We start from the raw sequence: 58,418 nt of genomic DNA, 5'->3' as shown, positions 1-58,418 counted from the left end.
TGAATCACTCCTCGTTTGATTAATGGCATGCCACAAAAACTGAAAACTTTTAGATCGCCTCAAAAACTGAAAGAAAATTGAAAAGCTATTTTTCAAGGTTTTGATAAGTTCAGTAGAAATAAGAAAAATCCTCGTTCTTGCTGACGTAATAAGAATTTTGAAAACTTTTTTATTCAAAAGATCGACTTTAGATACATCTTGGATTAAAGTTAGAAGGGGAATCGGGTGAGTCATTCTTGGGAAATTCAGTTTTTAATTTTTGTGAGGTCCGATTATTATAAATCAGTTTTTGCGGTTTTTCACGAAAATGAGCGGTAAAACAATAAGGTTAGAAACCAGTGGAGTCTCTTAAACTCGAACCTCTTTAACTAAAATGTCTTTAGTTTTAAGTTTTATACCACTTCAGTTAAAAGTGCCCTATAAACGCTACTCCATAACTCGAAATTTTTTTATCTGAAACAATTTTGTGTTTTCCATGCATGTTTGAGTTATATCCATAACTCGACCTGAAGCTCCTGGATGGGGAACGAAACCACTTATTTCCTTTCCAAAACGCGTGACCTTCAGGGCTTTGAAGTCAAGGTGTAACACCCTTCATTTTAAGTCATTATTTGTTTAGTCATTTTGTGTCAACAAATATAATCTAAAAATTGTGGTAATAATGCCATGACTATACCCAAGTCGTCTATTCTACATCCAGGCTTTACCATCCGTAAATCATCTTATCAGAATTTTATTTCCTTTGTACGTCGTACATTCTCTTGTTCTTTGGTAGAATCTAAGCTGAGACACTATGATAGTGGAAAAGCTGAAATTGGAGCCCAAGACACTTTATTATACACCGTACAGCAGGCATGGTAGATAATCGTGCATCTCTGTCACGAAATCTCGGTTGAACACCCCGAAATAATGAAGAATCATCTCCAGAGAAAAGCTCCAACACATTGTATTCTTAAGGCAGTACTATTGAACATTGGAAAAACGCTAGATTTCGAAAATCCCTAACATAATTTCAAGCAATTAAAAATTTGGACCAAATAATACATGGTAAATTTTCCATTCAATTTCATTTTATCCCCATTGGCGAAAAATGTTCTCCGTCGCGGGTCGTCGAAGCAGGGATAGCATAGTACATATATAGCCTTAGAAACCAATTTGGCCTCATAATGCATTACTTAAGCCCTATTTGTTCACTATCCGCTAAATGATTCAAGCAGATGGGAACAGCTACCAGGCTCTATAGATTAACGGTACGGGTAAAGGATTTAAGGATATGTATTCACCACCAGCTTCACTTTCTTAAAACCTCTAAGCGACTAAGTTCTGAAACAAGGAATCTCTAAATTGGTTCAATTAGTGAAAATGTATATTAATCAAAGAATTAACAAAGCGAAACAGATTTGATCACAAAAATTATTCCTTACAACATCAATACCACACCTCCTTCACAAATTTTCTACAACGAGATAAAAAGAATAAATTTGAATCGAGATCTTTCCTTTCCTATGGTTTTGACAGACAACACGTAAAAATATTGACGAGATCTACCACAAAACAAAAAGCGTCTGATGACATTTCTCCTATCTATCCCTTTATGATATTACTCACAGATCAAAAAAATTATCTGTGAATATTCATATTTTTTGTAAGAAATTTGCATTTTACGAAAAGGGCGTTAGGGAAATGATTGTTAAAAAAATTTGCGCCACGTTCAATGTTCCTTAAACAGCGGTATAAATTCTACACAATAAAGGGGTGTTGTCGATGTTGATGAAGAGCAGTTTACATATTCAGAAGGTTCAAGTCCCACACCGAGACATTCGTTAAGGAAACAACATTTTCTTATGCTTTATAGATTTTCTAATGTTCTAGTAATCAAAAGCATTTTAAGTCCACTTAGAAATTTGGTTTATTGATATTAAGCAATTCTATCACACACATTAGTATAAGGTGTAACTCGATACTTTTTATGTGAAATTATAAATCAATATGGATCATCACAATCTATACTACACAGTGTATGTTTACTTATGTGAAACTACACAAGTGTATATACACCTTTTCGACCGTGGCCGCCAATTTCCGCACGGGCATTCTTTTGTCCCTTTTACCACCCTAAAACCACCCCAGTCTTTTTTCGCACCTTAACACAGTAGAAGAAAGTCTAAATAAAGGATTTGGTCGAGTTTTGGGTGGTAAATTAGATAATAAAGTGGCACACGGCTGACCACGCGACTACGCTCGAAAACGTATATTGGAAAACGGTGCAAGTTGGGTTTTACTCCTCTTTTGAAAAGAATGTGCCCTTGTTCTTCTTAATCAGTAAACCCCCACCTATCTCTTAAAAATCAACATAGAATTGGCTAGATCAATAACTCTGCTAGATAACAAGTAGAGGCAATCTTTTTGTCTAAATTTATGCTGAAATTCGAGAAAAATAATCTTATCTCTGTTAAAAAAGGGAATAAATTCTGATATCTGAGTGCTCCCGTTAGGCCACTTTATGATAAAAGCTTAAAACACTGAAGTATTGCTAACTTGATTGGCAACATCTCCATTACGTTTCAGGAAGTGAGGCTTGGAAACTGGACTGCCTCTTTTGAACAGCAAAATTCGAAATTTTTTACCACCTATGATTTCAAAATAAACTGATTTTAAGAGTAATCATGGACCGACCGTCAAGGGAGAAATCCCCAGACCGTTTTACTCTATACTTCACCACTTTCAGTCAGTGTCTTATACACACGGTAAAAAATTAACCCTGTTTTATCATCAATGAGTGAACACTGAACAATAGAATTGTGGCAACTGGTGTAATTCTCTTTGACACTCCTGTATCTCAGGCGGAGTAAGAACCTTTTAGGCAGTGGAATAAAATAAAGTAGCTAAATATCTATTTGGTAGGAGATCAATTGTTTTCTGTTTGTTTCTTGCTTACAGCTCAAGCGTTTTCGCAATGTAAATGAGGCCTTAGTGTATTTTCTTGCAGCATTTTCTGCTAATTTTATCGGTTGGTAGTGGTCCCTGAGGGCGGCTCAAGACTGAAATGTCTTAGTATAGAAAAAGGAGGTAAGTTTTACCATTACTGGAAAGCTTTATAGAATTGTAGGTAAAAAAGATGGAGCTTAGAACTTTTTTCTTCTAACGAACGATTTATCCCTACTAAATATCCCTATGTTTTCCACTGAAGATTCATGGACTGACACTGATCAGTCTTAAACTCATTCCAAGTCATATACCATCAATTTAACTAATGCAAAAACTATAAGAAAAAAGAAAGTAAATAACCACGATTCGCTTTTCAATCCATTTCTCAGTCAATGTCTTTATAAGGTGATTTTTGATTGATTTTTGCTTGGTTTGTCTGATGAGGGTTTATCATAGACCTATAAACAGCTTTGAAGGGATTAACAGAACTTTATATTGTTTGGTCATCGCAAACTCAACGTACTTAGCACGTACAAAAATGATGAGAGAGAAATAAAGAAAAGATAAGTTCTTTGCAACCCCGAACCATATTGCTTGCTCTTCACTTTTTAATCAACATTTTTCATTTATATGAATAAGATAAAAGGAATCAAGCATTGTCGTATGCTGAAAATGTGCTAATGTACCTAGCTAGTATCTTTTTATCAAAAGGGATGGAAAAACAATCGATGAAGTTTAGATACGAAATAATTGAACTTTGCTCAGATTTTCAAGCTTTATGAATTCGCGAGAGGGTTGAAGAACTTTTGACAGGGATTGGTGAGAGTTTTTCAAGCTGTTTGCTATTTTTAGAAATGAGGCTTTTTCTACCGTGAGCGCCATATTTTCATATTTCAGTTTTCACGGAAGTCTGACCGTCACTTGTACAAGTAGGAACTCCTAGTAACGACCCGGAACAACCCGTAACAATCCATAGCGATCCAGAAATCGCGGCAAATTGTAGACTGGATTTTCTGTGAAAGATCTTGCTTCTATAGTCAGAAATGTGTTGAAAAAAAGTGTTTCTTCACAAGATCATACGTTTAACCGCGTGACGAGTATGTCCCCACGAGAATGTTTTTAACATGTTTTGACTCTCAGCTTCCGGCCAGTATCGAAACTGATAATAACCGAACCCCTGTCAGGGCGACTTATCCGATATGGATCTTTCTATTGTAAGCCCAGGGGTACTAGGTTTGCGGGTATGTGACGCTCGACTTTCAGTGTTCGTTATAGGGACCAAAACGGACCCTTAAATGGAGAAAAAACCTGAATTTTAGTGAATGTGATTTTTACGACCCTTGGTGGGATTTTGAAGATCCAAAAAAAAGGGTCGACCCTTAAAGTTGGCACATACCCGTACCCTCCTTTTGCCTAGGTACCCCTCCTAGCGGGATTATAAGCGAATGAAACAATAAAAAATAAAGTTCAAACTTATAACGGTGTAAATTATTAAAAATCTAGAAAAAATTATATTTCGTTTTGACAAAATTTAGCAGTTTTACTTAGTCTGAGCCTTCAAGTGTCAACTTTTCACTGCTTTATTGCCCAAAAGAAGGCGAGGTAAGAAGAGGCGTCAATAACCAATTAGCCGAAACCTGGGTCGTTGTGGCTTGTTCTGCGCTGTCCCAGCTTGTTATGGGGGGTTACATGGTTGGCGGAGGAGCGGTATTGGCCCTTTTTTCGAACGAAGTGGCGGACTTTGGCGAAAATTTAGACGAAATTGCAGAAATTGGGTTCTCCGACGAAGACGGAAAATTAGACAATTTTAGTGTGGAAAAACGGAATTTACCCCCTGAACCCATCCCCCCTTGTTACGGGTTGTTAGCAGTAGTTCATACTTTTATAAACGAAGAAAATTCAACCTGTGAAGACAAACTGTTAGAATTTCATGTCTCAATCACATTATTATGCAAAGAATCGAAGATGGAGGGTACATGTTTTTATGTTAAGCTTAAGTAGATCAGGTTATCACATATATCTAGTTCTCTACAATTCTGCTGAGACTTTCAAATATTTGTGAAAAGTTTCCTTGAAAAGAGATCTTGTCTCTCCACGTGCATAACAGTAAGAACCCAGTCATTAATAAATTCTCAAACATCTGACATTAATTTGTTTGATTCCTAATAATAGAAAAATCTGTAGGTAAGAAAAATGATTGATCTGCTTATTTTAGTCTCGTTGGATCACTTGGATGCGCGCTGAATATAACGCTTATTTGATACTCGCGGTAACATTTTTCAAAATAATTATGATGCATTCATTTGTATAGACTGGCTAGGTTTGGATATTTTGGCTCTGTCTGATTATGACAAACATAGAGGGTAGTTTAAGGGACACTAAAATATAAGTTAAGGTTTATTTATGTTATGATTTCCTGGATTTAAATTATTTGATATCAATCAAAACATCTCTAATTCCGATTCTTATGACGCTTGTCGAAACTGATTCATCAACATCAGATTATAAAGAATTTTTGACCTTGTGTAAGCAAAGCTTTATCCCGCACTTTAAAGTTTATGGCCTACATCACGGAAAACAGGCGACGAAAATCCTTTTCCGATCTAATTTTTATAATGACGATGTATTCAAGTAAGTAAGTCTGCGACCGCAGTCGGAGGTGACCCGAAGGTTCCTCTTTCGATAGCTATCTACCCGAAGGTAGGGGAGGGCGCTACTCTGAAATGTATTCAAAGACAGGTTAGCCCACCGGAGAAAAGTCCTAGCACGGTGTTCTGTGCTTGGTTGGTTTTCCAGTCTCGTGAAAGCAATTATTTTATGTGCAATGAATTTTGGGAGTTCTCTATATCACGTCAAAAAAGAAAAGATGCTTCCGAAATGAATTCATAATGTTACGAAAAGGATTACAAGAAGGGTGTATCTGGCTCTCTCGTAAAGAAGGTAATAGAAAAATGTCTCATGCTAGCAGCCTTACTAGAATTACCGAGGGTTTGTACATTTCTAAAAAGTTTGGTAATCTCTAAGCAATATCTTGAACGATGAAAATTCACTTCAGTCTATATAATATTTTTTTCAGCCAGTGGGAGTAAAAATACCGGACCAAAACTCAATGGGGATTGATATTTCCATGTTTTTTATGGCTGAGGATTAAAATTACATTGTTTTCGAGCCAAAAAATTCAGTGGGGATGAAAAAAATAGCACAATATTTTTGCAGTCAGGATTTCGTTATCTAACAATTTCAAATGGGGCGAAAATAAAAAAATGTAGTGTTTCCGGAAACCGGTCGGGTGAATAAAATATTTTTTCTGACCCTGCCGCAGACTATGGGTTCATCATAAAGAAAATCAAGTTGACTGTTCAAGCTATCATAGATATTCCCGTTTGTAAATCAAGTTTGGTTCGTCAGTAGTTCGTTAGTATCTAGGGCTTACTTCAAACTGTTTGTACATAAAAAGTTATCTTTAAAGTTCTATTTCAATGATCTTAAGTTACTAAGGGGATAAAATATGGAGTATAAATTTCTACCGGGGACGATATTTTGGCCAATTTTCCCGGTTGGAAGGGGTCCCAGTGGGTCTGTGAGAATGGGGCTTTATATATGTGATGTTTATCAGTCAGTAAATCTATGGTAAACATAATTAAAATTTGAAAACTTATCTTTATTTTTATAGAAAACGACTTAACTGTGTAAAGGAAGGTGTGGAACAGAATCTCTCCAAATCTTTCAAAACAAGTCAACCTCCGTTACGTCCGAAAATGATGTCCCCCAGAACGTAAAAATTATGTTATTGTCTCAGATGGATCAGTTTTCAATGGTGAAATGAATGTTTATTGAAGAATATTTAGGGGTTCAACATTGATGACATTCAACATTGAGTTGATTTGGGTACTGAAAAAAACTGTTTGATTTCAAATGACTGGTCTGTTGTTAATAAGGGTTGGATGTTCAGCCTTGAGGGCTACGATTGGATTTTAAATCTAGGTTGAGAAAACCATGGAATTCTTTTTCTAAATATCTTTTGTTAGGTGCTTGGTTGTATTTCGTATATGATCGCCTTCTGGAAGAAAAATATTCTCATTAATGAATGATTTGCTTGCAAATACTTTCCCTTGTGTTTAAAAAGTAACAGCCACTGAAAATAAACCCCCTTTTCGCCTCCCCTTTTAGGGGTTGTAACTTCTGATGCAAGCAATGAGATAGATAATTGTATTTCGTTTGGGATCGACAAGCTCTTTATTTTTCAGAATGGGAATTTTTCAGGGGAAAATATCCAAATATTTTGTGCACGCTTCCCTAGCCTATTTACTACAAAGATATTGTACTTCATAAGGATCTTTCAAAACACCGAATTTGAAAGTTTAAACAAATTTTGGTCGCCCACCTGCTTTCAATAATGGGGCTAAAACTACTATTGTTTTAAGCTAAGACATCAAGTGGAGACTCTCAAAATTACAGAGTACCTTTCCTACAGTGAATGAAAATTAAGTACTTTTGGATTATACTTTGGTATTTATCTCGAGTTTTGGCAGTGTTCATGATGCAGGGTTACCCTTTATTGTATTTCTCTCCTCATTTCACTTTATAACACCCTCTTCTCACAGACGCACTGGGACCCCTTCCCACTGGAAAAATTTGCCAAAAAAAGTCATCCCCAGTGGAAAGTTATACTCTAATTTTTGCTCCCGTTGAAAATAATTCTGACTGCAAAATATTGTGCTAATTTTTCCATCTTCACTGAATTTTCTAGCTTGAAAACAATGGAATTCAAATTTCAGCCAAAAGAAAGATGGGAATATCAAACCCCATCTGGTTTTGGTCGGTTATTTTTACTCCAATTGGCTGAAAAAATCCTACCGGCTCTGCGAGTTGGGGGTGCTTTGGGAAGGGAAAAATGCTAGTTGTGGTCCAAATAACGTTAAGTCTAAATCAACAGTTCAGTTTAATTTCCAAAAACTTTAATGGATGTGTTTGGAAAGAGCAACCTAAGTTGAAAATCTTATTTGAGAATATCATCAAGGCTATTTTTACTTTCAATTACGTTTAATTCATGTATAAAATTTCAAGTTTTTTCATCTTAAGAAAATTCACATAGGGGTATTAAAAAGTATTAAAAACGTTAAGATTTCTCAATACTTTACACCTTGAATGTTGTGACTTTTTCTCTGGTTTTTGATACTGGGCTAGTGCAGCCAGCGTTTGAAAAATTTCCGCGGAAAGAAGAACGTACTTGGGAAAAGTGGATGTGGCGTATGTTCCTTAAGAGTGGATTTCATTTTTTTTAATCTCTCTTAAGATTCATCCTTTAAACAAATTCGCCCGGGTGATCGGTGATTTGGTTCGCACACAAAACTATCTACCCGGCCACTGGAATATTATCACAGAGTGTTCAGGCTCATGAATATTTCATGTCCTATAGGAAAAAGATTAATTCTAAAACAGATGATAGTTAAATATCCCTAGCATTACCATACGCAGCTCTAATGATTCTTGTTTCCAGCACTAGCATACTAAATACTCCAAGATGGCGGACAACGGAGAGCAAGGAGCAGCTGCTAGCACTCAACCAAAGAAAGAAGAAGGAGGAAGAATCAACACTAATTTCATTAAAAGCCCTCTTGGTATCGTTCTTATCATCAACTTTGTAAGTATTTAATAAAGTACACTCATTTTGTTAAAAACATCGCCCGAAAAAATTGTAACAGATTAACAAAAATGAAGAAATTATTCAAATGAATCTCAAATTTCAAATTTCAATACCTAATGATTCTGTTCACGTTTTTAGATTTTTTCTTTCTTGGCTTTCTGTATGATGTCTGGATTTCTTGGTGATACCGGATTACGAACAGGCCATTTTGGATTCTTCATGTATGCTGTGACTCACACATGGGTGGCTCTGCTAATCATTTTCATCTTGAAATTGATCAAGATTCACACCTTGGTAGATTGCATTAGTTGGGAATTGACTGTAAGTTTTAAGTTTCGATAATTCATATTATTTCTGTGATCAAGACATAATAACAAAATGTCAAAATTATTTCCAATATTAAAAAGAAACAATATTGGTACAAGCCGGGGATGTCACTGGTTAGGATCATTTTTCTAAGGTCTGGAAACATCTGTCATGACATGGAATTCAAGCGACTGGTGTCTGTCACCCACCAAAGGTCTGCCCCTCTACCCATGCGATGTCATTTATTGTCTCTTCCAAATAGAATTCCTCTGTTTATTCAAATCCCAAATTTTTAGTGAGACAGTTATGCGGGAAAGACCCGACATAAAACCTTTTGTAAATTTTCTTTTTTTCTATTTATAGTTTGCCATCAACACCCTGATCATGACCGTTATTTTGTTGATCGGATCAGCTGTTGTAGCGCAACGAGCTGCTTACTACAGTGATTATCATTGTGATTACATCAACTGTCATCTTATCGGTGCATGCGCTGTAAGTTTCCGATTGAATTTTTGCTTTGTGTACTTCAAACTGGTTAAAACCTCGAAAAGATTCGACCTCTCTTCAGCATAATGAGCCTTTTTGTCCTCCTCCTAACGGCCGATATTTTTGGGGCGCCGAAAGACACAATTTTACTAATTTCAGCGCCCCTTTGCTGTTTTACTCCTAAAAATAAGTAGTATTCAGCCAAACAAAGAAAATATACCCAAAAAATTTTCGTGCTTGCTGCGCTCACGTGATTAAACCATGCTACTGATACCAATGACGTAAAAATCATGTACTAAAACACGAATCCTATGGAATAGGGAAATTTAGCTTTGAATCAGTTTGGGAACGGATGAATAGTATTTTCAGATAACTAATGAACAGGAGAGGAACCGGATGAACAATTTTAAACACACTTTTAGACACTACCAACTAAGCTAAATCGTTGTTGACGATCCACTAGTTTTCTTTTTAAAACGAACCCAATTTTTTTACAAGTCATTGCCTCAACTTTTCAGGCAATGTAGAAAATGAAAACTTTAATCATCCTCTGTATGTATATTACCTGATTTTTTCAGTTCTTTGGCTTTGCAGCAATGCTTGGATGCGCAATTCAAACTTTCTTCCACTACAAAGAATGGAGAGCATAATTTCAAGAAGACTCATCAAGCAAGCTATTTTTATAATGACAACGGGGACAATAATGATTTCTTTTGTAATGTTTAATATTTTTTCTGTATTTTAAGAACTTTTAAGTAATGATTCTTTATAGAGCCAATTTGTGTAATGTGAATTCCAAACTGTTTTTATTTGAAAAAGAATTAATAATTCGATTAAAAATTTAAGATTTCTTTGACTCCATTAAGTAGTCAATCCATTAAGATACATTGCTGTAATTTAAGCGCGGGAAGAAGAGATATGTTTGGAACTCGGAGTATTGGTTGTGATTGATCTATATATTGGACGAGGAAAATGATCAGAGGTTTTGATTGATCGATATAACACAGAGTTCCATATTGAAAAAAAGAAAAATGACAAGACTAAAATAGGAAATTTTGTCTAGACCAATCGATATTCGAAAAATTGATTGAATTATAACAATAGATGCTATATTATGAATTTTGAACTCAGAAAAACTGGCCTAGATGAATATCACACATACAAAAGGAAAAAGGCAAAAAGAGAAAGCATAGGCACAAAAATGCGCATGCATTAAAGTTCAAATCCATAGTTGCTCCTAATGGAATGGTTGTAAATTGAAGGTAAAATGCATGATGCAACTATGCTAGCAAGGTCGAATTTGCTAGATCAGCTGGTTTAGCATTTGAGAGCACCTGACGGGACAATCTTATGTATTTATGGTGACCCTGCTTATCCTCTTCGTCACCAATCGAATGGCTGCTTTCAACGGCAATCGAGTAAATAATCAGCAAAAAACTGTGGAATCAACAAATGAGTTCAGTTAGAGTGGCCGTTGAATGAGTTTTTGGTGACATGATCAAATTTATTAATTTTCATGAACAGCTTAAGATAAAGCTTAGCCGTGTGGAAAAATGTGCATAGTTTGTGCCTTGGTTCAGAATGCCCGTTCTTGTTTTTATGGATCTATGACATCACACCCTCTTCTCACAGACCCGGTAGTTTTCAGCCAGTGGGGGTAATAATAAAGGACTGAAAAAACATATCACTAATTTCTTCAGTTTTGTTGGAAAGTAAGCAAGAAATAAAGTCGTGTTCGTGTGTAACGCTAAGCTATTAGCCACATTCCGTCATAAAGTAAAAAACCATCCAGGCTGTTTGGCTAAAATGGAGAGGCTTGAACAGATAAATAAAACAATAATTGAAATCTACAGCTTCGCGCTATATTTTTTGTTCGGGAAAGACTATCAGTTTGGTTTAGAACTTAGATTTTCGTTCAGACCGCAATGTTCGTTGTTTATAATCAAATCAGTCTATGCCCAGGCTAGCTCTCAACAACCCGGTTGGATTTCTGCGAAACTTTCTTTTAAAATCTTATCGAGAAAGAAAAAGGATGCTTTTATACAATTACACACATTCAACCGTGTTGTGGCAACATCTCTCCTGCTTCCAAGTGCCATGAACAATAAGGATTAATTTTTGAAAGGTATGTTGCTTCTTTTCTGGCCGTCAAAATAGATTTACCTCACTCGCAGACAAACATAAAAATACTCAAAAAAGTGAGGAACTAAAAATGTTTGTTTACATGCATCCAACTTTACAGGCACATGTTCAACTTTTTCGCACTTAGAGCTTTTTATTTAAACTTTGTCATCTTTACCCCTGCGGACGACATTTCGTAAAAATTAGGGCCTTGGTTTGGAATTTCCTTCCCAGACCCCCGCGCTCAATACAATAGGATCTATCATCGGGACAGCTTGATGACAGATCGAGATGTGATTGATGGATTACTTATCGATTCGGATAGGAGATTGATCAAAGATTGATAATCAAGATTTTATAAGCTTATGATTAATTATCGATTATGCATTCGATTTATCATCAATAATCTTTTATCGATCATATTGATTTTATCGATTCTTTGTAATGATCGAGCTCTATCAATTTACAATCGATATACTTGATTGAACTAATACTAGCTCGATAAATAATCAGCAAAGGATCAATACTCAAGACTTTTTTATGGCTGAATCCTCTATCAATCTCCTAGGCGGCAATCACAAAATCTTCATTTCGCGTCCTCGTTGGATTCAAAAAGTGAGCCTGTCGGTCGGTCGGTCGGTTGGTCGGTAGTAAAATTTTTTGAGTTTTCTTAAAATTGGTCTGTGAGGGGATAAAAGGTAAAATGGCGTTAACTGAGGCGGCAGGAGGCCCAATCGCGTGTATGTTTTGCGTGGTGTCAGATTATGAGATTTAAACACTGTGATCTTTGACACCTAATGGCACGTGTAATGATAAACAAAGTTAAAATGCTGCGAATGCGCTAGAAATCGCTCACAAAAATCGGCAAAAATAAAATTTTTCAGCAAAGGAAACGTCATCAAAACAAAAAGTCCAAAAAATTTACCGACTCTCTGACTCAATTTTACTCAATTTTCAGGAGTCGGTCGGGCGACGCGAAACGAAGATATTTGTGATCCCGATGGTCGATAGGATTGATCACATAGGTCTGGTTCCTTCTTAAATGTAAATACTTTTTTAAATTACACTTTTTTAGAGGAGGCATTGGAAATTCCATGTTTTTCTAATTTTTCAGAAAATGTCTTAGAAATCCCAAGTTTTTCAAAAATCATTTTGACTTAAATTCTGTGTTGCCCCCCCCTCCCATTTACAGATTTTTTATATTGTGGCTGTAAAATCAAAAGGTCTACAGTATTACTGGTATTTTATTGGTTTGATTGTCATTTGACGGGCTAATTTAAAGCGCAGGTCACAATTTCTCTCAAAAGAAAGTGTTAATAGAGCAACAGTACTCTGAGGCGAGAAAGATTACATCATTTAACCCAGAATTCCCTCTCACCAAACCATTTTCAAAAAGTGACCCAGGAGGGGGTTTGAGTCTTCCCTTAAAATTTAAGAGCCTTTGTTTTAATCCCAGATGCGTCAAAAAAAGCAGTGGCACAAAACAAGTCAGGGGAAGTTTTAACTTTGGCGAGAACTGAGTTGGGTGTAACCAGTGAAAAAATGACCACCCTGGAGAGGGTTTATTTTCAGACAGATACTAATAATCTTTTTTTTTTCTTTACAGTGTCCTGGTCAGTTCAATCATCCTTAAAGGCATAGACAACAGAAGGTCAATACTGGTACCCAATTTTAGGTGAGTTCTCTGTCACTTTCACAAATTGAAGTGGAAGAAAATGCTTGAGTGATTCTAAATAATCACACTTTTTCCAAAAACATACCTGACCTTTACTATGAGCGTACTGAGGCCACTTTTTTCATCTACTCTTCAAGCCCTACCAGTTGGTCATATTAGATATGAGAATTACAGACCTTCAAATTTTCGTTTGTAAAGGGGACCCTTGGTGACCATTTCAGCCCGGGGACCCCCGTGGGTCTGTTTGGCCCGTCAACCCTGTGGATTTCTACGTATCAGTGGGAATAAAAAACACTAATATAATTTTTCTATTGAAAGGTGTTGGGACAGCGAGTCATGGCCTGGTCTATTTCCCCAAGATTAGTCAGTCATAGTCCGAACCCCTTCAAAAGAGACTTTAAAGTGCAAAAGAGGGGAGTCTGGGAGAAAAAGTTTCATAGAAAGGAGATGCAACAAATATTTATGTTATATAATTATTGAAACTCCTTGGCAGTGATAAAATTAAGTAATTTTTCTTTGTAGGGGACTCAATTGCATAGAATCACATCAACAGATCAATGTTGTTTAATTTTAAAACACCCCTTTTAATTGAAGATCTTGAGATGTATACATTTAATATATTGTAATATATTGAATTTTTTCTGTTTTAGGTATCATTGCATCATCATCAGGTGGAGTGCAACAATAGTTATAAATCAGCGAACTTGCATCTATTCAGCTTTCACGGATTTACTTTAAAAACTCAGCTAATCTGGAATCTATTCAGCTTATACGGATTTACTCGGCAAACTCGTTTAACTCTGTTACACTGATTTATTCGGAAAACTCGGCTAAACTTGAATCTACTCGACTTACATTAGTATACTCGGCATCTACTCGGTTTACTCGGCTCAGATTTATATAGCGAATTCGACCCATCTTACAGCTTACTCAACCAATTCGAATTCCTTGAGTTTGCTCGGTTTAAAAGAAATAAATACATTGATATTGTTATTTAACTCTCATTTCTTGTACCTGTTCCCTTCTAAATTTTCCAAAGCATGATTTTTGCGATCCCACCGTGCAAAACTTGTGCGAGTAAGGACTAAAACCCGGCCTTCGGAAGCAAAAACAAACTAGATATGTTTTTAGACTCTGGGCCTTCATGCCCTTGGGCCTCTTGTCTTCAATATATCTCAATCTGTTTTGGTGTTCCTCTAGGGTAATTCCACGGCTCAAACAGCAGAATGTCTCGAATGAATGCAAGATCCCACTTTTGCTTGTGTTGGCTTAGAAATAAAGAGAACAAATTATTACAGAAACCTACCGAAGACATCTCTAATCAACATACGTTGTATGCTTTTTTATAAGAATATACTTTATAAAAATATTAATGATGAAATTGGCCACAACATTAAGAATATGCTAAGAATATAGCATCACGGATTCTGTGCTGCAAATAACGGTTGGGGCCGATAATTACCGGTCATTTCGTAGTTTCTACCCCATTCCAACCATTCTGAAGCTTACCTTTTCACTTTGTCCAGTTAAAACTGAAAACTTTTGTATTTATATAATAATAATATGATTTTCACTAGCGATTTTAGATTTCTGTATATCTAATTCCGGGGGATATATTTTAGATTTGCATCAATGTTTTAGCCTAAACACAGATGATATCGGTAATCCTTGCCTCCTGATTAATGTTAAAGACTTTTATAGATTTTAACAATAGGGTGCGGAAAATATACGCACTCCTCCCCATTAAATTTTGAGTGATCCGTCATTTTTCTAAATTGGTGGTATTTTAAAGGATCCAATATTTGGGGTTCTAGAAGACTGTTTTCAAATTAGTCTAAGACTTTATTTTCAATTTTTAAGTTAAACATTTCCAACGATTTTCAAAGATTTTAAGTCTTTCTAAGTCTTTCAAAGTCACACTCAAATGTCTACACACGATGTCAAGAAATCCCTTTTTTATTTTGAAGCTTTTTGGAAGCAAATCTTTTGTAGTGGAAAGTAGTACTGCAAGGTCATCTTTTTAACATAAATCTTTTTAATATTGTGACAGTAGAGATATTTTGAGAAAACATCACTCATCCCAAAATAAACAATCTACATTATCCATTCAAGTCCAACGTGCTTACGCAGGAATAGACCATGAAAAGACATTCTCTAGCTACCAGCATTCAGTCAATGGAAAATCATCATATACCATTCACGTTGAATAGATTTACGCATGAAGATCATCGAGGAAAACGGACTGCAACCCCGTTAGCCCAAGCGTGACTAATATCTTACATACCACTGACACACTGAGATAATCGAGAACAAAACCAAGAGACTGAATCAATCTACGCACAACACTGAAAGATTTATGAGCTGGGATCGAGGAAGCAATCCCAACCAAATGAATGGACGCGGACAACTAAACCAACGTGACTATTGATCCCAGGCTCTAAATCCAGTCCTCTAAATACTCATAGAACTAAAAACTATAAATACCGGAATCACAAAATCATTAGAGGAGTTGGAGAGCGTGCTGGGAGTCGGAGAGCGTGCTGAGAGTCGAAACATGCTGGAAAGCTAGAGAGTTACGAACCGTACTATTAGTAAAGAGACTTGTTACTGATTTAGATCTGGAACCTTCCATAACATCAATTGCAGATATTATCGTGTTATCGACTTTTTAGACAACTATATTAAGGAACAGTTATTTGGAGTTATTGAAATATTAGTGATCACTTTTATGTAAATATAAAATTCATTCGATCGAAGTTACTATCGTCCATTTACTATCTTCTTAAATTGTACTCTTTCAGGGTACACTGCGCCTCGGGGTTTAGTGAAACTGTCTGGTGAAATATCCAGGGAGTTCCACACATAAATCTCCGTGTGCGACATTGGAGGTTCTACCTTAGAACTTTGAAAGTTGGATTTCTCAAGAGTGCTTCATTACATTCACAGTACAATACATTTACACCAAGCGTTGCTTTATTTTACCAGTTTGTAGTGGATTTATTTCGATTTTCATTTTACATTTCATTGAAGTTGTTGGACCATTTATTGTATCTCGTTGTACGTTTTGAATTATTAAAAATTGTTACATGGTTAACTTAAAGTGACTTTGCATTTTGAATTTTATTTTGATTTGCATGGTTGATTGTTTCTTCTTTACTCGTTGAATTATTGATTTTGGAACTTTTTGCATTTCCATCCAACGGTATATCTATTTTTATCGCTTGTCAATTATTCAAAGCAAAAAGAAGAGAGAGGATCCAAAACTGTAAGTTAGAACTTTCTTACTTTCGTACCTGAATTATTCATGATGGCATCGAATTTTCAAATCCGGAGACCGAGGAGACGAAGATCCTTCCCAGAAGAAACCCCGGATCCGATTGACGCAGGAACCCCTTTGCGCCATCCTCAAATACGATCTAATCATCGAGACATACTTGATTCATCGACGAGCGACGACCATACATATGAGGAACTGAACACTTACAATAGTGAAGGAGGATATCGCAGTAATGCCAGCGGAAGAGGAAATCGGATGGATGACATCAGACAGAATCGAGTTGACAACAACAGAGGAGAAGCCAGATCAAAGGACGACAGGCACATCAGTACATTCACGGTAGGAAAGAAGGACCTACCTGTCTTCACAGGTGAGGACACTGACAACATCATGTCCTTCTTCGAACATTTTGAAAGGCTTGCTTTATGCAACGATTGGAGTGACGACAGAATCTTGAAGATCTTACCAATTACATTCGAGAGAAGTGCGGGTTTCTTCTACATGCAACTCCCTGCCGATACAAAGAAGTCCTATGAAAAGTTGAAAGCAGCAATGATTGCAAGATTCTCATCAATGCAAACGAGATGCTCCAGAAAAGCTCAACTGGCAGCTTTGAAACGATCTGGTTTTACTTCTCTCGGCGACTACATTTTCAAGCTAGAGACAATTGCCTTTCAATTGGGCCTGACCTCCGAACAAAAGTTGGAGGCCCTGCTCAGTGGTTTAGATGAACCCCTTCGCACAGATGTCATACTCAAAGAATTCAAAACCTTTGAGGAGGCGGTACCTTACGTTACGTTGAAAGACCCAATAACAACCTCAACGAAAGACTCGAATAAAATGATAAAAGAAATACATGCAAAATTATCAAGTGGACAAGCGTTCTGTTCAACCGAACCAGGCTTCGAATAGCAACCAAAATTTCGAAAAGGAATTAGAAAGAAAAATGTCAGAGATGTCGGAGGAAAAATTACAACTAACAGCTGCGCAACCCCAACAGTTGAATGCTTTTGGTCAAACAAATTTGGCGTCGACAACAGATTCTTCCCGAGAAATCAACAGGTTACGGAATGAAGTTCGTTTACTTAAACAGGGTAACGGAAGGCCCCCAAGGGACAAAAGTATTGGATTCAATAGTCGATACATGCGCTCTGCCGATGGTCAACCAATATGTTACACTTGCCAACGTGTCGGCCATACCTCGAGAGTTTGTCGCGAAGCTCGAGGTCGTGGCAGGTACAACAACAATCGTCGAGGTAGCTACGGTGGTTACAGTAACAGATACGATGGAAATACGAATTATTATGGACATTACAACTACCAAGGCAACAACTATCCAGGAGATGGCAATCATGGAGGACAACAGAACAATATTGATGGACGTGGAAGGGACCCACGAATTCCATTCAACGATGGTAGGCGTTTTGTGTCAAGACCACAAGGCCCTCCAGCTTCGGCAACAAATCAACAAGAAACTCAACAGAACCATTCTACGAAAAGAGATGGCAACAACAAGGCATATACGACTAAAAGGAACACTTTCAACTGTATGATCCATCAATCGTCGAGTGAAAGCGATTTAAAGGCTAATTCCCAACCCAATTTTCCAGATCCCCCATATCCTTGGTATGAAATGGAACCTGAGGAGCCTGTCAAATATGAAGAGCTTGAACTTTGTAGTGACAGTGGCGACTCTGATGTTGAAATAGAATATACTCCACGCTCTCCCCCTCCCAGTTATTCCTCCCACTCCGACACCCCTTACCTTCGCTCTGGAGACAAAAAGAATGAAGAAGATGATGTTCAAAGCAGAAACTCCGAACCAGACGGACTCAAAGTATCATTTGAAGACAATCAAGATAGAAAAGAGGCCAACTTTGACACAACATACGATGATGAAGAAGAATCTGACTTTGCAGCAAAGAGCAGTGAGACCAATGAAGTTGAAAACTTAATTGACATTAATGCATCTTTACACGACGAAAATGAAGTTCAGTCCACATCGAAGAACTTTCAAGTCCAGACGGTCGAGGGAACATCAACAACAGACAGTAATGAAGCATTATTTGGCATCGAACTGATCCCCGTTCAAAAGGAACAGTTTTATGAAAAGGACACAACAACAGTCGATGGAAACCACAAAACTCTATTTCAAAATGTCCTTGTACAAAAGATGAAGAAAGTTAAAAGTCGCTTCATCCAGGAAAGTCCTACCTCAGTCCGAATTTGGGGTAAAATATTTGGATTAGATTGTCAATTTCTGATAGACAGTGGGGCTGCCATAACAGCTATCAGTCGGGATTTTTGGGATGAAATCAAGAGCTTAACAACAATCTCACCCTCAACAAATAATCTTCCTAGTGTCGTAACCGCCAACCAAGAAGAACTAGCAATACAAGGGTCCATATTTATACCCTTGGAAATCGAAAAGGAAAAGTATATGACCAATCTATACATCGTTGAAGGCTTGAGCCACAGCATAGTGGTGGGGCATAACTTTCTTACTGAAAACAATGGAACGATCAATTACAAGGAACAAAGTTTAACTCTCGAAATTGATAAACCATCACTTCCGGTACCAAAAGAACACCTTGAGGCGATACCTTTACGTTCAATGTCTAAACGCAAGCCTACGACTGAACTATTTTCAAGAAAGAAGAAGAACATTTTACCACTTTGCGAGACGATTTGGCAATTCGAATATGATTTTTCATCTGGAGACGATTATCTCTTCGAACCATCAGAGGAACTGAAACAACAAACATCCTTGAACATAACTCCGGCAATTTTTCGGGGAAGCAGTGGAAGAGTTACCTTGAAAGTTACAAGTCTCAATGAGAATCCCGTCAAAATTCCTGCTGGTTCTCTTCTGGGCGCCCTAACAAAGATAACAACAATTGCACCGATCCAAGAGACAAGCCAAATTGATAGGAGAGTAACTGGTCCAGAAGACAACTTACAACACGAACCAAACTTGATTCCAACGAGTAGCAAACGGACGGCAGATGGAAAGAATGCTTCGCAAGTGAAAATCAATTCCGATTTGTCAGACAGCCAAACAAGACAGATTCAAGAGCTGGTTAACACCTATGAAGAAACTTTTGCAGCCACCCTCCAAGAAATTGGACTCACGCCACTTGTTCAACACATAATTCACACTGGCGACGCAGCCGCAGTACGACAACGCCCCTACAGAGTTTCCCCAAAACAAAGAGAAGTTATCGACAAAGAACTCGACCAAATGATAGAAAGAGGTTTGGTCCGAAAGTCAACGAGCCCATGGGCCTCACCTGTGGTCGTTGTACCGAAACCAGGAGGCGGGGTCAGAGTATGCTTCGACTATCGAGCAGTCAATAAAGTCACAACCGTCGACAGTCATCCTCTACCACGTGTAGACGACTTGCTAGATCATCTAAAAGGCGCAAAATATTTCAGTAAAATTGACTTAAAAAGTGGATTTTGGCAAATTCCTATGGAAGAGTCCTCAATTCCAAAGACAGCATTTTGCACGCACCGTGGACTGTACGAATGTGTCATCATGCCAATGGGACTTAAAAACAGTCCTATGACGTTTGAAAGGCTTATCGAACACGTTTTTACGGAAGAACTGTGGAAATCTGTCCTCGTATACTTGGATGACATTATCGTATATTCATCCACGTTTGAGGAGCACCTTATCCATCTCAAATTTGTCTTTGACAAGCTAGCTGAAGCCAATCTTAAAGCTCACCCTGGAAAGTGTGACCTTGCAGAGACGGAAATAACATTTCTAGGCCACATCATTTCATCAGATGGCATTAGACCAAACGAGGAGAACACCAGACGAGTACGAGAGTTCCCACAGCCAAGAACCGTCAAAGAAGTACGAAGCTTTTTGGGACTATGTTCCTACTACAGACGATTTGTGAAGGGATTCAGTAACTTGGCATCACCTTTATACAACCTGACGAAATTAGGAGTAAAATTCAATTGGGATGACACCTGTCAACAGGTATTTGAGAAACTGAAACATATTCTCACGTCCGAACCTGTGGTTGCTCTACCAGATTTTACAAAGAGATTCTACCTACAAACCGATGCGTCCAATACTGGAATCGGGTGGACCTTAAGCCAAAGGTATGACAAGCTAGAAAAGGCCGTGATCTATGGAGGACGTCGTTTGAATGAAGCAGAACAAAGACTATCTGTTATCGAGCGAGAAGCTTTAGCAATCGTGACTGCCGTAAAGAAACTTCACCCATACCTTCAGGGTAGGCAATTCACAATTCTCACAGACCATAAGCCACTGAACTACATCCTGAGCACAAAGGACAGCACTGGTAAATTATGTCGCTGGAGTCTATATCTACAAGCTTATGATTTTATCATCGAGTATAGACCTGGAAAAGCAAACGGGAACGCAGACGGTTTGTCAAGAATTCCATGGGATCAGCTACAAGTAGAAGCCCAAACTAAACCAAAAGTATCCAAAAAGAAAAACCAAACCATTGATTGGGAAAAGAGAAGACCAAACGAACCAATAGATATTCCGGAAAGAATGAACGAAGAAATAAACTCCTTTGATCATACAACCAGAGAGGCTGAAGACGGTCCTTCAAATATCAATGATGAGGAAACATTTCAAAGTCCATCAGAAGCAGCCAACAACCTCTTCTTCGCTGCTATTACGAAGAATACCTTCGACAAAGACGAAATTCAACGACACCAAATTGCGGATCCTGATTTGAAAGCAAAAATCGAATATCTGCAAAAGAAGACTCTACCCGAAGGCAAGCAAAAAGATACTGTTCTGAGAAACATTGACAACTATCTCATGGATGGAGGAGTTCTTTACCACATCTATAGCCCAAAGACCACTACACCCGAAGGTGTATGGAAACAATTGGTAATCCCAAAGAAGTTCCGCGCCACTATCATGAGGTACAATCACGATGAACCCAACGCAGCACACTTTGGCTTTGCCAAGACCGCTGACAAAATCAGAAGACGGTACTTTTGGCCAGGGATGTTGACTGATATCCAAACCTGGGTCAACACCTGCATTATATGCCAACAGGATAAAGGAACACCATCAAAGAAAGCACCATTACTACCTATAGCAACTGGAGAACCCTGGAGCGCACTTCACTGTGATGTAGTTGGACCTTTCCCAAGAACAGACGCTGGGAACAGATACGTAGTGGTTTTTATTGAACGACTCACCTCTTGGCCTGAGGCATTCGCGACTGCCTCGACCGAAGCACACGTTATTGCTGAATTGTTACTACATCATATCATATTTCGCTTTGGCGTTCCAAGATACTTTGTCACTGATCAAGGTACCAATTTTTTGTCTCATTTGATGGCAGAAGTTTGTGCGATGTTGAATATCAAACAGATTAGCACCACGCCATACCATCCTCAATCTAATGGCATTGTAGAAAGACTTAATGGAACCATTGTTAAAGGCATTTCCCACTTTGTTGCTTCAAGACAGAATGATTGGGACCAGTATCTTCCCTCAGTACTCTTCGCTTACCGTACAAGTATCAATGCATCCAGACAGGATTCGCCATACTACTTAATGTTTGGAAGAGAGGCTACGCTACCAAGTGACCTACAGTTCAATCCTGGACGAAAATTATCACCGTTAATTGAGGATCATCGTGAAAGGATAGTTGATCAAGTGCGTACCGCTCAGAAGCTAGCACAAGTGAACCTACGAAAAGCCCAACGACGAGACAAGTACTACTACGACAGAGGGGCCACTAACACTCAGTTCAAAGTCGGAGATAAGGTCTGGCTACACAATAAAAAACGTTATAAGGGCCTGAGTCCAAAATTGATGGCAAAGTGGATTGGTCCGTATCGAGTCACGAAAAAGATATCCGAAGTAAATTATGAGCTGAATGACCCCCTCAATAAAAGAAAAACCAACGACTGTGGTCCATGTCAACCGAATGAAGCCATTTAATGATCCAAACTTTCGTGCTAATAACGATGATTCCTCTGATGACTTGAGTGACGTATCTGAAGAGAATGAAGAATCAGAGCACGAAGAGACAGACTCATTCACACCTGGAAATCAAAATCAAGAGCAGACTATACCAAAAGAGATTAATGACACTGTTGTAGAAGATGAAACCCAACCTGATCCAGACCAAACTTTTGAAACTTCTCAAGAAATGGAAGCAGATGAACCAATCTACATGGTGGAGGAAATCTTGAAAATGAAGCTCAAGAGAAACAAAAGATACTTCTTAATAAAATGGCAAGGATATTCTCACGACGAAAACACCTGGGAACCTGAAGAAAACTTAAATGCGGAGTTGGTCAAGAGATTCCTAGACCCCAATCTATCGATTAACACCATCTCATACAGAAGAAGCCAGCCCACTTCGCTAAAATGGTCACTATTTCTGGTCCTTATGTTCATGCCAATAATATTTGGATCAAGACTGGGAAATCTCTACGATTGCACCACCACTACTCCACTAGGAATATACGAATTCCCAAAAATACCTACATGTACTCATTCGATGACAAAAAAATCAGAGCTTATAACGAAAGAAATGGAAGTCTTTAAGTATTCGCCGAACATCACTCACTTTAACATCCATTACTGCACGTTATACAAAACCACCACAATTTGCGATTGGAAACCAAGAGTTGCCTGGAGCAGAAAAGTTTCCTCCAAAAAGGAGACGTCTAATTCGGAGGAAATCTTTATCAGTCCATCTGATTGTATCCAAGCATTCAATACGAAAACATACAATGGAAACCCTCTTGAAAGAAAAAGTGGACATCGTTTTGTCAGTACACACCCTGATGGAAAAGTGGCTAAATGCAAGTATTGGAAGAAGACAACGTTAAAAATCAAGGAATTGACCCTTAGAACCTTCGATGCTCAAGTCGTTGGTAAAGAAAAATACATTGAACAACACTTAACCAACAGCAAATGCCCAAGCGAAATTCCAAAAGGACAATCATACGGCTCTTGTACCATGAAAGATGCACCAAAAAGTGCTCTAGTTTGGAATGACCCACATCATCCAGCAATCGATTGGCATTCACTAGGAAAACATGAAGTAAAGCAAATGGAGAGTCATGTTCTAATTCCTTCTCTCAAAGTTGGTGGAAGCATCCAAAATGAATATGGCGAAAGCAAAAACTACTTTTGCTTGATAACGGTCTATTACTGAAGGACCCAGTGATGAAAGGAAACATGTTCGAAGCCCTTAAAGACATGGTGACTGCATATTCCAAACGAATGGTATCCGACACTCTTGGACCTATCCTACAAGCTCACATTTTGCGTACTCTTATTAACCAGAAATTGGACATTATTCAAGAATGGGAAAGACTTTGTTTCATACAACAGGAAGTGTCGAGAATTCAACGATGGATGATAGCAGTTTTTCCTACAACTGCAGCCCGATGGATTCACCAAGAAAGTGGAGTCACCGTCCACATAGTCGGAGAAGCCCTTCAAGTACATCGCTGTTTGAAAATTTCCAACTACCGTCTGATCACCAATCGAAGAGTAGGAAATTCATGTTACTTCGATATTCCAGTAAAAGCACCCTATCATAACCAAGTTAAATTTTTACGAATTATGGATCGACAAGTAGTAGAAAAATCTCACAAAATCAACTGCTCAGCCAGACCTCCTATTACGTATTTACAAAACAACGAAGGCTCCTATGATGTGATAGACCAAGAAGGGGAAGTAACCAAGACAAAAGCAAAGAAGCAATTCCATGGATCCAGTTTTGTGAAGTTGCAAAAGATTAGAGGATTCGATGAAAGAATGATTCAGAAACCACCTCAACACCTGGCACCATACTCCATGCTAAACATCTTCTCCGAAATCCATGATGCTATGGAGGAAGTAAAACAACTACAGATAGAACGTGGAAATGGCGACCTTCTCACTGGTATTGGAGTTGGACTTGGAGGAGCTTTAGAAGCCGCTGCAGGAGGAACAAGCCAAATCATTGGAGCTTTAGGAAGTGGAATACAAGGTGTCCTAACTGGAGTTGGTAACTTGGATGAAAAGATTGTTACTTCCCTTGGTTCAGCTGCAGGTAATATCATCACTTCTACTGGCGATGCAGTGGAATCTGCTGGGAAAGGAATAGGAAGTATCCTCAACATCTTTGGTGGAATCGGTGGAACTATTAAATGGGTCGTCCTTCTAGCTTTAATTGGAGCTTTTGTATACCTGAACCGAGGCTCCATAATAAAACTTTTCAAGAAAAATACCAAAATGGAATTCTCACCAGCCCAGCAACGGTTAGAAAAAGACGAAGAACATTCCCATAAAGAAATGCATAGGGAACGACGTCACCACCGTCATCATCAAAGACATCGCTTTAAAACACCTAATGATGGGAAAACATTCGAAACAGTAACAGAAGAACCTGCTACGAGGGATCTCTTCACGTACGTTCATACTGGAAAGAAAAGAAGCCACATCCATAAGACCAAACGACACCATGGACATGTACTGGCAATACATTGCCGATCAACTGACCAAGAAGAGCAAAAACATGGCATCAAGACAGAAGTCTATTTATCCATAGAAGGAGAAACAAAGACATTTATTGCTCTGGTGGACACTAGTTCTAGTCATTCCTTATTCCTTATTAAACAAAAGAATTTGGGATAAAGCTGAAATCGCTCCATTCCTGACCCACAATGAAGGACTTTATTAGCATCAGTTACTGGAGGTATCCTTGAGACTGCTGGAAGTGCGATCATACTAGCTAGCATAGCAGACCCACTGTCATTGAAAACCCAGGAATTTATGGTTGTCCCAAACATTGAAGAAGATGTAATCATTGGAATGAATATTTTGAGCTCGGAGAAGGCTATCATCAACTTTTCAGAACAAACCATAACCAGTGCGAGCAGGAGAAAGAGATTCTTTGCGAGTAACAAACGAAAAGAAACACCCAGATTTTGGAGTATCCTAGCAGTTATAGCCGCTATTACTGAATTGACGGTTGCGACCCTGTACGTTCTCACTTTGATCAAGAATCCATCAGACGAAGAATATTTACCAAATGGAAATCTCACAAGTAAATTTGTCAAGATACCAACCATTTTGCATGTTCGAGCTGGAAAAGTGTTGTCAGAGCGAACAAAACATATTGTGGTTATCGAATTTCCGGTACCAAGGATTCTAAACCAATACATATCTAATTCCGAAAAAATGATCCTTGGTATCATGCATAATACATCAAAATCCAATGGTACAACCGAATACCAGAGATTGAATGCTAAATGTCGAATTCGAACCCTACATGAATAATGAAAGAAAGGAAAAACTTTGTATATATAACTATATGGGTAAAATTTTTTTTTGAGGAGTTTTGTTTTGTTTTACTACTGGAAGTTACTGTAAAAGAAGAGAAGTATGAGTATTTAATTGTAACTAATGTGAACTTTGATATAAATGTTTGAATTTTTTAAAGAAGAGAAGAAAAATGAACTTTTATCGCTCGATCAACTCACCTGGCTAAAATGCTACGAGGAAGTGGTATGGGCAAACGAACGACCACGAACGGATCCATATGCTCTTCAATCGCTCGCTTATATGGCTCTGATTGACTCAGACTGTAAAAACATCCACATAAAAATTTCCCGTAAAATATCTAGGGAGAAATACATAGTTCTACTATTTAATATTCGACACCAACTAACATACACAATGTGCCGATATGGCAAAGCTACACCACATTACTACTGGGATACCTACGTCACCAATATATACACGCTCCAACTTCACCAACTTAAAATACAGTCATCAATCAAAAGACAAAAGTGGTTTGGAGTGTTCGAAATGTTAAAAGTAGTATTTTGCCAACTTATGAATTCAAGCTATGGAGAAGAGTTTGCGGAAAAAGTTCTCAACATCCTGATTATAGATGAGACACCTCCAAAACAACCTTGCAACATTGACAACCATGAGCTACTAATTGATATTGGCCTGAGAGCGGCTGATATGTTGAAATCAAATGTAGGCCATCCTAGCAGCCGTTTTTCGAAATACAAAAACAGGCCTCACATCACCAACCGAATGGATTGGAACCCAAGCCACTTTAATCCAAATGTCTCACTCCCTGAATTTTCCGAAGTAGACCTACAACAGCTAGAAATTTACAGCTACAACAGAAGACCTTGGGACATGACATCTACATTAAAAAGACGGTTAGAGGAACGGAATCAATATGAATGGGTGTCCTACTGCCGATAAACTTCAAAATTGACTTTTTTTTTTCTTTCAAAACTTCTTCTCTTCTGACATATTGTACGTAAAATTTGATATTTAGATTTGGCATTTTAGGAACTCGAGTTTTCGTTATTATTAATTATTTTTTCGTTGTGGAATAATTTAAGGATTTTTAATTGTTTTTGTTTTTGAATTTTACTGAGAATGGGAAATAATTTTTAAAGAAGCAAAATTTTGGTGAATTAAATTTAAAATTGGAAACTGGTTAGGTAATTTGGTAAACAATCAAAGTCGATGATAACACAAAGATGCACGTGGCGTTTTATTACGAACTAATTCACGATAGATATCGTTTCGATGAACGTGGCGTTTTATTACGAACTAATTCACGATAAACGTCGTTTCGATGAACGTGGCGTTTTATTACGAACTAATTCACGATAAACATCGTTTCGACGAACGTGGCGTATTTTTACGAACTAATTCACGATAAACATCGTTTCGATGAACGTGGCGTTGTATTACGAACTAATTCACGATACGCATCAAATATGATAAATAATAGAGAAGGCCAAAAATACATGATGAATAATAGAGACAGTCGAAATTGGAAAGGGTACCCAAGCGAATTGTTAAGAATACGAAATGATGTTCATATACCAGACATTCATTTTGATGTGTATTGACGAGACACTGGTAAGCTAGCATATACTAGTGACTTTTATATACATATGGGAATGGATGTTGAAAAGGCGCACATGGTATGAGAATCGTTTTTATACTTGAAATAAATACTTTAGTGACGAGGACGTCACTTATCATTATATGGAGGTGTGACAGTAGAGATATTTTGAGAAAACATCACTCATCCCAAAATAAACAATCTACATTATCCATTCAAGTCCAACGTGCTTACGCAGGAATAGACCATGAAAAGACATTCTCTAGCTACCAGCATTCAGTCAATGGAAAATCATCATATACATTCACGTTGAATAGATTTACGCATGAAGATCATCGAGGAAAACGGACTCTAACCCCGTTAGCCCAAGCGTGACTAATATCTTACATACCACTGACACACTGAGATAATCGAGAACAAAACCAAGAGACTGAATCAATCTACGCACAACACTGAAAGATTTATGAGTTGGGATCGAGGAAGCAATCCCAACCAAATGAATGGACGCGGACAACTAAACCAACGTGACTATTGATCCCAGGCTCTAAATCCAGTCCTCTAAATACTCATAGAACTAAAAACTATAAATACCGGAATCACAAAATCATTATTGGAGTCGGAGAGCGTGCTGAGAGTCGAAACATGCTGGAAAGCTAGAGAGTTACGAACCGTACTATTAGTAAAGAGACTTGTTACTGATTTAGATCTGGAACCTTCCATAACATCAATTGCAGATATTATCGTGTTATCGACTTTTTAGACCACTATATTAAGGAACAGTTATTTGGGGTTATTGAAATATTAGTGATCACTTTTATGTAAATATAAAATTCATTCGATCGAAGTATCGTCCATTTACTATCTTCTTAAATTGTACTCTTTCAGGGTACACTGCGCCTCGGGGTTTAGTGAAACTGTCTGGTGAAATATCCAGGGAGTTCCACACATAAATCTCCGTGTGCGACAGAGGTTTGACTGTAAAATCAAAGGAATTAAAACAGCCATAAAAAAGGAACGGAAAAAGCTTTTGATCTCAAATTTTCAGAATGACTTTGTATCACCAAAAGCTTCAAAAGTATCAAGTTCTCGTTTCAAACTGGAGAGGTCGAAAAAAATCGATAAACTTGGGAAAGGTGTATTAAGTTTTTATAAAACGAATAGGTAACTGCTTTGGAGAGCAGATTTAAACGACACAGTAATCATGTTTTTATGCCACGAATAGATAAGTGCTTTGTCGTAAAAATCTGCTCGCCTACGCATATCGTTCTTCACCCCTGTCTACGCTACTTGTGCTTAAGGTCATGGATTCAATGCCTGGCCGGGTCATACCAAAGATTTCACTTAGTACAATACGGTATTTGATGCCTCTCTGCTTGATTTTCAACAACTAAGAACAACTAAAGCACATGTGTGTCCGCATCAGAAAGTCGTAGGTTGGAGTCGCTCCCTTTTCTTTATGTTTTGGTAGTCACCCTTCCTCTTGAATAGCTTGTTTCCACGAGATGTTCTACGAGTCTGTTTTGCGAGAATTGACGATCCGTCTCAAATTATTTTCATGGTTTGTCTTGATCGTGAAATTTGCCAAGTATTTCAGACTTTAAGTAGTATATTGAACGTAGCAAAGAGACCATTGTCTCACAAACCTTTATCCCGTTCCATGGGCAGCCATTAATAATATGCTCAAAATATCAATACAAAGCTAACTTTGATGAATAATGAGGACTAATTTATGATTTTCAATTTGACAGGTTTCCGAACAAGGTGAAACACACATCAAAGAATTAGAAGATATCGAATCAGCCAACAACAAGAAGTTGATGTCAGAATATGAGAAATATCAAGAACTACAAACAAAGAGTCAACGCATGCAAGAAGATTATGAACGACAACTTCAACAAATGGAGGAAGCCAGAGAACATGCTCTCGAAGAGTTGACTGAATATTACGAAAAGAAACTACAAGGTACTTCACGACCTACTTTTCTGCCTGAGATGGTCAAAACTTTACTCTTGCCCGCTCTCTGCCGATTATACTCGTAGTAGCGAAAGTATCACGAACAAGTATTATAAAGTGTTGGATTGTATTTTGGATTTCATGCTATAATTGTACTCTATGTGCTATGCTCTACTGGTATGGTCTATATAGCTTTACCATGAAATGTCCGATGAAATAAGATTTGGACTTAGCTTGACCAAATTTATATATCTTTCTTTCATTTTGTTTCAATGAATTTTGGACGATTATATTGAAAAATGGCTAAAATTATGAGTCCAAATCGTCGTTTACGTCCTTTTTTTCAAGTAGTAGTTGGTTTTCAGGAGTGTAGCTTTTAAATGAAACGGGGAAACGAGAGGGTGCAAATCTATTTTGTGCTTATTCTAAATCGAATTTTCGTTCTTCCTTTCAGACAAGACATCAACATTAGAGCAAGCGAACGAAGAATCACGTCAACACTTGCGTGAATACGAAGAAACGAAAAAACAAATCGAAGAAGATGCGGATCGAGAAATTTTAGACATCAAGAATAAATATGAAAGGAAATTACGTGAAGAAAAAGAAGCTAACCTTCGATTGAAAGGTGAAACTGGTATCATGAGACGAAAGGTAAGGTTCATTCCATTGCTAACGATTATAAAATATTTCTCCGAACAGAATTTCGTGGTGGAAAATGTGTGGCGGAAAATGTGTGGTGGAAGAAAAGCTTAGTATACCCATCGGCCATGTTCTCACGTAACGGTTCCGTTTCAATCCGAAACGGAACCGTAGCGTGTGAACGTGGCCTTCGTCTCTTGTAGCAAAATGACATTAGACGATTGCTACCGCTACAAAATATCTCTACTCTTAATCCATGATTAAAATATACTTAATAACTTAATAATACCCAACAGAGCTTTTAGACAGCTATTTGAATACACCTTTCAAACCTTCGTGACTTAGTTTGCAATTGAGGAGATTGGTAAACTTGTAAATTCATTACCAGTATTTTCGAAAGCCGATGGCACTGTTAAGGGTTGATAGCACAAATATCTTATATAAAACACTAGATAGAGCTACAACTCTGTATTTTCCACGCAACGACAGGTAAAGCAAAATAATCCGCCATCTTTGCTGCTGAAAGTAGGTCACAGTTCGATACTGGCAATTTTTTCAACCAAGCAAAAAAAAACCTTAATGGCGCGAAGCAACGAGTTTAATAAAGATTGGCTTGATCGATCAAATTGCCAGCACCGAACTATGGTCTACTTATCAAAGATGGCAGATTATTTTGATTCAAATAGGGAAGGAGTAGCTCTATCTAGTGTTTTATATAGAATAGCTATGGTTGAAAGTAAAGAAAACGATTTATTTATTTCACTGAAGATTGCCATCCTGGATGGCATGAAACTTTGAGAACGAAATTAAACTAAATCGTTTTCTTTACTCAAGAAATCTTTAAACAGAAGATGGCTCTGATTTATTTATAGTATCCTAGCTATTCCTTGGAAGTATTCATGTTTAAATTTGCCACTTCTGGCTAAAACCGGAGTATTTCTGTAGAAAACATACGTCATGAATATTGTGAATAGAAAAATACAATGCAAAATGTTAAACTGAAACATCCTATCATTTTAGTTTACAAGCCTACAGAAGGAGATTGAAGATCACAAAGCAGAAATCCAACGTTTACATGGTGAAGAGAGTAAGTTGCAAGGAATCATTAAATCACTGGAGAAAGATATTTATGGTTTGAAGAAAGAAATCCAAGAACGAGATGAAACCATCCAAGATAAGGTATCGCATTCATTGAAATAGCGCCATATCGCCCAAGCAATGGTTATCCACTTTTCCAATTCTTTTAGATGTACATTATGATAACACATTGAGATAACTTTACAACGTTTTTTTTGGTGACCTTTGGTGGTGATTAAATTTAAGCACAATCTTAACATTGCGGAAGTGTCAAAATAAAATAAGTTTCGAAAAATCAGCTCCAAAAACACATTCTAAAGCGTGATCTTGTAGGTCAATTTGCCTTGTTGCTCCGTGTGTAAACTTAAAACATTCAATCTTTTGTTTGTAGGAAAAACGTATTTACGATTTAAAGAAGAAGAATCAAGAATTGGAGAAATTCAAATTTGTTTTGGATTACAAGATCAAGGAGTTGAAGAAGCAAATTGAACCACGTGAAAATGATATCAAAGAAATGAAAGAACAAATACAAGAGGTACATCATATTATTTGATCATCTTTTCTTGCAGGGGCCAAATTGAATTTTTCGGGGGGGGGGGGGTTAGACGTTTCATTATGACACCGTGTCCCTATGTATAGACTAGCAAACTAGTCTGTTGATTAATTATGTCAGAGGGCGGCAACATAAAGGCAGCGGGCGTTGGCTAAAATAGGAACTGCGTAGGAGAACGAGCAAAAGTTGGTGAGAGGCTGCTGATTAACTGCTTTCAACCCTTGCTGCTGACAAAACTCTTACACTCACTTTTCCCGCGTGATACCGTTCCAGCCCGACTGGCGTGCCAGTCTACCCTATGTATGAGTTTTTGTGCATTTTCCTCGGGGAAATCCCAGAAACCAGTAAACCACCGCCGAATAATTTACCACTGTCCATCGATACTCTTGTCCATAGTTTTTGACACTTATACTGTATAGTTTCACTAATTTTGATTTTATCTTCCCCTTAGATGGAAAGTGAATTGGAGCGCTTCCACAAGCAGAACACAGGTTTAGAATTGAACATCGCTGAACTTCGATTGAAATTAAAAGCAACAGAGAAAGAATTATACGGCGAACGACAAACGGTAAGTTAACGTGCATCAGTCGTCCATCATGAAGTTTGTCGGTTATATTGTGGACTTTTGCTTTTCCTTTTCAAACATTGTCAACAGAGGTGTACTGCTAAAGGGTTTTCTGAAAAAGCTCATTTAGCGAAGATTTATTTGCAGTTAAGTTGTTCTTAAATATTCATTTATGGTATATTTTTTGAACAGCTTCTGCCCAATAATTCTTTCGTTGTTCAATCCAAGCTTTGCTAATACGTCTTAAAGGTTTTATTTTTATATAAGTGTTTCCGTTTCATATCAGACACATATTTCATATCAGAACAGTGTGTGCCTAATTGTTATATTATGCTGATATAAGCAAAAAATTGTTGCTCCACACCTGTGTCAATCCAATATGAAAAACTTTGTCAATAAAATTGATGAGTAAACAAACGATATCACTCTTATTTAAAAGCAAAACCTTTAATGATAAAATATGTGCCGCTATATCGTAAATCCTACTCCAAAATATTACTAATCTCATAGCATATCATCTATCCTGCCACACCACACTTTGCTCTAAGAGAATGCAGCGAGTATTGGATCCGAGGAGCTTCTTCTAGCCAAAACATTTAAAATCGTGTTGCTTTTTACCTGTAAACGAATGCGAAAGCGAAAGCGACTGGGTTCTAATGTTTATGATTGGTGTATATTTTTGGTGAGATTGTTTTGCTTTAACCAATGAAAGCGCTTAGAATTTCATTGAATATTAATGCCAGATCTGGAGTAGAAAGTTAGCTGATATATTCTTATTTGATTCTCTTTATACCAGGTTCACGACAAACAAGCCTTGGTCAAACGTTTCAAGACAGACTTACACAATGCTGCTGGCTTCATTCAAGAACCTAAAAAATTAAAAGAACACGTCAAAGAACTTTATGGAAAATACGTCAGCGATGATACGGTAAGAGTTTGCAAAGATTCTAAACTTCGTGGGACGGGTAGAGCCTATTCGTTTTCACAAAAATAGCAGCTCTATTTAAGCGTTTTTAAGGCGTTTTTAAACGTAAAAATTCGACCTTAAAAGCGAGTGAGCTACTTCCAAAGGCTCTAATTAGCATATATCCATGATGCTGAAGCGATTTAGAGGGGTTAGAACCGGTTGGGAACAGTAGTTTTGCCAGAAAACTGGTTTTTAGGCCTCCAAAGCTGCCTGGGCTTACAGTGTCCTATTTTAATTGCTCTCACTACGATCCAATAAGTCAGGTCTTTCTACTCCACCTTTTATGATAGAATATTTAGTATTTTTCTTATCTTTGAGTCACGTTTACTTTAACCAAGGCTGCTTTAACCAGACTTTTTATTCTTCTTGCTCCCTTTTCACCTCCAGCCAGAGGAAGCGAGTGTTGACTTAGATATACAAAAAGAATACGCACGTCAACGGGAACATTTGGAACGAAGTGTTGCGTCCTTACGTAAGAAGTTGGCAAAAGATACAGAAATTCATCGAGCTGACAATGTTCGCATCATGCAGGTCAGTTTTGCTTCTCTCTCGTAATTTTGACAACACTTAGAAACTGAATTAATGGGGTGTATCGATGTCGTCAAAAAGTTTCAGAAATATTTACTAAAATGCTGAAATGGAAAGCTTCGGCGATTTATAAGCTAACTTCGATAAAACTGATGGGGTGGGATAAGGCATGAGAATACTAATTGGTTGGCTAAAATTTATCATACTTTGAAGCATATTCAAATCCAGATCAACAATTTGTTTTGCGTTATATCCTTCCATGTTTTATATTTGCTTTAACGTTACTAAAAGTTGTTCACTTTCACCCTTTCTTGCAGGAGAACGTCTACTTGATTAAAGAAATAAACGATTTGCGACGTGAATTAAAGAACGCACGAACACAAGTACACGATCTCGAAGCGTCTATTAACGTGATGCGTAAACATCAAAATGCCGGTGGGATGTCGACAACGTCTTTATTGGAGAGACGTGACAGTAGCGATGAAGGTAACAAGACGACCGAACTGAACAAAATGATTGATCTACAGAAAACAGAAATGCGACGGTTAAGAGCACAAATTGTCGATATGGAATCGAAAATAGCGGAACGCCCATCATCAGGAGGTGGGCGCCTCCCACCTTTGCCTGTTCAGTAATACTAATGAATGAATTTTTGTTTTTAATTTAATCAAATTAATATTTTTTTATCCCCTAAATAACTATTTTCATTTTCTTTTCAAAACCTTTTTGTAAATATGACTGAATGATAAATTATGTAAATGTACCAAAGAATAATTCTAAAAGACTACTGATAAATGCTAATATGACATGGCGTCAGTTTCTGTTTGTTTTATTTTACCTGGTTAAACCAAAGAACTTAGTTAAACTGAAAACTTCAACTTCGCAATTCAAAAATTCAATTCAAATTCAAATTCAAAACTTATTTATTCGCCTGCATATCATTAAAAATTTACATATTTAAGTTAAGGGGAGGGGATGCAGGCCAGGAGTCCATCCAATAGACGTTTCCGTCTAATCATATGGAATGGCTACCTGGACGCAGATTTTTTTTTTCTGTGGGGTTGATATAACTATTAGAGTAACAATATTTCAATATTCCAAATAACAAAGTAAAAAAAACGCAACGTAACTATCGACAAAAAAATAAAGTTATTTAAGTAATCTTTTGTTTGAATAGATCAAGAGTATTTTTATATCTATTATAGGGACTTTCATTTTTCTGGTCAACTGAGCAGTTAAGAGATTGCTCAGTCGAAACATTAACATTAACTCATTTTGGGCTCAGAATTCAACTCTCTTATTTCGAAGCTCGTTTAGTTTTGGTAACCTCTTCATACAAGCATAATCATTTTGTGTATTGAAACTTTATGGACCTTTTCATAAATTACGATACGAACATCACTTGCCTCGTTTTGAAATTATTGCCATGGTGAAAACTAATTTCTATTCTTAAAAAATCAATTAATTTCTCAAGGGACATAATCACCATGGAAATTGTTTGAATACGAGGCAAGTGATGTTCGTGACGTAATTTATGAAAAGGTCTATCCTTTTATCTGTTTTTGGTGCACTATCTATGGCACTTCAAAACGTTGTTGTCTTTGATGACAAAAAGACTTCCTTTGCAATGTTATTTTTTGTTGGGATAATTCCAAAAGAATAATCATAAGTTTTTATTTCGAAATTCCATACAGTTAATACAGGAGTAGTACTAATAGTACTCTTCAAACAGCAAGAAATAAGATGCGAACAACAGTGCTGGGGAGATTGATTAAAAGGGCGAGAAAGATAAGCTTACGGATTATCCTTGACATATGATCAACACAAAGTAAGTACTTTATTTTTGTTTATCAAATAGGGCGAACATTTTTTACTACACATTACCTTCATTGTAAGTCTGCCCCAGTCACCCCTTCAGATTTCATTAAGACACTTTATAGTTGAAATGCTTTGGAATCAACGACGGATTCTTTGAATCAAATTTCAAATTCCAAGTCCTATATCAAGCTCATCTCCGTGTGAAGCATAAAGATCAAATTATCTTACTGGGTTTGAAAGGCAAAAAAACATTGAGTCTGAGTTCCGTCCGTGTCAAAATATAAGTAATTTTAGGTTAGTGAGATGTTTATCACTAACACTAGTGCTCAGATATGTTTTGCTCAACACGACAAAGGGGTTCTTTAATATGGTTCCGTGCCATAACTGCACGATGCAAGTTTAATTAACACAGAACCTATTTGTTAAAATTTGGAGGTTGAGCCCGTAACTAGTTTAACAACCATATCTGATTTAAAACCAACTCTAGTTCGAGCAATATAGTCTACGTCAGTAAGGCCTAAAAAGCCTGGAGTAGGGGAGTAGTCTATTGTGTACTATAGAGTAGGGAGCATCAACGGTTTCAAATCGATAGGCGTGGCGTTTAGAGATGGCGGTAGGGTGAGATAATGGCGGTTGCACTAAATCCGCCCTTTTCCCGCCAAAATTTTCACGTTTTTGGGTTTCCTAGAATTTTTCATGGTCACACTTACCTCAGCATTCTGATCTAGTACTCGTCATGAGAGAATGAGGAAAAGGAACTCTAAAATGGCGGCCATGTCAACAACAAAGAAAGAAATCACAACATTTTGACTGAAAACCTTCGAAATTTGAACGCAAGAGCGTAAAATATACATTTTAAATCGGATTAATTCAATGGCTTTTCGAAGATCGTGTCCAAATTTTTAAGATTTTGAATGTACAGTATAATGATGTAAATTCATTTTACTAAATAAAATCATGGGGAATGGACCTACTAAGGAAGAGAAACAGATTGCTGAAATTGCAGAAAAGGTATATAAAAATCCTCTTAGTATTCACTATCATAACTTTGTAAACTTAGACCTTGTCTAATTCTTTCATAGCAGTTGTCTGGTCTTTTAAATGCTTAAAAATAAAATAAAAATATTAATAACCAGACGGCGTCAACAGTCAGGATTAACCGCCTAAATAGGAACAAATTTTTCGATTTCACAAATATTCTTATCTAGGATATAGGGTACTTATCTAGGAATAATTTTTATTCTAGGCTAGGAACATTTTCTTTTGTCTCCAAATTTTTCCTTTCAAAACAAAGTAGCATGTTCAAGTTATGACTAATAGATGTTTCCTTAGGGGAAGTTCTTTTTTTTAGCTTTTCTAGTTCTGTCGATCATTAGGGAGGCCGAAAGGTCGCGCGTAAGAGCGGTAACAATTCCTGATTTTTGTAAAAAAGAAGTTTGGAGATAAATATCTCACCTTTCTTTGAAAAAAGATATTCAGAAATTTCTTAATCTGTCTTTTAAAAAAAAAAACCAGCCGTTTTCGTCCCTTCCTTGAGTCACAATCGTCCGATAATCGCAACCCGACTATCATTTCTGGCACGAAAACCGGCACTACCGTCGTTTCAAAACATAGGCCTTTTTCAAAAGGTTATAACAATTGAGCAAAAATCGTTAGCCGTATAATTTTTTCACTATCGTCTTCGTCCCTCGTGATTCAAGTTTGTTTTAAATCTACACGTGAAAAAAAGAAAGATCTCCAAGAGCCAAGAAATTGAAAACTAAGTTTTGGTTTGAAATTCTTGGTTGGAATTTCACAACATTTTTACTAGTGAGTGGTATCAAATCAAAGCTGAATGCTTCTGCTATAGACCTTTTTTCAAAGAGGCCACCCTGTTGAATAATTATGTAGTCCAGCAGAAAAACAATGATAAAACCATGCATAATTATTACAATATGCATGATACATTAATTATGCATGGCTCTATCATTGTTTTTATGGCTGGAGTACATAATTATTCAACAGGACGTCCTCTTTGAAAAAAGGTCTATTCAGCCATATAATTTGCTTTTCCAAAACTTTTTCTGCTCAAATGTACGAGTCAGTTTTCTTTGGTATGGTAAGACAAATTAACTTTTTTCAAATTTTTTGATTTGTATTTGACGTCATTTGACGTTCGAACTGCCTTTTGATTTGGTCTCTTTTTTTTTCAAAATGGCAGAAAATGTAAACAAACTAACTGAATCTCAGCAAAAAATTCCAAATTTTTGGAATATTAGCTTAGGTTAGGAAAATGAAAACTTTCATTTCAAAGAAGTAAAACTTCTCCAAACTTAATCAACCTGTAGAAATTTTGTATCAAGCATTGCCAGCTTCAACTGTTGTTATTGGACCTCTATGCAAGGAAGTTTTTCTAAGAAAAAAAATCTCAATGAATCTGCTTCGCTAATCTTTTATTCAAGAAAGTGGGAAAAACTTGTTGTTAATTAATGGCATACTGTAGTTTTGGAAATCTCATAAAATCTCATAAAGTTTCAGACATGGGGTGGGAATATTTTTAGGTTTTCAATTTTGACTTAAATGAATTGTGGCTTGTGTGCAAAATTTGCATATTTAGGTACACTCTAGATTGTGAGCAATTTGTGTAGAAAGACAGGTCTGTAAAATACTGCCAGATATTACGAAAATTTTGAAAATTCAGATTTTGACTTGTTTCATGAATCCCAGCTTGTGTGCAAAATTTCAGATAAATCGGACCATGGAATCACCATTTTTTGATCATATTTTTACTTTGATCTTTGAATTAGCTGGTGGGTCTGTAATATACACATGTTCCAGAGTATAATTTTTTAATTTTTTTCAAAACTTGGAAGCTTACATCCATGTCCAACTCTCCTGAAAATTTCAGAACAATTGAATAAGCCGTAGAAAAGATACTAAATTGTGAATCTGAAAAAGTGATTTTTTCACTGTTTTTGGTGCCGTCACCAAAAGAGCTGTTTTTTAAGCCACAAAAAATGGCATATCTTCAGAACCGCTTTTTTCTGAGAGGTCTATGACCCCTCATTTTCTTGCATTTTTTACCCTTTTTCAGATGGACCTATTTTCAAAGTGACTAGATGAGTTTGAAATTTTGCCCTGACCACCCTACGATCATCAAAACTCCCTCAAATTTTAGTATGTTCTTTCTAATTCTATACATGAATGATATTATACTGTGGGATCAGGTAACTTGCATCATTGGAGGCAAATATGCATAGCTGGTCATTAAAATACAAAATTAAATGAAAACAAAAATGGTAGAGTAGAGCTGCGATCGAAGCTGCGTAGTTCATTTGTTTTGAAATTTAGCTGCTTTGATTGGTCAGTCATTTGATGGCTATGCAAGTTTCACTCCACTTAACGGTACCACCCCCTAAAAAGTTTTTGCTAAAAAAATCGCTATCAAAAGTTAGAAGCTGAACACCCCTTTTTTTCTAACCCCCTCGAAGGCAATAATGCGTTTGTTTACCTCCCAAACAATTTTATACACAACGCCAATGGTGAAGCTTACATTTTTCTTGTAGAAGAAAGATTAAATTTGCTTCTCTTAATAAAGACTAAAAATAATTATATTTGCTAATCTTTTAGAACAAGCACTTCAAAAACCATAACCTGCCATAACATTAGACATAAACCCGCCAAGCTGAAAAATCGCCAGCGAAGGTACAAAAAAAATCATTATTCTCCTGGGACTAGAACCGTCAGATCATCAAATCAAAACATTGATCTTCTGAACCCCCTGATTTACAGCGGGTTTTACTAATGTGTTGCCCTTGACCTTGTATATCAAAACAGGGGTTTTAGTATTTTCTTGCACAGGAATGAATGTGTGACGTCATAATTTGACAGTTTGTATTTTTTGAAAGTTTGATGTGTGTTCTTCGTCTTCGTAGAATTTTTTAATGGCATGAAGACAGAATATGCTATGTCTTTAAGAACAAATTTATAAAAGGCTTTTGTTACCATATTCTGTAAATATTTATTTTTGGACTAAGAAAATATAATCCTGTCTTTTAAATATACTTTATAGAGAAATAGAATATGCTCACTGATATCTGCTGATATTTGAATTAATCTTATTTACTGTAACAACTCTTCAATATGCTTCAATAGCACACACTTGATAGAAAGGCTTGACTACTAAAAATTTTATCACTCTAAGCCCAATAATTTTGTAAAAATCAACATATGTTCTTTAGAAAGATTATTATCTAACTTGATTAGTTTGCAATTGTTATTTTATCGATTCGGAAATGAAAGTTGAATTCTGTTTTTTACCTTTCTTTGAAAAATATTTTTACTGAAAGGGCTGACCTAATGTAGTGCTACAAAAATTATGCAACAAAGGTAAAAAACTTATTTAATATCTCTTTTTCACCAGGAAACAAAGCTTGAATGTCCTGTGTTAGTGGATTTGGGACATGGAACAATTCGTCACCGACATGAAGAGATTGTCAAGGAGGATGAGAAAAGTAAAGAAGTCAAAATTGGATATTTTTATCATCCACGACTTAACGATTTCAGTGAAGGTATGTTAATTTTCAAATTTTAAACAAGAATCCCATATTCTGATAGTGTGTTTATGCCTACAAGCTAAGCTTGAAACTCACAATTCGAAAGGCTTCTTTCTAATAGTAATGAAAGTTAAAACCTTATAGCCTTCAAAGCCGGCAACGTTTCAAAAAAAGTATCATTTACTTGATTTTTAGATTGAGCATTTTGATATTCCTATATTCCCTGATTTTAGGGATGACTAACACATGTCCTCTCAAAATATTTTATTTAAAGTATCTAGAAAATGATCTTCTTGTTTCTTTTTTGGCTGAACCTATATTAATTTTACAACCGATTCTTTTCACCAGATGCTATAATGACATACGAAGACAACAACAGATTGAAATATGTTTTCAAAGGACCTACCAAAGATTCTGGTAAAAAGTTGTATTACATTTATGGCACTAAATCTTCAGATGTGGACAAAGGATTAACAAAAACAAATTACAAACCACAAGGGAAAGGATATAACTGGCCACAATCGTATCGTAAAGCCAATAATTTGTACTATGATGTAATCTTTGTTCCTCAAGGTAAGTTTGCTTTAAATAAGGAAACATTTTTAACAGAGAAAAAAGCAATGGCTACAGAGTTTATTTGAACCAGTTTGAAGTTGATAAAGTATTTTCAAAAATTTATTTTTACATTTAATAAATTTTCCACAAAAGCTTGACACAGAAGTTCGTACTTTCTTTTAGATAGGAAAGCGAACCCTGGCCTTTGATGAATAAGTTTTATTTCATTTTTTATTTCATACAGATGATATTGATGAGGATGAGACGAATGAGGCAAGTGGTCGACAATCCAGCATGTCACAAATTGATGACATCTTGAGCAGTGCTTCTGAAAGCCAACTTTCCAATGGTACACATGTTGACAAAGAAAACATTAGGTAATACCATCCCCTTTTTGGATTAGAAAAATGAGTAAATATTTCGCTGCTTCAAAGACTGTGGGTTCTTGATAGATTCTATTTAATTTTTTTTATTTGTAAAGCAATGTTTGTCTTGAACTTGGAAAGTTTATATTTGCGAATTATTCATTATCCAATCATTCGATGGAGTAAATTTGATGAACAAATTTATCAACACCGACCTACCTTACTGTTAATAACTTTTTTATTGCATAACCTTATAGATTTCATTCTCTCATTTCGTTCAGTTTGAAAGTGCGCACAAGTGAGACGGTGATGGATTTAATTGAACGTATCTCTTTACAACTTCTCGTTCCTTCAACTAATATCCACTTCATGATTGACAAAGAAGAAATCAAGTAAGTCACCGAGACTATCATAAAACAAGCTTCCCGCTTTGTCGCCCTGTGACTAGTAGAATAATTTCCCAAAGTCTTTTTCTATGTGGGAAAATTCCCTGAAGCCCATTTCAGATTCCTTAACATAACATTTTATTTTGGAAACGAAAGACTTTCAAATACCAGTTTAATTTTCTCCTAAAAGCACAAAAGTGATTTTACCAATGGGGATGAGAGGTCACTGCCTTATAGTTCAACTTCTATTTTTTCTAAGTGGGATTAAAAAAAATCCTAAGGAAAGGGAATAATAGCAAAAAAGGGGTATTTTGGAAAGGGGGTCGGAGAAGAGCCTTCCTTTTTCTGGTGTGAGTTTTTGATAGTTTCTCAAATTTTTCACATTTCTAATCTAATCTTCTAATCTTCAGCACCAATGACCACTTGATCAATCACTATCCAGAAGATATGAATGTCCCTGGACAATCTTTTCCAATACAACTCCGGCTGACATGATATCGTATACTTATTGTATACGATTCGTTATCTATGGTATTGCTTTTGAAACATGAGACGAGAACTACGGATTCATATACGATATACGGTAAGTTGGTCTAATGTCGACATCCCTCTTCTAATTTTCACTGTTCTTTAGAGATAGATAATGGGAAGGTCGGAATCGCTGATTGAAACTGATTTTCTTTGCTTGGCAATCGGTTGAGGAGTCTATCAGTGATTCCGACCTTCCTATTATTCTTATCTCTAAAGAAGGATGTCGAAGTTAGAAGAGGGATGTCGACATTAGACCAACTTACGGTAGTTCATAGTTTTTATTTCTCTCTATTTTTATGAATGTCACAAGTTTCCATAAGGTGACTCATTGGCAAAAAAAAAGCTTTTAGCTTTGGTTATGGTTAAGAAAAAATGAATTAACTCTACCTTCATTCAAGTGTTGAAATACCTGTATCTGCGAATCAAAAAATACAAAAACAGTTTTTGTGTCTTTTCAGCTGTAGCACTAAATTGGTTTTGACAATTTTTGTTAAAAACCAAATTTTTCACACGTCATAAAAACTCGGCAATAAAATTACCTAAAAAGCTTTTTATTCTATTTATTTTATAAATTTTATGTAGATTTTGTAATTTTTTGATCAGTTTTGTACATATTGAATGATCTAACTGTCGAATCTACTGTTTGGTGTAGTAATTTATAGTTTTATTTCAATGTCTATTTTTGTATTTTTGATTAATGTTTCGCTAATTGTCAAAGCTGAAAGAAAGTGAAGAATAAAGAATAAATCACATTTTTTGGTTGCTCTTTGAAATATATTTACAATAACTCTTACTGCACAAAAAAATTAGAAATTTACAAAAACAATATAAGGCAGTGCAAAATAAATAGAAATACCGAACTAGAAAATTTTGGTTGTTTTTTATTCGACAGGATTAGGGTTGGCGAAAGGTGGGTTTTCCATCTCTGTAATGCAAATATCATAAGCGATTTTACATTCTGCTGTATCACCTCCATTTTCACGGCATGCCCCTTCCTCGTTTTTACACTCCTATGTAATAATCCAAAAAGAGAACAATTATAATGTTTTTCAGTATGTAGATAGTTAATGATTTTCAATTAAAGTTGAGCGATTTTTGGGACTCAGATGAGCGGCACTGGACTGATTTTAACTTATCTTTTTTCAGATTTTTGAAAGTGCATTTTAGGGTTATCAGGAGAAAAAGGGAAAATGATATGAAAAGGGTTCTAATGTGTTAAGATACAGAACTTTTGGGATAGATAATTAAGAAACTTTCGAAACTCTTTTGCTCTGTAACAATCTTATTGTAAAATTTGATAAACTTAAGAATAGAGGAATATTCCTTAATTAAGAATTTTACCTACCTCTTCAACAGATCCTGGATGTTCTCCGTTACTTTTGGCAACCAGGAGACCAACGACTAAAGCCATACACCAAAACCACTTCATATTTTGTCACCTTTTTTGATTCCTACTTCAACAAAAAAATTTGATTAAGAAAAAGATGGATGAAAATGAAGTGTAGAATCTAAAATTGGAAAACTTTAAAGCTTTAAAACTTCAAATAACCTTTATTAATGAACATTTCGAGTCGATTCGCTTTAAATGTGTGTACTAAGGTCTAATATGAATAAGAATGATCTTAATTATTCCCAGAATCCTAGGCTGATTTCAGCAATGAATTTCAAATCTTTAAATCGTTGGATCGAAGCTCGGAATTCTAGAACCATTGTGCACACAAAAAAAATCACGAACTAACAAATCTCTTGATAGAGAGTCAGACGTGATGCAAAACCTTTATAAAAAAGCTTAGAGACCGTGCTCAAAAAATGTCAGTCACTCAAATCTTTTGGTCGGTTAGATGACCAAGTCAGAATTCTTATGAAGACTGAATGCATTTCTGATATTCCACAAAATTAATTCTATCAATTTTCAGAATGTCAAACGTTTGACCCCCTGAATGAACTCAATAAATTGAAAGAATAAATCCAAATAAACAATTGAAATTCTACAATTTGAAAATATTTTCAGGGGTTGGGAAATTTTTTGACTCGATGCACCTGTTGGTATTACTTTCCTTTTACTTTTTGGCAAATGTTTGTTTTTTATATGACCATGCTAATGAAAATTTTGAAGTAAAAATTCTTTTGTTGTTATAATCAAATTCATTTTCATAAGGAAATGAAGATAATCCAATAAAGACAATCGTAAGATTTTGATTTACATTCATTAGATTTTTGTGAAAATGTCTTGAAATCTTTCACCTAGAAAATCAGCAATACCTTTTGAAATGATATCGGTAGAAGAAAACACCATAAATGTACACGTTTTTTTATTAGAACATTCAAAATCATTGGAAGCCTTTGGATATTCTTAACTTTATGAGTATTTTGAGCCTGAAAATGTTCTTTAATATGTTCTCATTTTCACCATTGAATATTTGAGTGGGTAAAAAGGGGGATTTGAGTATTTTTGTCCATTTTTCTAAGGAATCGGGTGTTTTAGAGTCTGCGAAGCTTTAAATTGTCTTTACCTTGTTCTTAATATTTTGGTTATCGGAGCCTTATGTTCTTGTATAGTTTGTTCTTATAAAAAACGTGTATTACCTTTCTTACTAGTAGAGTTGTTGGTTAGTCTAAGGTATATGTAAGGTTTGCATTTAATATTAAATTCAAGTAAAAATTCATTTGAAAAATATATTTTAGTGCTCTTAAAGGGAAATATATTTATTTTCAAAATTATCAAACATGTTGCTTTAATAAAAAACATCTTTAAAAAACATCTTTACAATAAAATACCGAACTTTTTTTTTAAACAATTTTATTCTAAAATGATCGAGCATGGGCCAGTTAATCCTTGACAGCCTCGGGAATGTTCATGAAATACTCTTCACAGATTTGAAATCCGACATCACATTCTCCATCGTTGATTTTCTCAAGCTTCTGATTTTTTCGACATTCTTTCATTTCATTGATGCATTCCTCCTATAGAACAAAAAAATGTAAATATATAACAAGGGGTCTTCTCCATCACTAAAATCAAAGAGCCCCCTCCCAAGTCACCTTTCAAATCACGCAAAAAAAAATCCAAATCACGTTATCACGTGTTAAATTTGCTTTCTACCACGATCACGTTGAACACGTTGGTCACGCCAAAAAAACTTCGTTATCACGAGTTAAATTTCCTTTCTATCTTTTCCCTCCGATCACACAATCACTCACTTCAAAATCTCAAATCACGAAATCACGAACTTGAAAAAACGCCTATCACGCCATCACGTAAACCGCTGGGGGCCTCATCAAACAACTTTGCAAGATTTTATTCCAAAAAGATCGGTAATAGCAGTTTCTATATTTTGAAATATTGTATTTTTCTAAAGGAGATGTCTGAATACGTATTTGAAATAAGCAAAATTCAAAGTTTGAAAGTTTAGGAGGCCAAACTTAAGCATCTAGTTGTAGTGGGTTGTAGTGGATCACTCTGAAGCCATCAAACACCTATGATAAAATTGTGATTTATTTATCACTACTGGAAATAGCCTGACAAGAGCCTTGTGCTCCTCAAAGTCAGGGAAAGTATTCTTGGTTCTTTTCATTCCACAGGGCAGCCTCTTATTTATGGAGTCTAGTTGCTGCTTAACAGTATTTGAGACACCGTTGTATCACTTGTGGAAAATTGGCAATGTGAAAAATGGACTTATAGATATTTGTAACCATTGTTAAAAGCCCTTCGTTAAAAGTGGGAGCCCTAAAACAGCGTACCCGAAAAAAAGCAAAACAGAAGTAAAATCATCACTTGAGTAATCTTTTCACTGGAGTATAAATATAAATTCTCATTTGAACCGGGGGTAGTGGAAGCTGTGAGAAATTCCCTTCTTACCAGTGCACTTTGTGGACCTTTTGCGCCGTTTGTAATGTTGATGAGTAATCCAATGGAAAGAATGAGACACAGCAACTTCATCATCTTGTTCTTGTTGCACTCTCAAATTGATCAGCTCACACAGTACAATAGACTAAAAATCAAAAAGAAATTAAAGGGCTTTGGGCTGGTGGGAAGAAATAATTAACTTTTTGAGGAATGTCAATTACAGAGGTGAACAGACTTCGGTTGTTGCCGCTGGAAAAAAATCAACTCGTCTCAAACAAAGTAGGTTTGTTGGTTCGGATAGTTATTGTCAGTCCAGTCCCGGGGGAGTCCAGTATCACCTTCAAAATGAAAATTAGTATTAGTGTTCAATGTTATGTAGCCCACGACCGGGACGTGCCACTCCCAGAAAATAGAAATAACCAAAAAGGTGACAGTTTAGTGGATTTGGCGACCCTACTAAAAATTTCCAATTGAACCTTTCAGCAATATTACAAAATATGTTTTAAACTTAGCCTCCAGGGACAACTTCATGACTAAACATTGCGAGAAATTTGACCAAGGCAAAATCACATTACTACCTACCACTTCTGATGAAATCTTGGTACAAAATCAAAGGATCAGGCCCTGATCTTTCGAAATGTTGTTTTATATTTAACCCAATCATTTTATTTTGACATCTCGTTACAAATGAGACAGGTGCTGAAAAATGTTCCTCAAACATGAAGATAAGATAGTTTTGGAGGCATCATAACTTAATGAGAAGACCGATTGCTTCAATGTGGATTAATTAAAAAAGTTGCGATTGTTGATTTTCGTAGCCTCTCAATGAGTAATTGCAAATGCTTATCATGTATACTTTGTTGCCCATCTATATTAACTTTTATTGTACTTCTGAAAACAAATGATTCATTTCATGTTTGAAAAATACTTCCACAACGTTCTTCATCATTTTCTGATTAACCCACGAAAATTCTCAAATTGATGTTTTTATTTTATAACAAATTTCGCCACACTCTTGAGAACACGCATCGAGAAAGCTTAAGACATTTACTGGAGCTTCATTAATTCTTAGCAGAACAATGCTAATTGACACGCCCCTTTTTCGGATGTAAATCTAATGAGAAAAATCTAATTTCAACTGTTTAAAGGGACATTAAAGTAATAAAATGTAAACATTGCGCGAACCACGTGTCATTAAAGAGAACAATTAAAATCACGTGTCCAAAACAAACTTGTAAAACGCTGAACAATCAAAATTAGCCATATTTGGTTTGATGTTTTATTTTGACATGTGACATTTGTTTTGATTTTGTATCCGCTGCATACAGTTTGTTTACAAATTTCGCAAGTACTGTTATGTCCCTTTAAGTCAAATTTGGAATCGAAAAATGAAGACAAAAGTGACCGGGGGAAGGATTCAAAATAAAAAGTGTAACAAAATTAAATGCAGTTTTAATTTTTTTTTGATATATTTTCTAAATTTTTACAAAAAAACAATTATACAACAATAATAATAAGAGAGTATATTTGCTATATACAACCAAAAAAATGACTTCTCGAAAATTTAAACAAAATCTATTACATACAGAGCTTATAATAGCTGCGATTTAAAAAAGATTAAATTAAAAATAATTTTACTGCTAAGTAAAATTGAAATCCCTCGATAGAGCGTCAGAAAACACAAAGAAATTCGAAACAGTGAAGTTACGATAATAATAAATTATATACAGATGAATTAAGAAAGGATACCAAGGATATTTTTACTGAAAACTGGCCCTTCTTCAATCAATAATTGTCCCTAAATTTGCACCAAATCAAATGAAAATTAAATGTTAAAAGTGAAAGTGAAAAAATTGAGAGTCGGATTTAAATTTGTAAAAGTCTTTCATCATCGTCTTTGTCACAATGATCGTTCTTTTTACTTGATGAAGAAATTGTGAAAATTTTGACGTCACCACCTTTGTCCAAGTGAAGCTTGTCTGCCATTATGGATAATCCTCCTTTTGGTGACTTGAATTTGTGACGCTAAAAAGAAATAAGAAGGTACTTTCTTCAATCTTGTTAAACAGAAACATTTAATAAACGGTAATGTTTTCGCGTAACTACTTCAAAATTATGATATGTCAACATCATTGCAACGTTACAACGCAAGCCACGCACAAGCTACATAGAGGGAAGGTTTACGTTTTTTATTAGAGCAAGTGACGTTTCTTAAAATGATTAATTTTTTAAAGAATTCGCGAAACATAAATTTTCGAAATTTTGAGCTTACAAAACCTTCTGCCCAGAAACTTCAGCCTTTAAAGTTATAACAAAACATGGAGTAATGAAGGCCTGATGTCGGTCACTCCACCTTAACATTTGATTTTTGCACTCGCAAATGGCAGAAAATGAAGCAATGAGGGTCACCTTAACAGCTGATTGCACTTCATGTTCTTCTTCATCCGTTTCTTCGTCATCTTCTTCACAGGTGGAACAACACACCCACGCCACCATGGCCAGTGACATGAAAAGGATAGCCATCAAGGTGGTGTACGGTACACCAGCTTTCATCTCCACACAATTCAACCATCGTGATGCTTTACTGTGAATATGTTTCACGTAATGTTTGAATGACGAAGATGATCCTAAAAAGAAATGACGAAATAATGAAATGTTTTATCTTTTATTATTTTATACTCATGACAATACGAGCGTGAGATAGTTCTTTTCTAGGGCAAGAATATAGTATTCTAGGCTTACTAAAGTTTACTTAAATTCAGCTATTCTTGTTCTTAAATTGTTCTTATTTTTGGGCAATTTTGAGGTTCATTGCTCTTAAAGATAAAGATGGCGGCAAAAAATAGACAACAAGTGTTGCTCTTTCGCTATTTTTCTTTGGTTTTTATGCTTTCATGAGTTGAATTGGGTCATGATTTTTGTAAGATTGACACAAGGAAGGGTTGATGATGAACTTCCCTTACTATTCCTTTCTGGATTTGATTTCGTTTACATTTTGTTGGTTTAAAGATAGAATCTCTTGGAAAAACAGGACATTTTGTTAACTTTCACAACAAACTAACTTCAATTTTGCTTGTATATTTACTTTACTGTGAATGAATCTGACCATGTTATACCTGAAAAATTACATACTTGCGACATCAAAAAAGTTTGAATTCACTTTTATATGGTATGGTGATGAACTATATGATTAATTAGCTTTGAGCTAAAAATTTAAACATGGAGAAAAGTTGACTGGTTAATGATTGAATTTTCCTTTGTGTTTTCATCTACAACAATGAATTAACCGGTTAGTGACAGTTAGTGAAAACTCTTTGTGGGGAATTTTCTGTTGCGGTTACAGAACTGTAATTTCAAACTTTTTAAGCTGATAACCGGAACACCACCGCCAATATGAAGAATGTTAACTCATAAAATGTTTATTGTATAGAATACCGTCAATTGCTCTAACTTGGGACGATCGGTCGAAACATGGGACTGGTTGATATTTAGCCTGTATTTTCACTTATACTGGGTATATAAATCTCTTTGAGTTTACTCTTAATTCTCTTCTACAACAAATTTGTTTTGATAACTCCGCCAAGTTTATCAATCATACTTCTTCGTTCCTCTTAGAGCACACAGACACTCGCATGTGTTCCACTAGATTTTTTTCATATTTCGATTTCAAAGCCTACTCGGTGCGAAAGAGAAATCGTTTTTCTTTTTAATACGCCGTTCATTAAATCAAATCAAATAACTTTGAAGGTTCGGTGAAATGGTACGGTAGCCGAATTGCCATCTCATGTTTTGTCAGATAGTCCCAAGTTAGAGCAGTTGACGGTATGGATGTAAACAATTGGAAATCACCTCACATAGACATATACAGTTAAAGTTTGTCTTGAGCTTGGAGATTTTCTTCCCCGTGCATTTAAAACTTTGGTTGTGGAGATTTTTTTCCACCTGCGTTTTAAAAACGTAGAAACTTTTGTTGTGAATTTAGAGATTTTCTTCAACATGCATTAAAAAATGAAGAAAACTCTGGTGTCAATTGACAATTTTTTTAAGTGATTTCCTGGCATGACAACTTTTTTTCTTTTTGGCATTTTTTTGCAAATTATGATTGTTTACAAGTATGTGACATTGTTTTCTTTTGCAGCATGCTATTGGAAATCATAAAATGGCTTCTGTTAGGGGAATTTTTTCCTAGATTGACATTCTTTCAGATTATGAAAATGCTTCCCAGTATATATAATGAGATTTCTTTTTTTCGCATTCTGTTTTGAAAGGTTATTCCTTTTTGGCATGCATTTCAAAAAATATAACTCCAAAAGTTACTTTGAGTTTTACCTTTTTACCAATATTTTATATATGAAAGTATATGCAAAATATTTAATCTCCTTTTGAAAATATAAAATTTCCTTTGGTTTTCTTACTGTAAAATACTCTCCTTTTTGTCATTCTTTCATTTCAGATTTTATTTCCGGCAATAAGTGCTTAACATAATAATCGCACGATGGGTTATTTTTTCTTATTTGGCACGCCCTCAAAGAGAGCAATTAATCGTTAATTGCATCCTGTAGAGAGCAATTAATCGTTAATCACACTCTTCAATGCCGCGCCAATGTTTACAAAATTGATTTTAATGTGTTTTTTTTGCATCGAACGTTTTAATTTCATTCGAAATTTATTTTGTGAGAAAGAAAATCAATAAACAACACCTTTTCGGCAGTACTAAAATGCATCTATGTGCAAAAAATCGCAAAAAACTAATGATAAAATCTCGAGAAAATCTCAAAAAACCGCTTTTTTCGGGACATTTCCGGTTCTAGCGGCCGGAAAAATTTCTTTTTCGAAATTTGGGCTCTGTCACATTTTGGGCATTGCCATTTTACATCATTGTGCAAAAAATCATGAAAATCTGTCGAGTATAAGTTGAAAAAATGAAGGGCTGTTCCGGCGATTTTTAAGGAGTTCCGGATTCAAAGGATGATTTTTTTGGAAATCAAACGATGCTAAGTTTTGGGCATCATCATAAAGAACATTTTTCCTGTAAAGAAACAATTAAATAAGTTGAAAAAATGTGACGGAAATGTGAAAAAACGACGATTTCCGGCACATTTCCGGTTCTACAGACCGGAAAAATTTTTTTTTCGGCAAACGGTTTTCGACACCTTTTCGGCAGTACTAAAATGCATCTATGTGCAAAAAATCGCAAAAAACTAATGATAAAATCTCGAGAAAATCTCAAAAAACCGCTTTTTTCGGGACATTTCCGGTTCTACCGGCCGGAAAATTTTTTTTTCGAAAATCGGGCTCCGTCACATTTGAGGGTTTATAGTAATGCACCTTTGTGCAAAAAATCAGAAAAATTGAATGAGCCAATCTCGAGAAAAGTTGGTAACTAACGTACTAACGAACTAACTAACGAACACGGGTTAATTTATAGGACACTACCTTAAGGTAGGTCCAACAATAGAAGAAAGACATAAAGAGAAGAGAAAAATATAAAACTCTCAGTGTAATTTCTGTAATTTACTTTCCTAACTGGGAAAAAGTAGTGAAAGCCATTGTGCGATTAGCTCGTAATCACATAATAACTCGTACAATTCGAAAATTGCACTCGTGATTTTTTTTTGTTTCGAATTTCCCTCGTCCTTTCGGACTCGGAAAATTAATAACAAAAAAATCACTCGTGCAATTATATTCGAATTGCACTCGTTATCATGTGATTACATATACTAATGATATGATTATGCACTATCCCAAGGGCTTTTGATGTGTTCAATAACACTCTACTCGGTGGGTGCGACACCGGGTGACGACTTGTATAATTACTAAAATCCAACTAAAGTCCACCTAACGAAAATTAAAGGTTGTCTAGCCAATTTGATTACTGCATTGTTATTCTCAGTCGAGTTCAGCTTGGATATACTCCGTGATCCGTAGGTTTGAACCTTAGTCATCTTATGAATAATCCTGTAAATACTGGCAATAACATAAATGGAATTTTGAAATTCTTAGGGACTTGCGTTGCTTGATGTTATCTGAGATAAAGCACTTTGATCTTTTGAGGACAGTAATTATTTATTTGTAAAGGAAATATTCATCCGCATCTTTGCGGCTTTTGTCTTTACAGTGGGAAGGGATCCCAGTGGGTCTGTGAGAAGGGGGTGTTTTAACACAAACTGTTTGAGGAGAGTTCTTTTAAATTGCCCAATTAGGGCAAAGAACATAAGGTTTGAAAGGATGAAAGTCCTTTTCACTTTTTTTTCGATGATTCATTTTCCCACCAGAAAAGGATTTTCATTCACAACTGTCGCATAGCAACATCAAAACAAGATGATAATGAAATAAAAGAAACCGTTATCGACATTATGTCAATCTTCGTTTAAAATGAATTTTCCTATTTTTTCAGTTAGTTATGTTCATTCAAAAAATCAAAATTTAAACCTGATAAATATTAATAAACTGTAGTTGAACTAATCAGGTGGTGAACAGATCATAATTCAAAACAACAACGGACGCTTTCATTCTCACTACAGTTTAAGCCACGTTGAAATATATCATTTTTGTTTCTACTAGAACGTTCCATCTCAATAACTTTTTCGTTGTAATTAATGAAGTCAACACTATTGAGATGTAAAGCCGAAAATAAGTCTCAGTCTAGCAAATCAAAATGACATTCTAACTTCATTTTCGATATCGAGTTTTAGAGCAATTTTAAAGCAAATTGATTGCATTCTCATAGCCCGCAAACTACGAGACAAATACGCGAACCGTAAAAATGTCACCAAAATTCTCCACGATAAAACTTTAGGTGTTCACTGACCTTCATTGACGGTATTTTCAGTTTTGTGCGTCTCCACAGTTTCAGCTTCCATATCGTCATTCTCCACGCTATCGAACGTTCGATATTTACCAATCTTCAATGGGTGCATCTAAACAAAAGTCAGAAAACACTTATAGAGCTTAAAAAGAGACAACAGCATTTGAGAGGAGGATTATTCCAATGGAGGAGGGTTAAGATGACAAGGGACCGAAGAATGAGTTTCTGAAAATTCAAATAAACACGCATAGGTGCGTTCGAGTTATTTTAGTTATTTTTAAGCTTTAGGGTTAAAATCATACTGTTTTAGGAAAACAGTAAGTAACTACGAAAAAGAATACGGGAATTTTAGAAAGACACGGCGAACCTTGTACCGGGTAGCCCCGGCAGTTGTGAAGTTGACCGATTTAGCATTATGTCAAAATATAATACATAAGCCACAACAAACAACGTGTTTCTTTATTTGGATGGCGTTGTAGACGATGAATAAGCGGCAGCGGGGGAGGGGGAATTGCTAGGTGCATGAGAACCTGTGTCTCTGTGTATGTACATGACTACTAACAAAAAAAAAACAGCGCTTACCTCCAGTCGAACGAAAATGCTGTTCCCTTTACCATCAGAAGATGCTTGCTCAGCAAAATAGAAACTGTTAGACCTTCGTCCGCCATCTTCGCTCTGGCTTTCTTTGTTGAACAAGGTATAGTAATAATTCCTCGCCACGAAGATCGGGTGAAGCAAGCGGAAATGGAATGTCAAGTCGCTCGTCTCTTCGACCTGTCATTAAGAAAAGAAAGGAATGGTTAGATTTTCTGATATGAACAAAATTGCTTTAAAGCGGTTCCCCACTGGTTAAAATGCTCATTATTGATCAAAGAAACATTTTTGGATAAATGAGAGATATTTGGCAAAAAGTTGCAGTTAAAATCTTTACTTTGAGAATATTTTAAAAAGTAATTCCATTGACGTCAAAAGAAAGCACAAAATAGAATGTGTGAAAAGTTGGCCGTCCAGGGCCGTCTAAAGCAGAGCTAAATGGACAGCAAAATAGACTCTATTTCAAACAATCTTCGTCATACTTTACGATTCGCCCAACTATTTAAAATCTATCGCCAATATTTACGGACAATCTAGAATTCAAAACGTATTGGATTAATCAAGTTCTAATGAAAAAAAGAACAGGGGTTGAGATATTAAAGTTTTTGTTTTTACACAAGTGTTCCCGTTTCATATCAGACACATATTTCATATCAGGTCAGTGTCTGCCTATTGTTATATTATGCTGATATATTTCTGACCACATCCGTGTCAATCAGATGTGAAAAAGCTTGTAAATTAAAATTGGCAAGTAAGCAAACGATATCACTCTTATTTATTTAAAGGAGTTTCTTTAAACGAAGAATAATTCAACCACAATTTCATTCATATTTTAATTCTCTATACCATCTTCAAATATGAAACCATGACATGGGTCATTCCATTTTATATCTATACAGCTGGGTGGACGAACATTTCCTGGGGGGTCTAAAAGAGTGTTTTTCATTTTTCCAAGGGATACTAAAAATATTTTCAGGAGGTTAAAGACTGATTTTAGTTCGTCCACCATCACTTTATGGTATGAAAAGAAAAAAGGGTCTTTTTTCAAATTTTGTCATTTTTCAGTATGTATCCACACATTTTCAAAATTTTTTTTTACTTGAAAAGGTTCGTCCACCCCCTGTATGGAAACTTAATGGAATGGTCAAACAGATCACGAAAGTTTTGATGTTGCTAGTCAAATGAAAGACTAGTTTTAAATTGATTCAAGTTAGTTCAATAAAAAAGTGAACTATTTAAAAAAAATTTTCGAAATCGATGAAATTGTTTCAAACTCGTTGACACTTTTTTCCATAGAAGACTGAGACTAGTTATTGACACAAGTTCGTGCGTAGAGGAGGTGTATATAAATGATGATTTTTTGCTCAATCTTTATATATTGGATGTTGTTGTTGAGCACGACTTGTGGACAACATCAACAAATCAGAAGATTTTCACAAATATCTGGCAAAAATGGTAAGGAGATCTTTCTTGTCTTTAATCGTACTAAATCCGGGGGACCGTTCGGGGACCCCCGTTCCCTATCCGGGACGGAGGCCCCGAAATTGGTCCACGGAGCAAGTTAATCACTTTTCTGTGGAATGAGTTTCTTCAACTGGTGTGGATTGGAGTCTCTTTAACTCGAACCTCTATAACTCGAATGTCTCTTTAACTTGAACAAGTTTTACGGTCCTTTCAGTTAACAATGTCTTATAAACCTTACTCCATATATCTAAATTTCCTTAACTCGAACAAATTTGTGTTTTCATTGTGCATTCGAGTTATAGAGACTCCCGTTTACTTTTACTAGTACTAATTTGATTAAAACGGCGACAATATATTATTCAGATAACACTTTTTTCTTCAGTTTTTTATGGATACGCAAATATGGTGGCCCATCAAGATCACATCCTCAATGTGACTGCATTACAAACAATTACAATCAACACAACTTCACCTGCTAAATGCATCACTAACTGTATCGATGTTGAGAATTGTAACAGTGTCAATGTCATTATTGAACAAAATGGCGATTTGGAATGTCAACTTCTTGATACTGATCGATTCAGAAATTCTTCAAGCTTCATCCCACAGACAGAATCCACTCACTATGCAATAAATGTAAGTCATTGTTTCTTCGAAAAGGAGGAGTGAAATACTAAGTAGACAGGTGGCCGAATCAAATCATCCATTATTTTACCATGACGCACTGGTAAAAAGACCATAGTCATTATAAAAAACCCCGGTCTGGCAATGTCTTGTTTTAGTTTTTTGTTCAATTTTCTTTTGTTACAAACTTACGATTTGCATACTTTCTGATCACGTTACTAAAATCTCCTCTTTGGATTGGTCTATTTACTAATCACATGATCAAAAAGTTTGCAAAATAAATCGATTTTGGTACGTAAGCTCCGTCCTTTAAAAACATTAAAAAAGAGATAAAAGCCTTCCAGACCTTGGTTTTTATAATGACTATGAAAAGACTCAGCTACTGTCAATCTTCATTTTTCGATAAAGAATTTAAAAAAGTTAAATTTCAATAAGCTCATCAATAAAAATAATTTTTCTCACAAAATTTTAGCATGATTGTGAATGGGATGAGACATGCATCAATCCAAACCATAAATGTATTCCTGATTATCAAAATGGAACTCACGAGTGTGTTTGTCCGTTTCAAACCTACGATGAACATTGTATGTTCGAACTTACAGGTAGGTTTCTAATACAATAAAACTCAATGTAAAGCGAGGTAACGTAGATGCAATCCCAAAGTTTTTCAGGCTTCCCAAAATGCACTGTAAGGGTGTTGTATGTTCGAACTGACAGGTAGGTTACTAGGTGACTTCAACGAACTTCAAAATAAATAAATACAGTAAAGCATTCTTTTGTACGCACAAAGTACAATCACTCAGTGCTCAAGTCAAGTTTATATCTGGCTTTCTTATAAAACAAGTGTTGGTATCGTCTCTCCGTGACTTGTAAACAGTTTATACGTAAATGTTCTCATGAAAATCTCAAATGGTCCAGTACATTCCCATCAACCAACTAACTGATCTATTGCGAAATAAAAAAGCAGTATTCGCCTAACAAGCTACACTCTTTATAGGAAACTCCAATTTTCGGGTCGGTCTAGGGGTTGCTTGGCATTCTAGCTCATTTTCTAAAAAATTTGCTTTGACCATCCCTGATATTATACCATATTTCATGGTTATTAGGCCAAGAGCACCTTTAGATCATCCAAGAAGCTTTTACTTTACGAGATAGTGAAAAAAAAGCTAAATTTGAGCCCTCCAGTCTTCCAAACCTGTGGTTGCTTATTAAAAAAAGTGTAGTATCGTGAGAAATTTGATAAAGATTTTATGAAAAAAAGTGCGTGAAAGAAAATCGATACTCGAAAGTCTGCTGAGGTTGGAAACTATAACACCTTCTTGTTAGTAAGAGACCCTAGCCATGTAGTACGGTATGTCAAATTTCATTTCTTTATAGATAACATGGCCCTACATAAAACTGTATCAATGTCAACTTCTTCAAATGTGATCAGGCCTGGTTCAATTTGTACAGATGGAACATATGGACCCGACGTTCCAGTTTGTCACACGGGCATGGAATATTCAAATTGGCTCCGCATCGATCTTGGTTCACTGAAAATCATAACATTCCTTGTTATACATAATCGAATACTTGAAACAGCTAACTATATACTCATATTAGAACGTCTATCTCATAATGATATTTATGTCTTTAACAATGGGAACCCTAATGACAATCGCAGGTTATGTACTCACATTGGTTATACTAGAGCTGAAATCTATATGGCTCGATGTACTAAACCTCTTTTAGCACGAAACGTGGAGTTACTTCAACGTGATATATGGTTTAATAAGAGCAATAATCTAGCTAAAATCATGGTTTACTGATTGCTGCAGTGATATCACATATATCCTATATAAGACACTAGATGGAACCACTAAAATTCGCAGCCATTTCCCCAGTTTTTAGAGTTTCTAAATTTGTACGAAAATTAAGAACGTGTTTATGAACATGTTAGGCTGGAAATTACCAAGAAAATAAGCACATCCAACCTCAGCCAAAATTGAGGTGTTCTAATTAAAAAACGTGTAGTTGTAGTTGTTTGTTTCGATTGTATAAATCCCCGGTACCGAAGTATGGTATAAAAAAATATCACAACATTACATCCTTATAAAAATACATTAAGGAGCCCTTAGTTAATCAAACCCCGATGATCAAAGATTGGGTTCAATTGATGTCAAATGGTTGAAGTTGACACAGGCAGTCGACGCCCGGTGTACAGATATGGAGCACCATTGAAACATGCTGAACTCAAGAAAATCCAATTGTGGTTGTATATAGTTGAAGATAGCACAATATTTTAGCTTTTTCTCAGCATATCATTTTGTAGTTTTAACGAGCAAAGGAATATTTTTGGTGAAGAATCTGTGATGCTAGCATTTTGACTAAAGAATTAGTACAACTTTGAAAAACTGTTCTGTTCTATTTTATCATCATATTTTGATTTGAACGTTGTCTATAAAAGTGCTGAAATTGCTACATATTTCATGTTAAACCGGGAAGATTCGGTTGGATAGAAATTACTGAATGTAAGAATATGACTGTAAAAAAATATTTGTATTACTGTTTTATCAACACCCTAAGATGCTTACCAAAGCATCAAATGTTATGATTCAATCAATATATACTATCTAATGTTATAATTGTGTTGTCTTTTTCCTGAAAACATTTTTAACTCTTTCAAGAGTTTTCATAACTACTTTCACATGGCAAAAAAAGCAATTTAAGAACAATCTGGTTAAGACGCTCATATTTGCACAATATTATTATTCTACTTATAGAGTAGTTTAGGTATAAACTTATTTCTTTTTTATGATTTTCGTTGGCGTATACACAGTTATTACACAACACACTTTATGTAAAGCTATCTTATAAGCTTTTTATGTTTTGCATCAAAATTTAATGATGAAAGTAAGGGGCAACTGTTCTTTTAGGGGGTGAACAAGATAGGCAGTCCCTGTACTGCAGTGCAGCGGGAGTGCAGCACTGTTAGGTTAGGTTAGGTTTAGTTCAGTCATTGTGGTCTTGGCAGCCATCTTGGAATTTTCATTTTTGTATAATTTGCATACTAAACTTAGATATTTTCATTTACTCAATCAAACTTTTTTTTCAATGTATACTATTCTAATTGAATCACTTTAGACTTATGCATTTCATAATACTTATTCAATTTGCACCCATTTATCAATATCAAACAAACTGTTGCTTAGTCAACTCAATCATTTCGACTACAGAGACTGTTGGGGTACATATTAACATATTATTGAACAAGAAAAATTGCATTGTTTAG

At 35.9% G+C, this 58,418-nt stretch overlaps 4 protein-coding genes and 2 long non-coding RNA genes across 6 annotated transcripts; 4 read left to right on the top strand and 2 right to left on the bottom strand.

Annotated features, from left to right (window-relative positions):
* The first annotated feature begins 8,401 nt into the window (after positions 1 to 8,401).
* LOC136815633 (MARVEL domain-containing protein 1-like) lies at positions 8,402 to 10,212 on the top strand. Its single transcript, XM_067072083.1, has 4 exons — positions 8,402 to 8,572; positions 8,714 to 8,896; positions 9,245 to 9,373; positions 9,946 to 10,212. The coding sequence occupies exons 1-4, from the start codon at positions 8,453 to 8,455 to the stop codon at positions 10,015 to 10,017; spliced, it is 504 nt and encodes a 167-aa protein (XP_066928184.1). The 5' UTR covers positions 8,402 to 8,452; the 3' UTR covers positions 10,018 to 10,212.
* A 2,893-nt stretch (positions 10,213 to 13,105) lies between these two features.
* On the top strand, positions 13,106 to 14,156 carry LOC136815632 (uncharacterized). The gene is made up of 2 exons (XR_010847742.1): positions 13,106 to 13,163; positions 13,814 to 14,156. It is a non-coding gene; the product is annotated as an uncharacterized lncRNA (long non-coding RNA).
* A 22,010-nt stretch (positions 14,157 to 36,166) lies between these two features.
* Positions 36,167 to 42,347, top strand: LOC136815646 (uncharacterized). The gene is made up of 6 exons (XM_067072091.1): positions 36,167 to 36,449; positions 39,841 to 39,988; positions 40,322 to 40,546; positions 40,773 to 40,905; positions 41,175 to 41,285; positions 41,690 to 42,347. The coding sequence occupies exons 1-6, from the start codon at positions 36,396 to 36,398 to the stop codon at positions 41,772 to 41,774; spliced, it is 756 nt and encodes a 251-aa protein (XP_066928192.1). The 5' UTR covers positions 36,167 to 36,395; the 3' UTR covers positions 41,775 to 42,347.
* A 2,125-nt stretch (positions 42,348 to 44,472) lies between these two features.
* On the bottom strand, positions 44,473 to 46,308 carry LOC136815631 (uncharacterized). Its single transcript, XR_010847741.1, has 3 exons — positions 46,240 to 46,308; positions 45,670 to 45,802; positions 44,473 to 44,774 (listed from the first exon to the last, which is right to left on the bottom strand). It is a non-coding gene; the product is annotated as an uncharacterized lncRNA (long non-coding RNA).
* A 794-nt stretch (positions 46,309 to 47,102) lies between these two features.
* On the bottom strand, positions 47,103 to 53,239 carry LOC136815645 (transmembrane protein 59-like; the record flags this gene model as incomplete). The annotated part of the gene is given in 4 exon segments (XM_067072090.1): positions 47,103 to 47,682; positions 48,067 to 48,284; positions 52,469 to 52,577; positions 53,048 to 53,239. Coding segments are annotated over 4 exon segments (678 nt in total), but the record flags the coding sequence as incomplete, so codon positions are not given.
* Positions 53,240 to 54,338: 1,099 nt separating this feature from the next.
* Positions 54,339 to 56,955, top strand: LOC136815644 (uncharacterized). The gene is made up of 4 exons (XM_067072089.1): positions 54,339 to 54,514; positions 54,906 to 55,159; positions 55,620 to 55,749; positions 56,525 to 56,955. The coding sequence occupies exons 1-4, from the start codon at positions 54,409 to 54,411 to the stop codon at positions 56,953 to 56,955; spliced, it is 921 nt and encodes a 306-aa protein (XP_066928190.1). The 5' UTR covers positions 54,339 to 54,408.
* Positions 56,956 to 58,418: the final 1,463 nt, after the last annotated feature.

The sequence above is a fragment of the Clytia hemisphaerica genome, unplaced genomic scaffold (genome assembly GCF_902728285.1).
Source record: "Clytia hemisphaerica strain Z4C2 unplaced genomic scaffold, Clytia hemisphaerica genome assembly, whole genome shotgun sequence".
Classification (NCBI taxonomy): Eukaryota; Metazoa; Cnidaria; class Hydrozoa; order Leptothecata; family Clytiidae; genus Clytia; species Clytia hemisphaerica.
This window is presented reverse-complemented; position numbering and strand designations above follow the sequence as displayed.

What these genes read in the sequence shown, in the direction of transcription:
- LOC136815644 (XM_067072089.1), top strand. Translation starts at nt 54,409, where the DNA reads ATGATGATTTTTTGCTCAATCTTTATATATTGGATGTTGTTGTTGAGC. An exon ending in CCACTCACTATGCAATAAAT is followed by an intron (nt 55,160 to 55,619) that starts GTAAGTCATTGT and finishes ACAAAATTTTAG; the next exon opens with CATGATTGTGAATGGGATGA. An exon ending in TTGTATGTTCGAACTTACAG is followed by an intron (nt 55,750 to 56,524) that starts GTAGGTTTCTAA and finishes ATTTCTTTATAG; the next exon opens with ATAACATGGCCCTACATAAA.
- LOC136815633 (XM_067072083.1), top strand. Translation starts at nt 8,453, where the DNA reads ATGGCGGACAACGGAGAGCAAGGAGCAGCTGCTAGCACTCAACCAAAG. An exon ending in TCGTTCTTATCATCAACTTT is followed by an intron (nt 8,573 to 8,713) that starts GTAAGTATTTAA and finishes TCACGTTTTTAG; the next exon opens with ATTTTTTCTTTCTTGGCTTT. An exon ending in GCATTAGTTGGGAATTGACT is followed by an intron (nt 8,897 to 9,244) that starts GTAAGTTTTAAG and finishes TTCTATTTATAG; the next exon opens with TTTGCCATCAACACCCTGAT.
- LOC136815646 (XM_067072091.1), top strand. Translation starts at nt 36,396, where the DNA reads ATGGGGAATGGACCTACTAAGGAAGAGAAACAGATTGCTGAAATTGCA. An exon ending in TTGCTGAAATTGCAGAAAAG is followed by an intron (nt 36,450 to 39,840) that starts GTATATAAAAAT and finishes CTTTTTCACCAG; the next exon opens with GAAACAAAGCTTGAATGTCC. An exon ending in ACTTAACGATTTCAGTGAAG is followed by an intron (nt 39,989 to 40,321) that starts GTATGTTAATTT and finishes TCTTTTCACCAG; the next exon opens with ATGCTATAATGACATACGAA.